This window comes from Kogia breviceps, chromosome 1 (assembly GCF_026419965.1).
Source record: "Kogia breviceps isolate mKogBre1 chromosome 1, mKogBre1 haplotype 1, whole genome shotgun sequence".
Classification (NCBI taxonomy): Eukaryota; Metazoa; Chordata; class Mammalia; order Artiodactyla; family Physeteridae; genus Kogia; species Kogia breviceps.
In genome coordinates, this window is record NC_081310.1 from 181,410,931 (window position 1) to 181,480,181 (window position 69,251).

Below are 69,251 nucleotides of genomic sequence, written 5' to 3' on the forward strand. Positions count from 1 at the left end.
TCCATCAGTTGATGAGTGGATAAATAAAATGTGGTATATCCATATATCCATGGCATATTATTTGTCAATAAAGAAAAAGTGAAATACTAATACATGCTATAACATAAGTGAACCTTGAAAACATTATGCTAAGTAAAAGAAACCAGTCACAAGAGACCACGTATTGTATGATTCCATTTATATGAAATGCCCAGAATAGGGCAATCCATACAGAGGTAGAAAGTAGATTAGTGGTTGCCTGTGAGTTGAAGGGGTTGGGGGAAAATGGGGAGTGACTGCTAAAGGGCACAGGGTTTCTTTGGGGGGTGATGAAAATGTTCTAAAATTGATTATGGTGCTGGTTGAACAGCTCTGTCAGTATACCAAGCACCACTGAATTGTACACTTTATATGGGTGAAGTACACGTTAGCCATCATATACTTCACCCATATAATTCATTAGGTAAATTATATATCAATATAGCTATTTCCAAAAAAAATGTGATGGGGAGTTCCCTGGTGGTTCAGTGATTAAGACTGGGCACTTTCACTGCTGTGGCCCAGGTCCAATCCTTGGTGGAGAAACAAAGATCCTGCAAGCGGCATATGGGGCCAAAACCCCTTGAGGATTGGATTAAGCAATGTGAAGGTCACAGGTGACCTTGACAAAAAGCAGTCTTGGGGCTTCCCTGGTGGCGCAGTGGTTGAGAGTCCGCCTGCCGATGCAGGGGACACGGGTTCGTGTCCCGGTCCGGGAAGATCCCACATGCCGCGGAGCGGCTGGGCCCGTGAGCCATGGCCGCTGAGCCTGCGCGTCCGGAGCCTGTGCTCCGCAATGGGAGAGGCCACAACAGTGAGAGGCCAGCGTACCGCAAAAAAAAAGAAAAAGAAAAAGCAGTTTTGGTCTAGTGGTGGGGACATAAGCCTTATTAAAGTGTGTTCAAGCGAGAAGAGAACAAGCGAAGGCAGCAAATATGAACATTTTCAAAGAGTTCTGCTATACAGACGGTGCCCAACTTACGGTGGTTCAACTTACAATGGTTCTACTTACAAGTTTTCGACTTTACAATGGTGCACAAGCAATACTCATTCAGTAGAAAATGTACTTTGAATTTTGAATTTTAATCTTCTCCTGGGCTAGCGATATTGGGTCTGATACTCTCTCGTGATGCTATGCAGTGGCAGCAAGGTACAGCTCCCATTGAACCACACGACCACATCACATCAAGGGGAAACAACCGATACATTTACACCCATTCTGTCTTTCACTTTCAATACAGTATTCAATAAATTAGATGAGGCTTCCCTGGTGGCGCAGTGGTTGAGAGTCCGCCTGCCGATGCAGGGGACACGGGTTCGTGCCCCGGTCCGGGAGGATCCCACATGCCGCGGAGCGTGAGCCATGGCTGCTGAGCCTGTGCATCCGGAGCCTGTGCTCAGCAATGGGAGAGGCCACAACAGTGAGAGGCCCGCGTACCGCAAAAAAAAAAAAAATAAATAAATAAAAATAAATTAGATGAGATAATCAACATTTAATTATAAAATAGGCTTTGTATTAGGTGATTTTGCCCAACTTCAGGCCAATGTTAGTGTACTGAGCACGTTTAAGGTAGGCTAGGCTAAACCTAGTTAACAGTAGGTTACATGTATTAAATGCATTTTCAACTTAGGATATTTTCAGCTTACCATGGGTTTATCAGGATGTAACCCCACCGTAGGTCGAGGAAGATCTATATAGAGAAATGGGGTGGAGGGGATGCAGATGTGAGGTCAAGAGAGGTTTCTTGGTTTTGTTGTGGTTTTTTTCTGAGATGCAAAAAATTATGTCTCAACACTGATTGGAATGAACCAGAAGAGAGGGGGAAATGGCCCAAGTGAAGTCCTTGAGCAGGTGAGAGGCAGAAGATCTGGTGTATGAGTGGAAGGGAAGCACAGAGAGGAGCAAATGGGGTTCATCCAAGGTAGCAGGAGGGAGGGTAAAATGAGGCACAGACCCAGGGATTGGGTAGAGGAGGTGTTGAGAGTCTGCAGAAATTCTCTTTTGATCACTTTTATCTTCTCAGTGAGGTAGGAAGAGAGGTCAAGAGCTGAGGGAGGGTTGGGGGAAGAGCTGTCAGTGATTGAGGAGGGAGGAGAAGGTGAGAAATTGTCTATAGGACCATGCGAGAGTGACAGGACTGGGTCATATGGTAGGATCTCGAGACAGTGCAAAGGGTCCCCTGGAGGAGGGTGGGTGTGACATTAAAGTGAGACCAGTCAGCAGGGCTGTGTGTCTTTCTCCAGCTTCTGCCAACTGTGTGGGTGCAAGTGCAGAGTTAGATTAACCAGGGTGTGGTTTTGCCAGGTGAGTGCAATTTAACAAGAAAGGAGCAAGGGGGTTGAGGGCGTATGCAAGGAAGTAATTATAATTATGGTCCACAGAACCTAAGCTGGTTAAGGAGGAAAGTCAGGACATGAGGGAGGCGAGGAACAGTAGGGGAAAAGGTGGGAAGATCAGTGGATTGAAGTGTAGGTAGATCCGGAACTGACGGAGTCAGGGTTCTAGAGGGAGTGGGCAGAAGACACAGGAGGTGGTGTCAGGAGGATGGGATACTTGATATTGAAATTACTCAGGGTAGGGGCATAATTGTTGGTAATGACAAGGTCTAGGAGATCACCTTGGCCATGAGGGACTGAGGTAGGGTGGAGGACAAGAACCATGGGAGGAGGGAATGGGTGTTCTCCATAGGGGAGGATTATCTGTGTGTAATTGAACAAACCAAGTCATCCTCAGGGGCAGGACCCTGGGTAGGTCATGGGATTCAGCCAGACCTGGATATGAAGCGCCACTCACCAACTCATGCTCAAATTAATTAGTTTCTCTGAGCCTCAGTTTTCTCTTGTGCAAAGTGAAAGATGACTCCTATGTCAAAAGATTATGTTCTGAAAATAGAACAAGAAACTGTGTGGAAAGCGCCTGGTGTGGGTCTAGGAACAATGCCCTCAGTAATGTGGGCTGATCCCAGGATGCTCCTGCCTCGGGTCCCAGAGCTGAGGGGCCAATGTAGGGACCGAGACTCTCCTGGGACCCCTTCTCCCTTCCCACCACCTTAAATCATAGAAGGTGTGAATGGAAGAGTGTGACTCCTATTTCTCTCCCATTTTACAGAATAGGAAACTGAGGCTCAGATAGGGAAAGTGTGTCACTATGACTCAATTATTATACAGAGTAAGTTCCCTTTTAAAATCAGATGGAGTCAGAATTAAGATGGGAAATTCGTCCAGGGGGGAAAAGGCTCATATATAAAATTTGAATGCCAGTTGGACTCTTCAGGATGTACTTCAGCTGTCATTATCCCCTCCATTCATTGGAACAATTAAAAGTTGGTCTTGGTGAAAATGAAAATGAAAAACCCTATGAGTTTACCCCTACTCTCCTCTTCCTACATCCCCAAGTCACATCCCCCCCAAAACTAAAGTTCAGGTCCTGTGATTGGTCAAACATTGGACCAATTAGCTTTGGAAATAGAAGTGTCAACAGAAGGGTGATTCACGGTGCATGAATTTGCTAATTGCTCTTCCTAGCCCAGGCAGAAGGAAGGGGAGAGGAAAAGAGATCTCTAAGTTTCCTTCCTTAGAGAACTTAATTCAAGTGTATGGGGTGGGCACAGCACCAGCCCACACCACAAGGTGCTGCCCCTGTGTCGTTCCAGTCCTAGCCAGTCTCCTTGGGGTAAATCCCTTCCGCTTTCTGGACCCCAGTTTCCCCATCTACAAAGTGGGAAGAGAGTAAACAAAATGATTGTCAAAGGCCCTCTCAGCTAAAGCCTTCAGAGTTCTAGGAATATGTAGCTTGGCACCTTCTCTGCTGCCCTGGCTGTCCAGGGACAAGATGGGGAGATAGGGCAGAAGTGGATCCAGCAGACACAATGGAAATGTCACCTCCTTAGAGAGGACTTCCATGATTACACTATCTAATGATGTATATTGATCACTCTAGTTCTCTTCCCCTCTCTTGCTATATATTTTTCACACTCACATATACCTGTGGCTGCTCTCTCTTCCATTTCCCTGTTTTTAAAAATTATTTATTCATTTAGGCTGTGCCAGGTCTTAGTTGCGGCATGCGGGATCTTTAGTTGTGGCATGTGGGATCTTTAGTTGCAGCATGCGAACTCTTAGTTGAGGCATGCATGCAGGATCTAGCTCCCCAACCAGGGATCAAACATGCCCCCTGCATTTGGAGGGCACAGTCTTACCCACTGGACCACCAGGGAAGTCCCTGTTTTATTTTCTTTTTAGCACTATTCAAAATGTCTTATTTACTTACTTGACTGTTGTCTTACTACACCTGAATGTCAGTTCGAGAAGGGCAGGGACCTTGCCTATCATATCCCAGGGCCTAGCCCAGCCCCTGGTACACAGTAGGTGCTTAGTATATCTGTGTTGGTTGATGAATGAATAAATGAATGGATGAATGGATCTTGTGGGTCCATTCATCCAGGGTTATGCCAAGCAGGACTCTGTGATCTGTGCCAACTCTTTTAAGAAGAGCAGGGGGCTTCCCTGGTGGCGCAGTGGTTGAGAACCCGCCTGCCGATGCAGGGGACACGGGTTCGTGCCCTGGTCCGGGAAGATCCCACATGCCGGGGAGCGGCTGGGCTTGTGAGCCAGGGCCGCTGAGCCAGCGCATCCGGAGCCTGCGCTCCCCAACGGGAGAGGCCACAACAGTGAGAAGCCCGCGTATCGCAAAAAAAAAAAAGAAGAGCAGGGAATTAGGGCTCTGGAGTCAGGAGACCTGGGTTCAAGTGTCACACTGCCAATTAGTAGTTGTATGACCTTAGGCATGTCACTTGACCACTCTAAACCTTAGGTTCTTCATCTGTAAGTTGAGGATAATGATGCCACTTCTTTTTTTTTTTCTGTACGTGGGCCTCTCACTGTCGTGGCCTCTCCCGTTGCGGAGCACAGGCTCCGGACGCACAGGCCCAGCGCCGCGGCTCACAGGCCCAGATCACGTGGGATCTTTCCGGACAGGGGCACGAACCCGCGTCCCCTGCATCGGCAGGCAGACTCTCAACCACTGCGCCACCAGGGAAGCCTGATGCCACTTCTTGAGATGTATTTTTAGGAATTAGAGATCATGTATGTAAAGTATCTGGTGCATAGTAGGTTATCCAGTAAATGTTAGTTTCCTTTCTTTTCCTTCCTCTGCTGGGGCATGGAAGTGATAGGTCAAGGGTTTGGAGACTCTGGGTTTGGCTGAAGTATATTTCTTATCTATTTCTTGTCTTTCAAGAGAAGGTAAAACAAAATAGCAAGCAACTGTGCTGAGGACAGTGCAAGAGACTTGCCTGGAAGTCACAAAGCCAGGCAGTGGTGCAAATAGCAGGTCCCCACCCTGGGGGCCAGAGGAAGTCCCTGACCCCAGATAAGATGGAGGGAGGGAGGGAGGGGACAAGGGCAGCATCTTGCTTGGGCTGGCCTCCAGACAGAGGAAGCAGCTGCTCTAGTCTGAGAGTCAGGCTCCTGGAATCTAGTCCCAGGTCTGTCTGAGACAACCTGGTGACCTTGGAATGAAGTTTACCATTTCTAGGTTTTGGTTTCTCTGTCTGTACATTGGACACATTGCTCCTTGCCCAGCCTACCTTATGGAATGGGGGTGTTAGGAGAATGATATTTAATTAATTGTTAGAAGAATGATGTTTAATTTAAAAGGGAATATTGCAAAGATGAATCAGACTCAATTTCTAAAATTTTGCCAGAAGCACATATATTTAAAATAAGAAAAGAAGATTAAAAGTAACATCAGGGCTTCCCTGGTGGCGCAGTGGTTGAGAATCCGCCTGCAGATGCAGGGGACACGGGTTCGTGCCCCGGTCCGGGAAGATCCCACATGCCGCGGAGCGGCTGGGCCCGTGAGCCATGGCCGCTGGGCCTGTGCGTCCGGAGCCTGTGCTCCGCAACGGGAGAGGCCACAACAGTGAGAGGCCCGCGTACCACCAAAAAAAAAAAAAAAAAGTAACATCAATAATAAGCCTCATCCCACTAGGCTCTGTAAAATGCAAGAGAAAAACACATAAACGTATTATTTCAATAGAACATATGAAAATGTTTTGCCAACTATAAATAATCAAATCAAATTTTTAAAAAAATTTATTGAGCCCCTTCTCTGGAGCAGATGAGGAAACTGGCTTAGAGAGGTTTAGTGACTTACCCAAGGTCACACAGGACCCGAGAAAGGTAAGAGGCTGGCAGGAAAGACTTCCACCAGCTGCCCAGGAAGCTCCTGCCAGAAGACCAACACCCCAGTTCCAGCTTCCCTCCAACCTCCAGCCCCGTGAAGGCCCTGGGTCTGCTCAAGTGTAGTGGAGAGAGCATGCGCCCACAGATTCTATAGCGCAGATTCAGCACCAGGGCCCCTTCTCACCTGCTGTGTGACCTTGAGAGAGTCAGTCCCCTTCTCTGAGCAGGTTTCCTCACCCCTAAACCAAAACATTAACGCTGGCCAGTCAGTGATGTACTCAAGAGAGTACATTTAAAAAGTATTATGCTTCCCTGGTGGCGCAGTGGTTAAGAATCCGCCTGCCAGTGCAGGGAACATGGGTTCGAGCGCTGGTCCGGAAAAATCCCACATGTCGTGGGGCAACTAAGCCCGTGCACCACAACTACTGAGCCTGTGCTCTAGACCCTGCGAGCCACAACTACTGAAGCCACTGCAATGAGAAGCCCGCGCACCGCAACGAAGACCTACGCAGCCAAAAATAAATAAATAAAATAAATAAATTAAATTTTAAAGACCCTATTTCCATATAAAGTCACATTTTTTAAAAAAAGTATCTACCACGGTATACAAGTTTGTTACCTTTTCTCAACTCTGGAAGATTGCCGGAGAGCAGGAGGAGCACTGTGTGGAGTTGAACAAGTGGCACAATCTCTCTGGGCTTCTGAAAATAGCGTATGACCAGTACCAGGCCGGGTGATTTCGAAATTACTTCCAGCGGGGGTGGGGGTGGGGTGGGGGGGATCTTAGTGGTCCGCTACAAACTCCACAGGTCACTTCCCTCACGTCTGCCCCTGGAGGGCGCAGTCCCTTTAAATCCAGGCCCTGCCTTCCGCCCGGGCCAATCACCGAGAACAGAAGTTCTTTAAGGACCAAAGGAGGGAATTCTGCCGGAGAAGGAGGGCGGGGCAGGGGCGTGCCTTCCAGCCAATCGGAATCTTCCTGGAGACCAGTGACTCACGTGCAAAGCTCTGCTGACCAATGGTAGGAGCGTTGAGAGGCGGGGGGGTTGGTTCCCGCTGTGTGACAGCAGCCGGGACCAATGGGCGTGTCGCCCGCGGCCTATAAGAGTCGGCTGGGCCCCAGGCCACAGGCTTTAGGGTCCGTAGGTCGTTACCGTCGGAGGTTTTCCTTGGGTTTGCCTCGCCGTCGCTGCTGTCCGGCCCCGCGCCCTCCGCGTTGGCCCCGTCCCAGCCGCTCTCCTTGCCCTCTTCCCCTTAACCACCCCCCGGTTTCTGCCGTCGGGGCCCCAGGGCCGGGCTAATGATGCCTTCGGAAAGCGGAGCGGAGAGCCCGGACCGAGCGGCTGAACAGGTGGAGACCGCTGCGGCCTCGGCGGTGGCTACGGCCGCCCCGGCAGCCGCATCGGCTTCCCTCGGACGGCACCTGAGTGGGCTGAGTTGGCCGCAGGTGAAGCGGCTGGATGCGCTCCTGAGCGAACCGATTCCCATTCATGGGCGCGGCAACTTCCCCACGCTGAGCGTGCAGCCCCGGCAGATCGTGCAGGTGAGAGGCGCTGGGTGGGGATATGGGGCTGAGGCTCTCGTGGCTGGGAGGCTCCCGGAGTCTGTTCGATTTGCTGGAAAGCTAAGAAAACAAGGTTCAGAGAAGGACAGGGGCTGTAACAAAATCTCACGACATTGATGGCAGTCCATACCCTCCTCCCCCTGCACCTCATACTCTCTCCCCACTTGACTTTCCCGTCCCCCGCCCCTTAAGGAGCCCCAGTTCCGCTTGGACCATTCACCTAGGCCCTGGCTGGAAAGAGGGGCGGGAAATGGGGGGGGACCTGGCCGTGGAGGAAGAACAACCCCGCCTGCAGGGACAACAGATGCCAGGCAGCCCTGGGTGGGTAGATGTACATGCTTGAGTCCAAAATAGTTCTTTTCATCTCTAAATCGTCATCCCTGGGTCTCACCCTCTACCTCTTCCCTCTCTCAAGGTTCTAGGAGCAGACTCTGTCCTGTGTTCCCACAGCGCATGGCTCAAGAGCCCCCTCGCTAGGTGGGAAAGCTGAGAAATTCCAGCAAGGACTCTCTCCCTCTCAAGTAGGGTTGTGGCAGGAGGAGATTAAGCACCAGGCCAGACCTGATGCCTGCATGCTGGAGGGCAACATCAGGTGTCCAGTTTAGGAGTTTCTCTCCCTCCCCAAGATTGGAAATGAGGGCCGAGTCTCTGGCCGCAAGCCCCACCTCTCTCCTGAGGAGCAGAAGAGAATTCTGGTGACTCCTCTCCTCTTCCACAGACTCCCTCCTCCCTTTACCTGACTCTCAGCAACCCTAAAATTGCTCTTTCACCTGTTAGCCCAGGCACTGTCAAGCCCCGAAATACCAGAAGATGGTAATTATTGTATGCATTTTATAGCTGGGGAAGCTGAGGCCCCAAGAGGGGCAGCGAGCTGCCTAAGATTACCTAGAGGGGAAAATCAAACCCAGAGAATCTTGGGTCTTCCCAGGAGCCGGTTACTGCAGGTTCGAGGTTTTCCCACCTCTTCCCCAGTTCCCAAGACTCAACTTCTAGGTGTTAGCAGATAGAAAAAACCAGAAAATCTAGCCACAATTCCTGCATATTCCTGCCAGCAGATGGACTTTCTTTCTGGGGGGTGAACCATACAAGCCAGGTGAAGCAGGCCACCCCCCTGCTCCTGCCTTAGCTTCCACAGAGGAGGAGTGGTGCCTGCTGGGGGATTACCTCGCCCTCCCTCCCACGGAATGGGAGGGGGTGGGGAAAGATTCCCCAGGGCTGACTCATCAGTGGTGCTCACTGAGGCATTTCTTGGCTGCCCCACTGTCATGGGGTGATTAGGAAACCAGTTGAGGCTTTTCTCCCCTTGACAGTCAGGTCAACCTTGGGGCCCCAAATGCTGTATCTCTAGGACTATTGTCCCAGGCATGAGCCCAGTGTGGCAGTTCACCTCTCCACCATGCAGTGCCCTGGAGGGGAAGTCCCTGCCCCTATCAGTATGGTCCAAACTGCCTTTACTGGTGTCTGCTCTGTGCCAGGCCCTGTTCAGGACACTAGGAGCATAGATGTGATTGGGACCCAGCCTCCCTGCCTTCCAGCCAGGTGGGGGAGACTGCAGGTCAATAGGAGCTGACTCTACAATGTGATAATAGTACAAAGTACTACTATCCTAGACTAGGGTCAGAAATATCACAAAAGCAGGGAGCTGCCGGCTGTGGCGGGGAGGGGGAAGTGGCAACTTCAGAGTTGGACTGGGAGGTTGGACATCTGTCTTCAGGGCCTGGACAGTTGTCACTTCCCTTTGCTGGGCCCAGTGTCCCTATTTGTTCAATGGGGATGGGTTGAACTGCTCTCTAATGCCCCTTCTGCTTCCAGAATCCAAAAGAAGCAGGTGCCTTCACCTGGTGTGAAGAAAGTCCATCTCCTGGCAGGAATCTGCAGCCAGCAGCTTCACAAACTATGGGGATATATGGGGGGGGGGGAGTGGAGGTACTGGTTGTGTGTGTATGTGTGTGGTGGGAGGTGCTGGTTGTTGATTTGGGGCTTCTCACTAGTGCTGAGTTATCCGATGGTTCAAGAATTGGAAGCTTTCTCCCTCTCTACCCCCACAAGGTCTTCCTACAGCAGTGATCTGGGCAGTTAGAGATGCTATTCTTGCTTGTCCCTGGGCTAGAGGGACCCACTCTCCTGTAGGAGGACCCCTGCTCATAGGTCTAGGAGGACTGGTTTTAATTAAGTTCAGCCACTTATTGGCTGTGTGACCCTAAACAAGTCCTTTGCCCTCTCTGGGTCCAGAGGATTGAGTTAGACTCTGATCTCTCCAGCCGCAGCTAGAGGGCCTGCATCAAGTGGCTCTGGATTCAAGTTTTGTAAGCCTGCTGGCTGACAGCACCTATGGCCTCCCTGCAGGTCTCAGCAGCAGCCTGGGAGCAGAGTGGTTTTGGGGGAGGGCCTTGGCACAGAAGAAAGGAAGGTGCAGCCACTGCCCCCTCCATGGCTGGAACGTCTGATTCAGGAGGCTCCAAGCTGCCCTGCAGTCCTTGGGTGTGGCGGTATCTGGGGACTGCCTGCCAAGCAGGCTGTAGTCACACCTGGGAAAGAGACAACAGTCGCTGGCTGGCTGGCTGACACGGCCGGCCCCATGGCCTGACACAGGCGATTTACCAAGGGTACTCCTACCTACTCACCAGGCCAGATGCCATGCCCTAGGGTGGGCATCAGCCTGGGAGCAGGAGCTGGCGCTGAGTAAGGCCCAGTCAGCTCTAATGGAACTTGGACAGGGGGCTGGTCTACTCTGCAGGTCTGCCAGGGTCCTTAGGACAAACTTTTTGGCCCAATTCTCCCCTTGGCCTACATGGGCACAGCTGCCAGCTGCCAGAGTGTGGGTTAGAAGTCCCACAGGCTGAACTGCAACAACTGGCCCCTTACTTGCAGCCTCCCCCGTCTGCCTGGCCAGGCTTCCCCAACCCCCACCCTCCTGCTCCCTAGCTACTCTGGCCCTGGGCTTCAGTGATTGGTGGGTTGCCCTCACTTGGAAACTTTGAAAGAGAGAGAGGATTAGAACCCTACTTTCTGGCCTCTGCTCCTTCCAAACCCTGGGTTGGTAATGTGGTAGAAAGAAGATAGGCTTTGGAGTCAGCCATAACTGGATCACCTCTGGGTGATCTTGGGCAGGTAACTTCACTCCTCCGTTTCCCCATATATAACTTGGAGATTTTAAAGATCTATTCCCCATAGATTCTGGTAAGAAGGTCCAATGCCTGGCACCCAATAGGTGCCGAGCCAATATTCCCTTCCCCTGCCCCAGCTGCCTGGCCCCGCAGGTCCCTGGTGGCCAGATGTTTCCCCGCCATAGCCGTGATAATACCTTCCCCTAGTCAGGGTCCTCCTCCTGGAAGCTTTCTGGAGGGAGCCGCCCGCCTCAGATTGCCCCACTGCAGCTTGCCTCCTCAGCACTTACGGGCATTCTTTGTAGTAATTCCCTGGGAGGCCAGAAGAGCAGCCGGGTCTGGAGCTGACTTGGCAGCAAGGCGGAGTTGCAGAATTGCTCAGGGTAGGAATGCTGCCTGGTCACTTTTGGTGTACGCTGGGCTGCTGAGAAAACTGAATGTCCGGGTCCAGGGATTTTGACCCATCCCCTCACCCAAGAGCAGAAAGAGTTTGGGTTTCAACTTCCAGCCCTGCCATTTTTGAATGGCTTCCTCTCTGAGCCTTAAGTGTTTTACCACTATAAGCCTCAGTTTCCTCATCTGTAAAATTAGTCTAATATTTACTGTGTCCTTCTAAAGATAAATGAACGTGTCATAGTAAAAAGAGCACGCATGGACTTGAGAATCCAACTGTCCTGTGTTCTAGTCTAACCCCAACTACTCTCTGACTTTGGACATGACCTCTCTGTGCATCAGGTCCCCCATCTGTAAATTGGAGTAATAATACTCAAACAGGATTATTGTGAGCATTAATGTAGTAATGCATGTGAACAGCCAATTACATTCCCAACACACTTGAGCAGTTTGCATCATGTCTGGCACAAAACGAAGTGTTTTACTTGCAGTTTTAGAGAGGTGGAATTGCATACTGGTTAAGACATGAACTCTGAGTTTAGTTCCCAGCTCTGCATTCACCAGCTGTGTGACTTTGGGCAAGTTACTTGGCCCCTCTGTGCTTCCATTTCCCCATCTGTAGAGTGGGAGTAATAATACCCACCTCATAGAGTCACTGTAAGATTTACGTGAGTTTATATCCTAATGTATAAAGTGCTTAGATCAGGACCTGGCATTTAGTAAATTCTATGCACATATGTGCTGTCATTATTGCTGAGTCATTCCTCCAAACTGGCCACTCTCTAGATTAGGAAATAGAGGCTTAGGCTTAGAGAATTAAATGATTTTCCAAAGGCACGACAGCTGATAAGTGGCCAACAGTGGTTGATGTCGCTGTGATTATTACGTGGAAGCCCATAGCGGACCCCAGGGGCCCAGGTCGCTGATACCTCTCCCTCCTGCCATCCCCTCTGCAGGTTGTCCGCAACAGCCTGGAGGAGCAGGGACTGCGCGTGCACGGTGTGCGGCTGCACGGCTCGGCCGCCAGCCACGTGCTGCACCCCGAGAGTGGCCTGGGCTACAAGGACCTGGACCTGGTGTTCCGCGTGGACCTGCACAGCGAGGCGTCTTTCCAGCTGACCAAAGAGGTGGTGCTGGCCTGCCTGCTGGACTTCCTGCCAGCCGGCGTGAGCCGGGCCAAGATCACACCCCTGACACTCAAGGAAGCTTATGTGCAGAAGCTGGTGAAAGTATGCACAGACACGGACCGCTGGAGCCTCATCTCATTGTCCAACAAGAGCGGTAAGAACGTGGAGCTCAAGTTTGTGGATTCGGTCAGGCGTCAGTTCGAGTTTAGCGTAGACTCCTTCCAGATCCTCCTGGACTCCCTGCTACTCTTCAGCCAGTGCTCCTCCACGCCCATGTCCGAGGCCTTCCACCCCACGGTGACAGGCGAGAGCCTGTACGGGGACTTCGCCGAGGCCCTGGACCACCTGCGGCACCGTGTCATCGCCACACGCAGTCCCGAAGAGATCCGAGGGGGCGGCCTCCTCAAGTACTGCCACCTGCTGGTGCGGGGCTTACGGCCGCGGCCCGGCACCGACGTGAGCGCCCTGCAGCGCTACATGTGCTCCCGCTTCTTCATCGACTTCCCGGACCTGGCGGAGCAGCAGCGCATGCTGGAGCGCTACCTCGAGGCCCACTTCAGCGGGGCCGACTCAGCGCGCCGCTACGCCTGCCTGGTGACGCTGCACCGGGTGGTCAACGAGAGCACAGTGTGCCTCATGAGCCACGAGCGCCGCCAGACGCTGGACCTCATCGCCACGCTGGCGCTCCAGGCGCTGGCCGAGCAGGGCCCGGTGGCCGCGGCCTCCCTGGCCTGGCACTCCCCAGTCCCTGATGGGGTCCTGCCCGCCACTGTCAATTACTACGTGACCCCCGTGCAGCCTCTGCTGTCCCGGGCCCACGCCTCCTATCCCACCTGGCTGCCTTGTAACTGACTCAGACCCTGGCCAGAAAGGACTGGGCCTCTGCAGATGGAGTGGGGCCTCCAGAAGTGCATGGAGAACATGACCAGAGACAGGCAGCCCGTGCCAGGTAGCCCAGCACTGCTGCAGGGTTGGGCCTTAAACTGAACAGACCAGACTCCTCCCCCAGGTGAAGCCCCTGTGGGCTGAAGGCCAAGCTTAGATTCTTGGTAAATGGACCTTTTGGTTATTTGCACTACACTTTTGGACCAGCATGATTGTGGGGTGCAGGGGAAATTCGTCTTGGGGGTCAATTGCCTTCAGGAGACAAAGAATGTTTGGGATGGTAGCTTCAATGCCTATCATCTCAGGTTGATTTCTGTGGCCTAGAAAGGGTCTTTTTTGGGTAGGGCCAGCCCACAGTGAAACCAGCAGCCTCCGAGGGCCTGCAGCCCACACAGTGACTAAAATATGGTATGTTATGAGAACTACTCACTCGGGCTGGGCCACTAACTAGGAGGAGGGAAACTGAGACATGAGGCAGATACCTAGGTTTGGAAAGGGATAGGTTTAGCTCAGTCCCCTAACACCCCTACCCCAAGCTGTCGGTTGAGGTGTGCAGTGGACAGGAACTAAGCAGCCTGGGGTGGGACACAGCCCCTGCCCCTGCTTGGGGTACAGCTCCCCTCCCCCATGTCCTGAGGAGCCCTCCTGCCTGGGAGCTTGTTCTCCGGAGGGTGCTGGGTACAAAGTAGCCACAGTCAAGTGCTCCTACCCCACTGGCCTGGTTACAGGGTCCTTACATGGGGGAGGAGAGCCACGTCCCACTTCCCTTCCCACCCCTCTGTATTTGGTACTATTTAGCACTCTTAACACCTGCCAATAAAGATTGTCTACACTGAACCTAGTACCATGCTTTCTCCTGGGAGAAGGACCTTCCACAGTCTGTGGGATCTGTGGCTGCTTCCCCCAGCCTGAGTCTGGCTTGTATTATGGGAGGGGACATTTGGAGGGCAGGGTCTAAGTCCTGGGCTGTAGCTGGGGAATGTTCCTCCTTCCCCCAACACCAGCCCAGCTTGGCAGCTGTCCTAGGAGCCCCTGTCCACACAGGTTTGACTTGCCCCTGGATATCACCTCAGCAAGTCTCTTGCTAAAGAGCAAATATTTCACTGTTTCCTTCCTGGAGTCCTAAGGACCCTGGACCTGGCCTCACACTCCAGTGCTCAGGGCTGCTTGACCCCAGCCCTGCTCACCCTTCCCTAACCCTTCCCAGGAAGCAGGTGTAGAACAAGGAGTGTGAGTCTGGACTGGAGACCCCCCCCTAGTGGTGGCAGCTGGGACTGGGGGGCTTCTAGGGCCCCCCCAAGCCGAGGCTTGGCTTCCCTGCTGGGAAAGCCTCCCTCAATCCTCCAGCTTCCTCTCTCACCCCCTACTGCTGATGGACACACTCTGGCTTGCTCTAAGCAGGTCCCCTAGAGGGGCAGGGACTCTCCTTTCCAAACGCAGCTGGGGCCATGCCTGGCTGTCTGGGAGTGAGTGCCAGCTGCCAGCCATAAGCTCTCAGGGAAGCTGATGCCTCAGGGCATCAGCCAGTCACAGGCCTAGACGCTGCCCACTGTTTACCCAGCCTCTTTGATCCAAGGATTGCAAAGTCCTTAACATATTCAGCCTCACTAGTGGCCTCTGAAGTGCTGGCTTTGATGGTTCCAGCCAGGGTGGAAAAAACAAGGCCACAGAGGAGGCCCCTGGTCAGCTGGGTGAGTCCAGCCATCTCGCCTGTTCACTGGGTCCCTGCTGGGCTCAGATGGCTGGAAGGAGGAGTGGAAAGGCTTTCTTTGCTTGGTGACTGGAAGCAGCCTCCCACCCCACGCTGGCCGTGCCGACCCAACTAGGGTCCTGGGATGGGGGGACTAAATTCGTCCCAGCTCCTGCTTTGGGCATGAGGGAATGCTCACAATGTAAGCACACAGGCTTAGCTTGTTGGGGTGGGGAGTGGGGTTCACCTGGACGTGCTCGTTTCAGAGGGGAGAGAGCCAGAAACCCACGGCACACGCGTGTGTGCACTGGATTCAGCCCACGTGTGCCAGCCACCCCTCCAGGGGTGGGAACACATTAGCAAACAAAGGACAAGATCCCTACCCTTGTGAGGATTACATTCTAATGGGGTAGAAAGAAAATAAACTAAATTATATAGTCTTAGAAGGTCAGCAATGCCTAAAAATATACATAGCAAGGTAAGGGATTGGAAGTGCTGGGTTTGCAATTTTAAAAAGAGTGAACCTCCTTTAAAGGGTGACATTTGATTGGACAAAGACTTAAAGACAGTGTGAAGCAAGCCATGCCGATGTCTGGGGAAAAGCATTCTGGGCAGAGGGGACTTGTCAATGTACACATGCTCCTGGCAGGTATGTCTGGGGAAGGGCACATGCGCCTGATGGTGTTCTGCTGACCTTGTGCAGGCGTGTGCGTTCCCCATGAGACGTGGGAGACAGGCGTTTCCCACTAACAACTATCACTTTGCTAAGTTCTCCCCGACCACACCTTCTCAGTGCACCCTCCCAACATCTCCACGAGAGAAGAGCAAGAATTTCCATTTTACAGACAAGGAAACCGATGCCAGAGAGGTCAAAGAGGTTTGTCTGCCCCCAGAGCCATTGCTGTTAACCCCGGCACCATCCTGCCCCTACACTCTGATTTCACATGGATGAGCGTGACAGTATGTCTCCTGTACATACATGTGACGGAGAAAAAGAGTTTGCATTACTGTTTGCCAAGTTTGTACATTTTCTTAATGCAACTGTGACACCAGCCATGCCTTGTGGTGACTATGTCAGAGGCCCCTGTGGCAGCAGGTGTGCCTGGGGGTGTGTTTGGGAGAGGTGTAGTGTTTTCTGGGTGTGAAAAAAAACACTGACTCAGTGGTTGGCATTGTTCTCTCATGGACAGTTCCTGCAGCCATCTCAGATGCCAGGACAGGAAGGAATCAAGAACTGGGAGTCAGAGCCAGAGAGGGGAAGGCTGAGGGAGAAAGACCCATCCCCCATCCCCAACCCCAGTGTTCTCCAAGCAACAGTCCACTCCCCCTGTGACCCATGGTGGGGGGGGGGGCTCCAGAGGGGGAAAAAGCCTTGCAGTGAACTTTAGGAAATGGAAGATAATGCCCTCAGGCAGTTGCATGATATGTTGGCCCTTCCAGTCCCACTCTCCACCCTTCTTCAGGCTCTGTGCCCTTGGGAGGCTGACCTCTATGGACTGTGCATCTATGGCCCCCTTGTTCCCTACCTCTCTGTTGGGTTCAGCCAATGAGAGTCCCCAGCAGGAGATACTGGAGGGAGGAGGAGAATAAGGTGTTTATTCCCCCTGCTCTCTTCCCATCAGGCCACCGTGGTTGCCTACATCTCTCAACCAAAGACCACTGCTCCTGTCAGGGGCCCTCTCCACACAGCTGCACTCTCCGGGTCCGTGTGCCCTCCCCTCCCCTCCCCTCCCCTCCCCTCTCCTCTCTTACCCCTTCAGGCCCAGCAGTTGTAATGGCTTCTCCCAGTTGCTAGCCCTGGAGAGCTGCATATACCTTGTTAGTTTCTTAAGCCCAGCCCCCATCTTTGGAAATAGTCCCTTTTTAAGTCTCTGCCCAGTTTGAGTGTGCTGTGTCTCCTGCTGGGAGCCTGAGTGACAGACAGGTCCATCCATTCACCAGCACGGTCACACACAATCCTCCACGGATCACCACGCGGCCGTGTTATTTCAAACGCGCCCACATCCCTTCGTGTCACACAGTCTCACACGTGCATTCCATCCCCTAGTTTCCTCAACACATCCTTATTTGGGGAAGACTCCATAAAGAGGGTCAACTTTGAGCCAGGTCAAGGGAGAAGTCGGTCTACAAATCAGGAAGCAGGCCCAGATTGCCAAACGAAACTAAACAGAAGCTGCTCAAGGAACTGCCAACTTAAAGATCCGTGACAGACACACAAAAAGGAAAGGCAGCAACGCCACTCACAGAGTAAACCTCAAAACCACACGTGCTTGTCTCACATCACTGAGATTTATTCTTCCTGAATGTATACATCAAGGAACTGGCTCTATATGTGTTCATTTTGGGGAACTCTACAAGTTCTGGGTTATGTGTGAGTCGGTGTGGCCCCCTTCCCTCTACCACCAGGATATTTGAATAAATGTGCTCCCTTTTTTCATTTAAAACTTAGAACTATGTTGCCAACACCTCTTCCTGAGAAAGAGGTGTGTCCCCCGGGAACCAGCAGCCCATTACCTTTCTGAGGGGCCACAGGCACGTGCCCACCTGGAGAGGACACGTGAATGAGGGGAACTGAGGGATTGCTCAGAGCAATGTTTCCCCTCAAACAGGCCTCCTGGTGCTGTTAGACTGAGAAGCAACAGCATCTACCAAAATGGGGACCCCAGCTGCACTGTGACTTGTTTAAGAATGATGACATTTTTAAAAGAGATCCTTTTCACTTTCACGTTGGAAAGCTTTGCTGCACTCTTAAATAATCTGACTGCTGAGCCTCAAAGACTTGTCGTAACATCTTCAGTCGTACAGTGTAAGCCAAAGTCAAATGCAGCATATATACAGAAATTCATAGTATCGGCAACTTCCCCAGAATCCAGCCCCTTGCCACTGTGAAGTGAAGGGCTCCTGTGAAGTGAGGAGGGTGCCATGCTTGTGTAGGGTCAATGAGAGGAGTCTTCCTGAAGGAGGTGCCCAGGGAAGGAGCAGAGTCCAGGAGTCAGATCCAGAGTCGAGGCTCTGAGGAGCTGGAAAGAATAATTTCAAGAGCTTTAACTGTCTCTCTCCCATAGCCACCCAGCCCCACGCAAACCCTTCGACATCTACTTCCTTTAGAGGGACCATTGTGGAGAGAAGGTGCAGGGGCAATATTTTGGAATCAGGCTCCACTTGCTCCCGCCCGGGAAGGGGTGGGGGCTCCTGGAGTGAGCTCCCTTGGGCCTCTGTCCTTGGCTGGGATCCCCGCTGGTCTGAGCAGCTGGAATGGAATGTTCCTGGGATAAAAAGCCTGCCCCCTCCTCCACCTCTTCCCTTATGGAGTTCCTCAGGGACTGTCATGGGAGGGAGAAGGGGGACTGTTCCAAGGATGCCTGATATGGCGATGCTCTGGAGACGCAAAGGCCCACACTGCCTGGGGGCTCTGTCCTGGCAACTTCTCCTGGGCTAGGTAGGTTGGCTCCACCGAACATTTACAAACCTCCACTATGTGCTACGCACTTAGTGTGACCTCTCATTCAATACTCAGAAATTATCTCCTCCCTAACTCCCCATAAAACACACACACAGGGGCTTCCCTGGTGGCGCAGTGGTTGAGAATCTGCCTGCCAATGCAGAGGACACGGGTTCGAGCCCTGGTCTGGGAAGATCCCACATGCCGCAGAGTAGCTGGGCCCGTGAGCCACAACTACTGAGCCTGCGGGTCTGGAGCCAGTGCTCCGCAACAAGAGAAGCCGCGATAGTGAGAGGCCTGCACGCCGCGATGAAGAGTGGCCCCTACTTGCCACAACTAGAGAAAGCCCTCGCACAGAAACGAAGACCCAACACAGCAAAAATAAATAAATAAATAAATAAATAAACTCCTACCCTCAACATCAAAAAACAAACAAACAAAAACCCCTAGTGATGTAAAACAATCATTTATAAAAAAAAAAAAAAAAAAAAAAAAAAAAAAAAAAACACACACACACACACACACGAAACTGGCTCAGAGAAGGGAAGTCATTTGCCCAAGGTCTCCCAGGTGAGAAGCTCCAGGTCAGGACTAAATCCCAGGTCTGTCTAGTTCTAAGACGGGACACTTTCTGCTCCACCATGGAGCCTGTCACCCTCTTCCTCTGCCATCCCAGGCTCTTTGCTCTCCTTGGCACCAAACACGCCAGCCCACATATGCCGGGAGAGGAGGCAGCCTCCAAGGCAAGCCCAGGCCCTGCGCATCCTTGGCCTGCCCTTGCCTGAAGCCAGGTGTGCTGACTCAGCCTGACTTACCCCCCAAAGCCCAGACAACCAAGCAGGGGAGCCAGCCTCTGGCGGTGTGCCCTGACCTTGGAGGCGTGGCAGAAGATGCCACCTTCTGCCACCCTTCCAATGTCTGATCACATCCCTCCCCAGAACCAAGGACCAGGGTTCACTGTACCCAGACTCAAAGGGTGAGAGTTCAGAAACCCTCATTAGCCTGATAAACGGAGCCCTCATTCACCTGATAAATGAAAAGCCACATAGCCTGATGTTTAAGGTGTCCCCCACTTAGAGGTTCTATGTCCTTGGGCAAGTCACCTGCCACCGCCCCCCCTCAGTTTCCTCATCTATGGAAATGGGGCTAACTCCTACTTTGCGGAGTAGCTGGGAGGACTGAAAGAGATAATGGGTGTAAAGTGCTTAGCACAGGGCCTGGCATAGAGGTGGTGGTGAATCCATTATGCCACAACCAAGGAGTCCCTTCCCCCATCACTCCCAGCCAGCGTGCGGTCAAGGTCTAATGTGGGAAGAAATAGGCTGGGGATCTCCCAGCTTTCCCAAATACCTCCTCCCGTGCTGGCTGTAAAGCAGGGGAGGAGGTAAAGGCTCTGCTTCTCCTTCAGCTCAGAGAAGACTGGGACCCTGGGTTTTTCTCCAGGGACCTGGCTGTTAGGGGAAGGGAGCCTCCTAGAGACTGGCCACTGCAGACCCGGAGCACTTTCGCTGTGAATTGTCGCTTCAGCCTAATCTCTAGGAAGCCACCTTGATTCCCAGGGGGCGGCGGCAGGATGGGGTGTTCTGATGAGTTATCAGTGTAACAAATCTGGAAGGAGTGAAACTACTCTGGGCTTTTACTCAGACGGTGACGGCCAACAGGGGCGACCTCTCTCTCCAGGAAAGTCTTTCCTGATGGACCTTCCCTCTGAGGTCAGAGGCCCACCCCTTCTCTAAGTGACCACCAGTACCCACACATTCTGCCAGACCTTTAAAGCTCAAAGCCCGAGAAGCCTGGGCAACAAGGGAAGAGGCTGGCTGGAGGCGGGGACACTGTGGGTTCCGAGCCCGCTCCAGGCCTTGCCCGCACGCCCGGAGAAGCAGCCCACACCGCCCTCTGGAGGTGCCGCCCAGAGGCGCCTCTCTTGTCAGGGACGAGCCAAGAGAGCGAAAGGGCTCATCCAGGGGAGGGGCAGGGCCCGACTAAAACCCTGAACTGGTCTTCCAGCCCCTCACTTCCCTCAGCTGACATTCCAGATTCACTGGTGGCAATCAATGTCCTCAGGGCACAGATCCCTCATGATCCCCTGTACTCAGTCCAGTCCCCAGGGCTAGAATGCTGGGTCATCTAGAAAGTGTTCGGGAAGTCAGGCAGGGTGGGGATGCAGTGTCTAACCAGGGGCTATAGTTACTTGTGAAGGCCTAAAAACAGCCCTCCAACATTGCCAGGGCAGGCTGCCTAGAAGAGGGCTGAGAGACACAAGTCCTTGAAAACAGAGACCCTCTGATTCAGCGCTGCTTCTTGAGCCACTGGACTGAGCAGAGATCAATGTTTGTTGATTGAGGAGAATATGAAGCCTTCTAGAGGGGCCCTAGGTGGGCCAGACAGTGGTAGGAAGGTGACGTTTATTAATTGGCTGAGGAGTAGTGGACAGAGTACTGAACCAAGAGCTGGGGTTCAAGTCACTGAACACTGTGTGCCCTGGCTGAGGCCCTTAGTGAGAAGCATGGGACATCTGGAAGTGGAGGGAGGGGACAGAGTTGCCTGTGACTAGGACCAATCTCCATTTCCTACATATACCACTGTCTCCAGAAAGAGCCATCTCTAATTCCCTACCCGCTCCGCCCCCCACCCCCCCAAATCAGGACAAAGCTGATTACCAATAAATCCCAGAGAAAGGCAAAATTGTGGTGACACAGAGCACTTTACACCATTAGCTAAAAGCTTCCCTGGACCAAGTGTCCCTCTCCCATGCAACTCAGAAAACAAACAGTCCTGGCTGCAGCCCAGCGCTGAAGCCTGAGCTCCTCACTGTGTCACCTCCAGGGAGTCCTTGTCCTCTCTGGGCCTCTAGACCCTAAATGACCCAAGTAGCTTTGGAAAGTCCTCTCTCTCTGGGGAGGCCAGAGGATGCCAGGGCCCCTCACTGCTCTCCCAGTCCACAAGCTCTCAGAGTCTCTGAGACCTCCTCCTGGACTTCCCTTCCCAGCTAAGAATGGGTTCAGGAAGTCCTGGCTGTTAGCTGAGAAATCAGGCAAAAAGTTTGGTCTAGGAAGAGGAAGAGCTAGTTGGGGGAGGGACAGGTGAGGGCCCCTGGGTCTCTGCCTTTCAGAGCAGTGCACCTGACCCTGAGGACTCTGGGATTACACCAGATTCCTGTGATTCTTAATTATCTCATTCTATACCCTTCTCCCCATTCCTAAGCCCTGACATGAGGAGGGACAGCTACATTCAGAGAGGGACTGAGGAAACTGGCCCAAAGAGAGGGCAGAGTTGTTCTAGGTCACACGGCAGACAAGCTGACACCAGTTCTATCTAGCCCCTGACCCTGGACAGCGGAGAGGTACTGCGAGAAGGACAAACACAGGTCTAGGACCTAGTTCTGTCCCTAGCTGACCTTGCCACCCCGTAAAATGAGGACTTTAAATCAGCTCCTAGGCTCCGTCAGCAAAAGCAGTGCCTGTTTCTAGGTGTGATATAAGAGAATAAAACATTCTTCCGTGATTTATGGGAAAAGACAGACCTCTGCCCTGTGTTAACCTCACTACAACCCTTCCAAGAGGTGAAGATACCCACATCACAGACTGATAAGTGAGGCTGCAGTCAACTCAGCCAGTGAGCAGCAAAGCAGCAGCCAGGCCATTCACAGCTGAGTGGGGCAGGGGAATGGGGGGCCTGAAGGGCATGTGGAAAGGAAGAGAAGCAGATCTCATTCCAGGTCTGGCCCTTTAAGGCCCCACTTTCTAGAATCTAGAAGCCATGACATACCTGCCCCGCTGAGGACTGTTAAAGGATGTCACCTGGCTCCATCCCTGGCAGAGCCATCTTAGTGACAGGTTGGGAGGGAGCCCCTAGGAGAGCCGGCAAAGCTTCAGGCAGTCACCAAACACCCCACCCTGGTCATCTGAGTCAGACTGTCCTCTTAGAGAAGCTGCATGAGGGCCTGAGAAAAGACCTGTCTCCTAGAAGTGGAAGGTCCTAAGTATAAGTATGGTGGGAGCAAATCCGTAGCCTCTCTGGGATTCCATCTCCCCGAATGGGAAACAAGGGCTTAGGAGAGGAGAACTCAGAGGTACATCGCTGTGCCAGCCCCCCCACCCCATCCTGTGGCCTCATTATTCTGGCCTCCCGAAGGGTAGTGCCAGAAAGCAGCAGCCTCAAGGGCAAGACTCTTCTTACAGCCCCAAGAAACCCAGGAAATGCAGCGCTGGTGGAAGGTGAGGGTGGGGTGCTGCGTCAGTGCAGGAGGCTCCAACGGGTAAAAGTTTGCTGGCAAACCCCTTCTGGGATCTGAGCAGCCTCCATTTGTCCAACTCTATAATGGGGACTTGGTGCTACTACCTCATTCCGCAGGAGGTCTGGGAGTGGCGGCAACAGAAAGTGGACAGCTTTATTAAGGACCCAGCGGACTCCAGAAGCCCTAGGGAAGGAGGTCTGGAGTCTTGCACCGCCCCATCCCGCCCCGCCCCGCCCCACGGATGCACCAGCCACTAAGACCGCACCTCAGTTTAGCCTTCTTTACTGGGCCCTCGGCCCCCGGACTGTCTCCTCCTGGGGTCGGGCAATCTGTCTATCCGCGTCGGTGACGCCGTCCATCCAGCCGGCGTCCACAATCCGTCCGTCTGCACCTCGGCGATGGCCTGTCGGGGTGGCCAGAGGTCCGGGCGCGGAGGTCAGCGCTGGGGGGAGGCGGGGCCGCGGGGAGGGCTCCGGCGGAAGGGCGAATCGGGCTCGGGGCAGTGGCCCCGCCGCAGGCGCCCGGCGCCCCAGGGCACGCAACCGCCCAGACCGAGCGCAGAGGCAAGCAGTGCGGGCGGGCGGCCGCGGCGGCCGCGGCGCGAGCCCTTCTTGAGGCGCGACCCGTGCGCCGCCAGATAGAGCTCGGCCTGCGCCACTCCGCCGCCCAGGCGGCCCAGGCTTTCGGCGCGGTGCGCCAGGCGCAGCTCGGCCGCCAGGAAAACGCAGTGCAGCTGCAGCACGCGGCTCTCCAGCTCCGACACCAGGCGCCGGCGGCCCTCTACCTCCAGCAGTCGCCGTCGCGCTTCGGCCAGCTCAAGCGCGCGGCCCCCTGCCGCCGCTGCCGCCGCCGCCGCCGCCGCCGCGCCCGGGCCGCCGCCCGCGCCCCCTGCCGGCCCGGTGCGCCCCGCGCCCCCGCTAGCGCCCTGGCGCCAGCGCTGCAGCTCCTGCCCCTCGGCCGAGCCCGCCGACTCCTGGGCCACTTCGGGCTGAGGTGAGGCCTGAGCCGGGGTCGGGGTCAAGGTCGGAGTTGGGGACGGGGGCTGAGGGGACAACAGGCGCTCCCCGGGCGGCGGCGACGGGGACCCCGGTTCCGCCGACCCTTCCTGGGCCCCCGGGCCGCAGGCGCTGATGCGGCAGCCCGGCATCCCCCGCCCCCCGGCGGTCCGCAGCAGTAGGTCCGCGGGTCTCGCAGGCCGTCCCCCACGCTGGGAAGGATGGAGGATTCAAACCGGAGAGAGACGCGGCCGCAGCCCCCACACTAGCACCAAGGCAGCCGCGGGTGCGTCTTATAGACCATGGGGCGGAGCGAAGGGCAGCACAGCCAATCAAAGACTAGCATGCCCTGAACCCTCCTCCCCTGCCCCGCCCCGTCAGGACACTGCCCAAACCCTACAGGTCCCTGGTCCTTCGACCCTGGCTGCTCTGCTAGGGCATCCAGTCCCTATCCACCTCCTCCAAATTTTGGGTGGAAAGGGGACCGCATCTTCTCTGGCCTGGCCCCTGAGTCATAAGCTCTAGTAGCTGGTGCTTAGAAATCATAGACTCCAGTCCCCACCTGTGGTAGGCTTTTGCCTGAAGCCACACTATGTGACAATGAAAGCCTGAGACACAACTCAGGAGGCTTGTCTCCTTGCACAGTACCAAACGCTGCCCCTTGGCTGAATCGGCTCTACCTGGTCTCCTGGGCCGCAAACTTCACCAGGACCACCGTCTCCAATCTCCCTGCGGCCATGGAGAGGTTAACGCAGAGGGGCGACTGGCCTCCTGGCGGGGATCTGGCCGTACTGGTTCCTCACCAAGCAAGTCCTTCACTTGCAGAACAAACCTCAGCACTGCTGCTGAGCTTGGCGCGGCTTTCGCAAATCTTGGTGGCCCCCCAGGGGAGCCCGACCCCTCAGTGGGCAAAATTCTTTCCAAGCCCCTGCTCCTGTCTGCTCCTCCCAGTAGGTGTCCCCACACCTATCACACAGAGCGGGAAACAGACCCAGAAGCTGTAGTGGAGCCTTGCCCAAGGTCCGTGGCTCAATCTGGACCGCCGAAAGGGACAAGCTCATCCATTCATGCCCTCTGGGAACTCAGATACCTGGGTCCCCTCACTGTCATTGAGGGGACCCTGCTTAACTGGGACTTTAGTCATACTGGCAAAACGATAGAACTGAGCTCTAGCCATTTTTCCCATAGCGGAAGTGATCTTGCCATACCCCCTCCAAACATTGACCCAGACACCATGGCACTGCCATCCACTTGAAACTGCCATCAGAAATGAAAGGGCTCTGTGTTGGGTGGTGGCAGGGGCTGGAGGGCCAGAAACCAGCTGAGACCAATTAGGAAGAACTGCAGCAGACCGTGGGCTCAGGGGACCTGCCGAAAGCGTGGCCAATGTGATTACCGCCCCAGGCTGTAGAGAAGGCTGATGGGGTTGCTGCACTGGCTTGACGTAGAGGAGAAGGAGGACTTTGGAGCACACTCCACCCCCACACCACCCCGCCCCACCCCCGCATCATGTTCTCTAAGTGCTTTTAAGTGCCTTAGATTGAGTGATTGGGACTCGTGGGCGAGACAGCTCGGCTCCTGAGAGGCAGCTCAGAAGGGGCTCGGAGAGGACGGTGAGGTCCATGAGGGGGCGTCAAGCTCGGTGAAGGGTAAGGGAGGAGGACTTTGAAGGAGGAGGGAGTGAGGGGGAGGGTGTTCAGTGATGGGAGTAGCGGAGGCTCAGGGCAGGGCGAGGGGAGGGGCTCAGGCGAGAGGGGTTTAGTGGGTGCATTGGTGCTAGAGGCTCACAGAGGGAGAAGAAGGGAAATTCAGTGAGGAGGACGGGGTTCAGGGAGTCAGAGGGGCTCAATGGGGATGACGGAATGCCCTGCTGAATGGTTCATCCCTTTGAATGGTCTCCTTTGTGTCATCAAACTTTGTGTCTTTCTCTGTGCAGAAGATCCCTCCCCCATCACCGTGGGGAGATCTACAGGTGTCTTGCCTGCATCAGGCAGATCACTGCTCCCAACTTCTGGGGATGAACCAAGGGGAACAAGACTAGGACTTACCCCCACCTCCCACCATCAGCCGGATCCAGAGAACCAGTCAGATCTGAGTTCAAATCCCACACACACTGCCCTTCTCGTTACCTTGGCCAAGTTGTTTCTCTGAATAGAAGGAGATGCTCAACCTATATTTGTTGAATAGATGAACCTTCTCTCTCCACAGTACCCCTAAAGGAGGGGCATCAGCAGCCTTTGTTCCTGATGAGAAACCAAAGCGCAGAGAAGTGAAGAGACTCACTCAAGGTCACACAGCAGATAAGTGGCCAAAGATTCAAACACAGATGTGACCCACCCCAAAGTCATAGCTCACCTCCCTGCTATTCTCTGATATGTCCCCCGTTCCCATCCTCTGTGGCATTTCCCACTAGTCATATATAAATATGTATTTGTTTGTAGTTTAGTTACTTCACAGTCCCTCCTTAGACTGTTTTTGCTTAGAATGAGATTCCCTGAAGTTAGGTAGAGTGCCTGGCCCCGTAAGGCCATTCAAACGATATTTGTTTGAATTGAAAAATAATACAAGGGTAGACAGAGCTAGCTGAGAATAGAGAAGTCCCCTTCTTCATTCATTCATTTATCCATTCATTCTTGATTTCACTCACTCAACTAATTTGATCATTACCTTCTCTGTTGAGCTGGCTGCTGAAGGTACAGAAGTGATCAGATGGGTCCCTGCCCTCAGAGAACACACAGCCTAGGGAGGACACAGGTGACTGCAGTTCAGTGAGGTATCTCCTGGGATAGGAGAAACACAGTGGCTGTGCGAACGCAGAGCAGACACTGAGCTGGGTGGGGAGGGGATCAGAGAGAGTTCCCTGCAGAAGATGATATTTAAGCTGAGACCTGAAGGATGAATCAAAGTGTGAGATGGATGCACAGATGGTGGAGGGACAGGAAGGGAGAAGGATTCAGGGTAGGAACAGCATGTGTACAGGATCAGAGGTGAGAGAGCTTTGGCATCTGCCAGCTTCCTTCCCAGCTTCCTTAATTGCCCTGAGCGCCATGCTCCCAAGAATGGGCAGGGGCCACAGCCAACCACCTCTTAGGGCACAAACCAGGCTGGCAAACACAACATTAGGAATTAGAAAATACACTTTTATTTATTATTATTTTTAAAATGTATTTATTATTTATTTTTGGTTGCATTGGGTCTTCATTGCTGCACGCGGGCTTTCTCTAGTTGCAGCGAGCGGGGGCTACTCTTCGTTGCGGTGCACAGGCTTCTCATTGCAGTGGCTTCTCTCGTTGCGGAGCACGGGCTCTAGGTGCGTGGGCTTCAGTAGTAGTGGCGCATGGGCTTCAGTAGTTGTGGCCCGTGGGCTTCAGTAGTTGTGGCTCACGGGCTCTAGAGCGCAGGCTCAGTAGTTGTGACGCGTGGGCTTAGTTGCTCCGCGGCATGTGGGATCTTCCCGGACCAGGGCTTGAACCTGTGTTCCCTGCATTGGCAGGCAGATTCTTAACCACTGCGCTACCAGGGAAGCCCTAGAAAATACACTTTTAAATTATAATGATTTTGTGTGTGTGTGTGTGGTACGCGGGCCTCTCACTGTTGTGGCCTCTCCCGTTGCGGAGCACAGGCTCCGGACGCACAGGCCCAGCGGCCATGGCTCACGGGCCCAGCCGCTCCGCGGCACGTGGGATCTTCCCGGACCGGGGCACGAACCCGCGTCCCCTGCATCGGCAGGCGGACTCCCAACCACTGCGCCACCAGGGAAGCCCATGATTATTCTTTTTTTTCTGATCTTCATCAAAGTTATGCATTCCTTTTGTAGGAAAGATAGGAAATAGAGAAAATACTAAAATATTAAAAAAAGAATAGAGAGGAAAGGCATCTGGAATTGGAGAGACTTGAATTTGAATTGAAGCTCAGCTCTTTCCTAGCTGAACAACCCTGAGAAAGGCACTTTTTCTCTGTGAACTTCAGGGCCTGAGGAATGGAACCACTAATATTTATGGCACAAAGACATACAAAGATCAAGGATTTGTCCAAGGTCTCACAGCTAGTCATGTCTCTCTGTGGTCTGAGTCAGACACCTTGAAAGAGAAGAGGCAGCCCAGGGGGTACCTGGTTTCAGAGTCCTGTCCATTATACACACTCTCCTTCCAGAACAGCAGCCGGTGGAGACAGAACCTTACGGAGGGAATGGCAAGAGCAGCTGTGGCCCAAAGCAGAATCCCCTCCATCCGCTGAGAGTGGGGTGGGGCAGGAGGTCAAGGCTTGAAAAGTCGACTTCTATCCCAGCCTAGAAGAGTCAAGGCCTCTGCTCAGAGATCCAACCCCTCCCTTTCAGTCTCTTCCTGGCAACCTGGTCTGGCACCCTCTAGGATGTGATATCAGTTTAATAATTTAGCAGATGCAGACAAAGATAGCAGCTCTGAAAATAACCCAGCTAGGCCCCAGCCTCCATCTCCTCTTTCCTCAGCGGACTCCCCTGCCCTCCCTGCAAGGTCTCTGGTTGTCCCACATAGCTGTCAGTGCCCCTGCCCGCCAGTGGGCACCTGATCCAACACCTCTTCCTTCTTCCAAACTTCTCCTCCCCCTCACCTCCCCTTTCACTCCATTCTCATATTAAGAGCTTTTTTATTAATTAGAGCTTAAAGGAATCTTGGGCTAGAAGTCAGAAAACTTGAGTTTAATTCATCATGTGGACTAGAGCAAGTCCCTTCTCCTTGCTAAGCCTCTGTTGCCACATCTGTCAAATGAGGCCACTGGATTCTTAAACGTGGCATGAACAACATGTTTGGGTGGGGGGAGGACAGCAACTCAGGCAGGGCACTGGATGTCTTTCCCAGGAAGGCACGACTGCAGTGTCAGCCATCTCAGTCAATAGCACTGCAACCCATCCTGCTCCTCCAACCAGAGAGCTCACAGGTTTTCTTTTTCTTTCTTTTCTTTTAAAATTTCTCTTGTGATGAAAAATTTGCCCTGGTTCTTATTCCTAGAATAAAAGGCTGTGACTGGGCTTCCCTGGTGGCGCAGTGGTTGAGAGTCCGCCTGCCGATGCAGGGGACACGGGTTCGTGCCCTGGTCCGGGAGGATCCCGCATGCCGCGGAGCAGCTAAGCCCGTGAGCCATGGCCGCTGAGCCTGTGCGTCCGGAGCCTGTGCTCCGCAACAGGAGAGGCCACAGCAGTGAGAGGCCCGCATACCGCAAAAAAAAAAAAAAAAAAAAAAAAATGCTGTGACTTGTGTTCACAATGGACGTAGGGCTCCGTTGGTTCCACGTGCTTTTGGTGCTTCATCACGTTTCTGACAAGTAGGAGTTTTACTTCCCTCTGAAAAGTTGGAAAGAGCAATGCCCCGTCCCCCTTGAAGCTTTACTCAAATCACCCCACCTTTATGGGTCTCAGTTTTCACAGCTCTAAAATGGCCAGGTGTTGAAGGGTAAGAAGGACAAGGTTAGATTCCACGCTCCCTAGATTGTAAGATCCAAAAGAGGTGAGTTCGAGCCTGCCTTTGTGCGTTCATTCAGCAATGTAATTAGTCACATACCGTGTACCAGCCACTGTGCAAGGTGCTAGAGGCACAGCAGTAAATAAGAAAAGCACAAACCCTGTTCCCACAAAGCTTACATTTCAGAAACCAAACTAATTAAATCCCAAGAAATGTGCCATGAAGGAACAATAAAATACCTGTCAATATTTACCTAGCGCTTACTCTGTGCCGTGTACAGAGTACCCATCCTTTGAGGCATATTATTAACACACCGTATTTTACAGATAAGGAATCTGAAGGACAGTGGTTAAGTAAACACGGCCAAGGCCACATGGTCAAGGAGTGGCCAAGCTAGGATTCAACACCCAGGCAGTCTGCCTCCAGAGCCTGTTTTCAACCACTAGGCCGTAGTGCTTCCCTAGAAATCATGAACAAGGTCTAATCTGGTAACATGAGGGACTTTCCTGGTGGTCCACTGGCTAAGACTCCACACTCTCAATGCAGGGGGCCCGAGTTCAATCCCTGGTCAGGGAACTAGATCTCACATGCTGCAACTAAGAGTTCGCATGCCACAACTAAAGATCCTGCATGCCAAAACAAAGATCCCGCGTGCCACAACAAAGATCCCACATGCCGCAACTAAGACCTGGCACAGTAAAATAAATAAATGTTTTTTAAAAAATCTGGCTACATGATAGAAAGGGGAGTCAAGGAGGGCTTCTCCTTAAGAGGTGACATTTAAGCTGAAACCTGAAAGATGAGCACGAGTCAGTTATGTGGAATTGAGGAGAGAGATTTCCCAGCAGAAAAAATAGTATGGGCAAAGGTCCTGAGACAGAAAGATCAGTGTGTTCAGTGCCTGGTAAGCCAGAAAGTGGGGAGAGCTGAGATCAGAGGAGCTAGGTCTGGAGGCCAGGGTGAGGATTTGGGGTTTTACTCTAAGTGCAGGGGAAGCCTTTGAAAGGTTTAAGTGGGGATCAACATGATCTGATTTGTTTCTAAAAGGCCATGCTGTTAGCCATGTAGAGAATGAACTGAAAGGCAACAAGAGGCGGATGAGGGAGACCAGTTAGGAGATTACTGCAGTAATCCAGCTGAGAGAGGATGGAGGCCAGGCCAGGAGTAATGGCAAGAGATGGGAGGAGAGATGATTTGGATTTTATTTGGAGATGAACTGAGAGGACTTGTGGATGATTAGTGTGGGGGTGAGGTACCATTAGGTGTGGTACTCTTGACTGAGATGGGAAAGACCAGGGGAGGAACAGGTTTCATAGAGAAATCAAGGTCAAGAGGGTTTGTTTTCTTTTCCCCCTGCAAGATAATTGCTTCATTACAAAAATAAGAACAAAAGAAGTTGGGACTTCTCTGGTGGCGCAGTGGTTAAGAATCCGCCTGCCAATGCACGGAACACAGGTTCAAGCCCTGGTCCGGGAAGATCCCACATGCCGCGGAGCAACTAAGCCCGTGTGCCACAACTACTGAGCCTGCGCTCTAGAGCCCGCGAGCCACAACTACTGAAGCCCACGCGCCACTACTACTGAAGCCCACGCACCTAGAGCCCATGCTCCACAACAAGAGAAGGCACTGCAATGAGAAGCCCATGCACTGCAATGAAGAGTAGCCCCCGCTTGCCGCAACTAGAGAAAGCCCGTGTACAGCAAAGAAGCCCCAACGCAGCCAAAATAATAAACAAATAAAATTAAATTAAAAAAAAATTTTTTTAAGAACAAAAGAAGTCTATAGTAATAGCCCATTGTATCTTCCCGTTTTTTAGTCTAACTAAGAAACAGTATACCTTGCAAGGGGTATACGTTCAGTTTCAAAGGTGGAAAGAGGACTTCCTTGTCAGTCCAGTGGTTAAGACTCCACACTTCCATTGCAGAGGACATGGGTTCAATCCCTAGTCGGGGAACTAAGATCCCGCATGCCACACACACAGCACAGCCCCCCCACAAAAAAACATGGAAAGATTATTTAAAATAATTGACATTAGCACAGCAGCATTCAGATGTTATGGTTTGAGTTACTGTGCACTGGAAAATGAAAGTCTGACTTGTAAAATCGTGCTCTCTGTATCAGTCTGATACAGAAAAGCAAAACTCAGTTAAAAAAAAAGTAACACAGAAAGGGAAAAAAATATATTTTACTAGTTAGTAAAGGTCTACACACATAGAGGACAGGTAAACCTTTGGAAAGAATTTTGTTTCGGATGCCTATTTTGGAAAATCTTTTTTGTTTTTCTTCTCTACTCTCAATCCTCTATTCACAGAATCCTTCACTTCTGACACTTCTGGTCATTAAATGTGTGTGTGTGTGTGTGTGTGTGTGTGTGTGTGTGTGTGTGTGTGTGTGTGTGTGTATGTGTGGTTTCGCGCACAAACCAATTATTCAACCCTAGCTAGGTGTCCAGCAATTCAATGTTATTCAATTCTGACATTAACCGGAGTTAACGCAGACCCCACAGGTTAAGGACCTATTCCCACAAGACTGCCCTTCACTTCAGACACCGATCACAAGTAGTAGATTCCCCCCAAGTTATCCACAACTTCTGTCCGACTTACCTACAAATCAGAGGTTCCCACGACCCCCTCCTTGGATTCAATAATTTGCCAGAACAGCTGGAAAATTAAGGGAAACACATTTACCAGTTTATTATAAAGGATACAGATGAACAGCCAAATGAAGAGATACGGAGGGTGAGATCTGGAAGGGATCTCTGAGCACAGGAGCTTCCCATGGAGTTGCGGTGCACCACCCTCCCAGCATGTGGGTATGTTCACCAACCCAGAAGCTCTCCACACCCTGTACTTTGGGGATTTTTGGAGGCTTCATCACATGAGAATGATAGATCATTAACTGGATCTCCAGGCCCTCTGCCCTTCCCAGAGGATGGGGTGGGGGTGGGGCTGAAAGTTCCAAGCTTCTAATCATGGCTTCATCTCTCTGGTGACCAGCTCCCTTCCTGAAGCTATTCAGGCACCCACCAACAGTCACCTCATTAGAACAGAATATGCTCCCATGACCCAGGAAATTCCAAGGGGGTTAGGAGCTCTGTGTCAGGAACTGGGGGCAGACACCAATATACATATTTTTTCTGTTATTTCACAACACCCAAATTGGATATCCATGATAAGTAGGCAGGTGTATAGAAGCTTCTGGAAGTCAGCACTGGAGAGTCAGAGCTAGAGACTTGAACTTGGGGAGTCATCCATAGATGGTACTTGAAGCCGTGGGATAAGATGAGTGGCCTTGGGCTTCCCTGGTGGCACAGTGGTTGAGAGTCCGCCTGCCGATGCAGGAGACACGGGTTCGTGCCCTGGTCCGGGAATATCCCACATGCCGCGGAGCAACTAAGCCCGTGCGCCATGGCTGCTAGGCCTGCGCGTCCGGAGCCTGTGCTCCGCAACGGGAGAGGCCACAACAGTGAGAGGCCCGCATACCGCAAAAAAAATAAAAATAAAATAAAAATAAGATGAGTGGCCTTGGGAGAAAGTATTGATAGAAGTCCGAGGAACCACATTTAGAAGTCAGGATGATGGGGACGAACCAGCAAAGGAGCCTGAGCAGGGATGGTTGTCAATAAAGGGGGGAAACAGAAAAGTGGGCCGAGCAATAAATTGAGATTAAGGAAGCAATTATGGCAAGCGCAGACCATTCTTCTGTGTAAGCTTTGTTCTGAAAAGCAGAGAAATAGGGTGGTAGCTGGCAAGAAAGGGGGTTGAACAGGGGTTCTGTAAGATGGGAGCTGCTAGGAGCACCTTTGTATGCGATGGGATTGATCTAGTAGAAGGGGAAATGTTGCAGCCTTGCACGAATAACCTCACGTGGGAGATTCTTTTTTTTTTTTTTTTTTGGCTGCACTGCCTGGCTTGCAGGATCTTAGATCCCCAACCAGGGATCGAGAGCACGGAGTCTTAACCACTGGACCACCAGGGAAGTCCCTGCATGGGAGATTCTTTTTTTTTTTAGAAGATGTTGGGGGTAGGAGTTTATTAATTAATTTATTTTATTTTTGCTGGGTTGGGTCTTCGTTTCTGTGCGAGGGCTTTCTCCAGTTGCAGTGAGCGGGGGCTACTCTTCATCGCGGTGCGCGGGCCTCTCAGTGTCGGGGCCTCTCCCGTTGCGGAGCACAGGCTCCAGACGCGCAGACTCAGTAGTTGTGGCTCACGGGCCCAGCTGCTCCGCGGCATGTGGGATCTTCCCAGACCAGGGCTCGAACCCGTGTCCCCTGCATTAGCAGGCAGACTCTCAACCACTGTGCCACCAGGGAAGCCCATGGCAGATTCTTAAGAAAGCAAGAGAGGATGGGCTGTCCAGCAAGCTCATTCCTACCACAAGCCTTCATTAAGCACTTACTATGTACCAGACACTTCTAAGTGCTAGACATATAGCAGTGATCAAGACAAGTAAGGTCCCTGACCTCTGAGGACTCTCAATCCAGAGGAAGAGAGAAGGCCATAAAGAATCAAAACAAATAAGATCATTTCAGATTGCGTTACATGTATACTTTGAAGGAAGAAAACAGGGTGATACGATAGGGCATAACCCCAGCAATATACTTTAGATAGAGAAGTCTAGGATGTTGGAGTGGGAAGCTGTGGGTTTTGTCTTCCCACCATTTATTTGTCCTACTTTTGATAGCAATGCCTTTATATTTGGGGGGGGAACCACTTCTCCTAAATGCTCAGTGCATGCTTCTTGTGGGGCTGACCCCAGCCTATCTCCAGGAATGGGGTAATGATCCTGGCCTGGCCAGTGAAACTCAGTACTAGGAAGTTTACTAGGACTACTGAGAAAGAGAAACTTTCTTTGCCCAGGAATTGTTGACCAAGTAGACTATAAACCTGGAGCTGCAGGCAGTCATCTTGCCACCACAAAGGAAGTGTGTGCCTGATGCCTGGCAGGAGAGCCCAGAAACAGAGACCTGATGAGCATGGAAATCACTTGAGCACCTGATTCCACCTGTACCTGAAGGTACCCTTGGACTTTTCACTTAAGTGAGACAATAGATCCTCTTGTTTTTCTTAAGCTATTTTGAGCTATTTGAACTTATAATTGAACAAATCCTGATTGACAAAGAAAGCAAAGGAGTGCTTTAGAAGTGCTAGGGAGGGCTTCCCTGGTGGCACAGTGGTTAAGAATCTGCCTGCCAATGCAGGGGACACGGGTTCGAGCCCTGGTCTGGGAAGATCCCACATGCCGCGGAGCAACTAAGCCCGTGAGCCACAACTACTGAGCCTGCGCGTCTGGAGCCTGTGCTCCACAAAGGGAGAGGCTGTGACAGTGAGAGGCCCGCGCACTGCGATGAAGAGTGGTCCCCGCTCGCCGCAACTGGAGAAAGCCCTGGCACAGAAACGAAGACCCAACACAGCCAAAAGTAAATAAATAAATAAATTTAAAAAAAAAAAAAAAAAAAAGAAGAAGTGCTAGGGAGAAGCAATCCAGGTGGAACGAACAGGAAGTGCAAAGATTCTTTGCACTATAGTTTGAAGCATTTGGGGATCACAAAATAGGCAAGTGAAGCTGGAATATAATGAGCTGTGCTAATGGAGTGAGATGGGATAGACCCTCAGGAAGAGAGCTCCATTTCCAGCAAAATGGCAGAAGAGGGGAGCAGAGAAATGCTTCCTCATACATGGCACTTAAAAATGATGGATAAATTTTTTAAATTTTTCTTGTAAAGCATCAGTGAGCTGACTACAAAGTAAGGGAATTAACAGAGGTCAGAAATGACAAGAAAGGGCAGTTCCTCAAGAGTAAATGAGTCTTGTAGCTGGTGTTTGCCCTGAAAGCACCTGTTGAACCCTGAGACCTAGACCAGTCAAAATTTTTAAATTTAACCCACAATAAGACATTTCACAACATAATCATTTCATGACGTATATAAGACAAATCAGGACTTCCCTGGTGGAGCAGTGGTTAAGAATCCGCCTGCCAGGCTTCCCTGGTGGCGCAGTGGTTAAGAATCTGCCTGCCAATGCAGGGAACACGGGTTCAAGCCCTGGTTCGGGAGGATCCCACATGCCGCAGAGCAACTAAGCCCGTGCGCCACAACTACTGAAGCCCGCTCTCCTAGAGCCCGTGCTCTGCAAAAAGAGAAGCCACCGCAATGAGAAGCCCACGCACTGCAACGAAAAGTATCCCCCGCTCAACGCAACTAGGGAAAGCCCACGGCGCAGCAACGAAGACCCAACACGGCCAAAAAAAAACCACATTCTGCTGTACACCTGAAACTTATACACTGTATGTCAACTATATCTCCATAGAACTGGAATAAAAAAAGACATTTTTACAACAGAACCCAGGACGCAGACAAAAATTTCACAAGCAATATTCACCCTAATTACATGTGAGGCATGCTGATATTCCTTGGTCTAATCTATTCCATACTATTCAATTGCCTTTTTTTTTTTTTTTAATGCTGCTTTAGTTCCATTAAACAATGGAGTGCTAGGAGCTGAAGATTATTCTGTTTGGGGAGGGGAAGCCAAGTTGCAATCAAACTGCAAGTTACAATCAGGAAGCATTCAGAAGAAGGGGACCATTTGGGTTCCCAGCTCCAGCATTTTGTTGGATTTTTCTTTTCTAGGGAGTTAAAGTTTGACCATGTTGAGTATGAAATGTCAATTAGATATTTGAGCAGAAATTTCGAGTGGGCAGTTGACTTTATATGTCTGGGGCTCAGGAGAGAGGGTTGGGTTGCAGGTGTGAATTCGGAGTCATCAGCAGATAAGCAGTATTTAACTGGATGAAATGATCACGGGAGGAGAGAAGGCAGAGGAGAGGCGAGGACAAAGGACTGAGCCTGGGGCACTCAGATGTTAAGCAGCCAGTGAGAAGAAGTGACCCACAGGCTCTACCTTTTTCTTTCTCCTTTTCTCCATCTTGCTGTCAGAAACACAGATGCGGTGGATGCCATCAAGGACCTTAAGATCAGGGCCTCACTCTAGGGATGGTAGAACAGTGAGCTGCTGTGCTGTGGGTGGGTCTGATACTTCCAGATGAATCTAATTCCTAACTGACACGGGAACAATACTGAGAAACTCCTGGCAAGATTGACCAAGGGAAAAAAAAAAAAAGGAAGGTGGCACAAATAAACAACGTTAAATTTGAAGAGCGGGACTACAGAACTACAACTATAGCAGAGGTTTAAAAGATAGCTGGAGAATATTAGCAACAATTTTATGACAAAAAATTTAGAACAAAGGTAAAATAGACAAATTCGTGGAGAAATAAAAATTTATATCAAAAATGATCGAGTATGAGAAAGAAAAATTACAGAACAATATTACTTAAGAACATAGATGTCAATGCCCTAAACAAAAGATTAACAAGCTAAATATAACAATGTATTTACAATATAATAAACACGGGAATTCCCTGGCAGTCCAGTGGTTAGGACTCAGCACTTTCACTGCTGAGGTCCAGGTTCAATCCCTGGTCGGGGAACTAATATCCTGCAAGCCATGCGGTGCAACCAAAAAAAAAAATGATAATAAACACATCATGACCAAGATGAGTTTATTCTAGGAAGTTTGATTCAACATTAGAAAATCTACTAGTGTAATTAATCATATTAATGTTAGAGGAGGAAAACCAAGTGAATATTTCTATCTATACAGAAAATGCACCTGATAATTCAACAATTTTTTATGTTAAAAATTCTTAGCAAACTAAAAAAAAGAAAGAAAAGAATAATTCTCAGCAAACTAGGTATAAAGCACCATTAACCTGATAAAGTGGCCCCTCCTGGAGGGGAGGGTATCTACATATATTTGGAATTCCATAAGGAAAATGTCTCTTCTCCCCATTTATTCAATCATCTCTGATTTTCTTTTTAGTTTTATTGAGATATAATTAACATACAGTTTTGTACAAGTTTCAAGTGTACAGCATAAATCAGCTCTCATTATAAAAGAAATTAAAACGTTTTCGTGGACCCCTAAAAGTATTGAGACTCCTAGGTATGATGCTTATTGTGTCCAGTGGATAAATCAGCCCAAATGATTAACACCATTAAGGGAATGATTAACACTATTTTCAGGAAGTTTTTCTCTGGAAGGATGAGGAAAGGGGAGGCCCCAGAGGAGGATCATACAGAGAGCTTCAAAAGTACTGAAATGTCCCATTGAACTAGTGGTGGGTGTCTTCATTTTTAATGTTTAAACAATACATATATTTTATATTTTTATATGTATGTATGTATATATACATGGATATACACACATATATTCTTCTATATGTATATTTCACAGTAAAATTTTTACAATAAAATATGTAAGGACCAGGTCATGGGGGTGGGGTCTTAAAGACCAGGGTGGGTCCTGGCCGACCACAGGCACACATAAATTTGCTCTGAATACTTTAATGACCATCTGGCTCTGGATCAAGTCCCTCCTGCTCACTCACAGCGAGGGTACTGCTCTGCCTGTCTGCCATCCCCACCACCACAGGGGTGGCTGGTGGAGGTTCTGAGGATCATCCTCCAGGCTCCAGAAGGACCACTGCATTGGCCTCAGCTGCTCAGCTGTAGGATGCTAAGGAACAAGGACTCTGCTAAGGGACAGATTCCCAGACCCAGGATCCAGGGGGATGCAAGGGTATGGCTCTGGGACAGAGAACTACCCAGAGCTTCCAGGGACCACAGTGGGAGGCTCTTTCTCAACCTCTTAGATAAGGGGTGGGAGTAGCACTTCAGATTTCCCGATCCCAGGAAATGGATAGATCTAGGCCCTGGATTCAAGGGCACAAGTGGCATTCAGAAGACTGGACCCCACATTGAATGTCCCTTAGATCACCAAAGATTCCATGTGCCAAGCATGGCTGGCACTGCATGGCACAGTCCCTGACCCGATAGGGTCATGCTGGTCAGGTGACCAGGGAGGCCTGGTGACCAGACTGAAGGACCTTGTTCGTGTCTGGTTCTGTAACACCTCTGGGCCTTGGCCCGACCGTACGGGCTGTCATGGGTTGAGAGAGTCCAACAATAATGGAAACTGGATTTCCCCCCAGCCAGATGGAATGAGGGCTCTGAGTGGGTTTTTAAAAATAGCCTTGGGCTTCCCTGGTGGCGCAGTGGTTGAGAATCCGCCTGCCGATGCAGGGGACACGGGTTCGTGCCCCGGTCCGGGAAGATCCCACATGCCGCGGAGCGGCTGGGCCCGTGAGCCATGGCCGTTGAGCCTGCGCGTCCGGAGCCTGTGTTCCGCAAAGGGAGAGGCCACAACAGTGAGAGGCCCGCGTACCACAAAAACCAAAAATAAAAATAGCCTGTATCTTCCCTACCTGATTGTGTGCACCCATATTCATACCCACTACACCTGCTTCAGCCTTTTTTCTCGCTTCTGTCTCTTTCTGACTCTCTCTAGGTGCGTCTCTATCTCCCATTCCAGGTCTTTCTCTGATTCTGCCTTCCCCTCCCCGGCCCCACCTGCTGCAGAGCACTCTGGTTCCAAGGAAAAGAAGCTTTTGCTGTGAGTGCGTCAGATGCCAGGACCTCCCCTCCCACTCCCTCCATCTCCTCCACGCGCCCCCTCCTCCTGTATCTGAGGCCTGGCCTCAGCAGCCACTCCCCGCACTGCCACCCGCAGACAAGCTGGGAGGAAGGAACATCTTGGATGTGGGGCTTGGATGGGGGTCGGCTTGGATGCAGGGCTGCCTTTCCTTTCTGCGGGGAGGCCAGAGCCCAGCTGGCTCGTGAATTATTGAGCTCCTGTGCTAGTGAGTCTACTTGGCAGAGCGCTGGGACCCACGGCACCAGCCTAGAAGAGTGGGACAAACTCAAGGTCATTCAGGTTGAAGCAGGACTCTAAGTTCCCAGCCTCCCTCCTATCCCCTCCCCTGAGCCCCCAGGGCTAAGCCTGGCAAGTCCCCACCTTTCCTCACTTTATAGGGAACCCATCCCAGCCCTACTCAGAGGTACCCCACGCTCTCCCCTGGCCCTGGCCTCTGACCTCCACACAGTTGCCCTCCATCCTTCATCCCTCAGACAGGGGGCCCCTGAGGGTGGGACTCCACAGGAGGGGCCTGAGGGCAAGCCTGCTCAGACTGGGGGCTCCAAGTCTGGGTCTACCCATCCCCAGTCTGGGTCACCACCTCCCTTAATGTCTCCTCACTGGGCTCTACCTTACTTAGGGGAGGTGGCACAAAGCCAGGACCCAGGGAGGGGCACTCCACAGCAGCTCCCACGCCAGCCTCTGGGCACATCCCTGCAAGCTCAGGAAAGAAGCCTCCCCTCCCCAACCATCCCTATGATTTCAGCAAGAATTGAACAGTGTGGAAAGAAGCCCAGGATGTGAGGAGCTGGATCTCGGTTGAATGACTTACCCACTCTGAGTTTCAGTTTGCTCATCCATAAAATGGGAAGGATAATACCTGCAGCTGGTCTTCCCAGAGCCTACTTGTGGGCCTGCTTTCACCTCTCCACTGCCACGGCTAGAAGGCAGCTATAGGGCCCAGGCTGGGACCCCGTCTGGCCTCTATCTCCTCCAGCTCTACTATCTTGTCTATTTATTTTTCTAGTACTCCTCCATTGGGAACCACTCCTGGAATCCCTCCCCTGGGATCCCAAAATGCCCTGGACAACCTTCCACTGCAGCACTAAGCTGCCACCTCTCACACTGTGTTGGCACCTGTGGGTATGCTCTGTCTTCCAAGGTCACATGCCAAGTCTTACTCCTCTCTGTGTCTGCAGCAGTCACACCAGGGCAAGGCGCAGAGTAGGGGCTCAGTGATGCCTGTTGAGTGAGCGAATGGCCTAGAGGCTTTTCAGGTTCTCTACCCTGATTACCACCCCCTCCCCTGCCTCACCATACTTGGCAGGGACTTTGTCCACTGCTGCTGGCTCTCCCAAGCCTACTGCCCTCCTCAGTGGCTCACTTGGGAGATCTGGGGGCAGGACACTGCACCACCACCCTAGCACTTCCAACAAGCCCTGTTCTTTCCCCTCTACCCTTGAATTTCACCCATTTCCTTAGACCACAAACCCAGGGGGTTGTGCTAAACGGTTACTTTGGTGGCCTCCAATGAAGCAGGCCTCCAGATATCCATGCCCTTGTGTGTCCCCTCCCATGCTGACTCTGGCTATATGACTTGCTTTGGCCAATGGGATGCCAAGAAGCGTAAAGGAAGAAAAGAGTCAATAAGCACTTGCACAGTGGGGCTTGTCCTCTTGGAAGCCAGGTGCCTCGCTGTGAAGGTCAGCTAGACTTCTTTTTTGTTTGCTTGTTTTTTGAATTTTATGACGAATTTTATTCCAAAGTGGCTCTAGTAGTAAATACCAGAGACATTTATGTAGAGTTTGACTACTGTTTCAGGTAAAGTGAAAATGGATAAAAGCAATATTTCTAGTTAATATGTTTTTAGATAATATGATTTTAAATGTGTGACTTAAAATGTAATAAATATTAATGAACTTATTTACAAACCAGAAACAGACTCACAGACATAGAAAACAAACCCATGGTTACCAAAGGGGAAAGGAGAGGGGGATAAATTAGATAAACAACAAGGTCCCACTGTATAGCATACCTGAAAGCATACCCTGTATAGCACAGGGTACTATCTTCAATATCTTGTAATAAACTATAATGGAAAAGAAAAAATGTAATAAATATTTAAAATAGATGTTTTACTATTTTATCTATTTTGAAAGGTTTATGTTTCAGAATCATAGGGGAGTTTTTTTTTAAGGAAAACCACTTTATTTTGAGTAGTAAACAAAACTCCATTTATAATAAACAAACCTTCCATCAGTTTCTTCACAGTTAGTCCAAAGAACAAAACCTCTGGCTTAATTAGAATTTACATTTAACCTTAAATATTCTAAAATCCAGCCATGTCAATTTTGGAATTTTAATCTTGCCTGATACTATGAAATAGGGCAAACCTTGATTGATGGTCAAATTTCTAATTTTTGCTGTTAAGCCACTTTTCTTGACCTTGCTCTTGATTCTGTAACATTCCAGAATGTTCAATGGATTTGTAATAAACTTCCAAGATGAAGGGGAATGTCTTGTTCATTGTTTGCCTGAAATCTTGGCTTGTGTTCTTCTTCTCAAATAAAAAATATGTTCCCAAAAATGCTCACAAGTTCAGCTTCTAAAACTCCTTTAAAGATCTTCTTTGCCAGTGGATCCATAGTATGGGCCATCCTGAGGCACGTACTCGTGGGGGGGCCATTCAGACTTCTGAATGGTGAGAGACCAGGTGAAGAGAGGTCCTGAGAGAGATGATGCCCTCGTGGTAATCGAGCCCCCACTGCTTCCAGCTGAATGCGGCCCCATAAGCAACACCAGGCAAAACCAGCAGAATTGGCCAGCTGACTCCCGCTGAACCACAGAAATTTTAGAAATAATATATCATTTTAAGCCACTAAGTTTTGGGGTGGTTTATTTCTCAGCAATAGATAACTGAACCAAGGGCCATCCTGAGCCCTCTCTGCCCATGTCTGGCACATCCAGTGCTGTGGGATCCACATCCAGAATATATCATGTATCCGACCACTTCTCACCTCACTCTCAGGCACACCCTGGTCCAGGCCACTGTCTCTCTCGCCTGGATTATTCCCAAAGCCTCCTCACTGGACTCCCTGCCTCTACTCTTACTCCCCGGCAATCATCATACAGGGACCAGAGTGAAGCTTCTGGTCTCCTTCCTTGGGCACCATTCAGGCTTCTAGACTGGTGAAAGATTGAGGAGGAGAGGGAGGTGTCAAGGATGGCTGGGGTTCTGGCTTGTGCTAGTGGATGGATGGAGATGACTGGGGTGGGCAGGTTTGGGGTATAAAAGTATAAACTTGGAGTTAGACCTGTTGAATTTAAGGATTTGTGAGATGGCCAAGAAATATCATGATTGTATATATGGATGACATTCATAGTGATACTTAGAAGCTATAAGTCCTGCAGCTTTGGGTGTGAGGAGAAGCAGTGGGTCAGGGGAGTGTGGGCAGTGGAGTGTGGATCCATGCATATGTGTTCCTTGCCTCTGGTGTGCTTCTCCCATAGGGGGCACTAGGGGGCAGCACTAGTGCCCCCACCGCCAATTTGAGACCCTCCAGTTACTTCCTATATCACTTAGATTAAAAGACAGACTCTTCAGTGGCCTTGGAGCCCTGTGCAGTCCAGTGCCCGCCACGTCTCCACCCCCACCACCAGTCACTCTCCCCTTGCTCAATGCGCTCCAGCAATGCTAGCTTCCTTTCTGTTTCTCGAACATGCCAAGCTCATCTCCATCTTGCGCCATTCGCACCAGCTCTTTACTCTGCCCAGAGGACTCTTCCTCTAGGTCTTTCTGTCTAAGTCTTCCAGTTCTCAGCTTACACGTCCGCATCCCAGAAAGGCTACTTATAGAAGAGGGAACTGAGGCTCGGAGAAGTGAGGTCATTTCCCAAGTACCCACAGTTAAGAAGAGTCTAGGCGGAGTTTTCATCCTAGGTCTGTGTAAGCCCCCACTCCAGGGCTCTTTCTGTCACATCAGTGGTTTGAGAGGGTGAAGGTCATGGGCTCCCGAGAAAGGGGAGGGGTTGGAGGGGCTTCCTTCACTTACTCCTCCCACAAACACTCCCAGCCATAGCCCTTGGACCCTGTCCTGAGCTGGGTGCTGGGGACTCAGAGATGAATCAGACCAGACTTTACTCTCCGGAAGCTCCTGTCTGGGGAGAGGGAAAGCATCAGAGGAGGGCTCAGACAGCCTTCTGCGGTAACTCAGGGAGACAGCCTTCTAGCTGGGGCTCTCTGGGAAGGCTTCACAGGGGATGTGAGACTGGCTGGGGGCGGGGGGAGAGAGCCAGAAATTGGGGGTGGTGTTCAGTGGCCAGAGCTGCCTATTGTTCCCTGTGAGGGACCGGGAGACTCAGCATTGGCTATGTGCGTCCAAGCTGCTGTGTGTGTGTATTGTGTGTGTGTTGTGGGGTGTGTGTGTGTGTGTGTGTGTGTGTGTAAGAGAGTGAGGGAGCAGTACCGGGGGTGAGGTGGAGGCTAGGCAAGAGAAGTGCTGAATGAATAGATTTTACTGATGTGGAAACTAAAGCCCAGAGAGGCTGAGTTGCTGCCCCAGCTCACAAAGCACTAGGTGGTAAAGGCAGGATTTGAACCAAGCCTGTCTTGACACCACCTCCTCCAGGGCCCACTGCTTATTCACTATGTGACCTCAGCTAAAGCCATTCTCTTCAGGAGCCTTATTTTTTCATCAGTAAACTGAAGGAGTTGGATGAAGTTTCTTCCAGCATGAGGACTCTGCAGAAAACACCTCTACTAGAGCCTAGAACCAAAGAAGCAGCCACCGGCTCAACCTGCTACAGGATGGCTTCTCAGCCTGCAGCTCCCTCCAGGCCTAGCAACTGGGTGCCATGCAAACTAAAGCCAGGGAGCCCCAGTAATTCCCCCAGTGTCAGGTGGACCCGGGGTCTCCCTCTCAACAGCCCAACCTAGAGTTCCAGAAGCGCTTATAGCCCAGATCCTTAGAACTCCAGGGCTCCAATTACACCTCTAACCACATTATCAGCCCAGCCCAGAGCCCAGCTTACAGGTCCAACATTCCCCAGCATAACTCCAGGACTCCCCTGGTTCTCTCCAGCCTCCAGGAACACCATCCTTTAGCCAATGAAGGAAAGGGGAGAGGCAACTCTGAATGGTCATTGGCCCACTGTTTGATAAATATAGACAGACTGACCAATCAGAAGAGCCAAGACAGCCTCAACTTCCATGTTCCAATTCTGTTCATCCTCCACCATTCTATTCCCACGGGGTTCCCTTTCAGGTGGTTCCATTCCATTTATTCCATTCAGAATTCCAGGAAATTATATCTGGGAAAGAGAGGTATGATAAGTAGAATTAGAGCTGATTACAGAAGGGAATTCTTGAGGGGAAAATGCCCCCATTCTGCTGGGGCCTGGGGCATTCTCCAGAGCCCAGTTTCAGTGGTATCCAGAGGAGTCACTGCCAAGAGCTCAGGCTCTGAACAGAAAGAACTTGGGCTCAGTTCTGGGCTCAGCCCCTTAACTAGTTGTGTGAACTCAGGCAAGACGCTTAAATCTCTGAACCTCTGTTTTCTTAGCTATAAAATAAGGATTTGGGAATCTATATTCACTGAGTTATTGTGAGGATTAAATGGGAATAAGACTCATAATATACCTAACACATAGTAGATGATTATGGTCAGTCATAGTAATTTGTTCTCCCACTTATTCTCAGAGGCAGTGGTCTGGTCTCTGAGAGTCCTGGCCCCAGAATGGCTGGGGAGGCAGAGAGGGGGCAGGAAGAAGGGGTTAAAATAAAATAGCTGTTAAAATAATTACCATGTGCTGGCCTCTGTAGTAATCACCACATGAAACTATTACTACTTTAACATTGTGAACAAGGCGTCTGAGGCACAGAGAAGTTCAATAATGTGGTCAGTCACGCAGCTAGCAAATGGCAGAATTGGGACATAAATTCAGGCTCCCTGGCTCCAGAGTTCAAACTCTGAACCACCGTTCTGTCCTACCTCACATTAATCCCATTTTAGGATGAGAAACGCTGAGGTTCAAAGAGATAAGTTCACACTGCTGCTGAACAGGGGTATATCTAGGACTCCAACTTAGATCCTGTGACTCCGAAGTTCTGGCAATTTCTGCCATTGAGTGCTGCCCCCTAGTGCCCCCTATGGGAGAAGCACACCAGAGGCAAGGAACACATATGCATGGATCCACACTCCACTGCCCACACTCCCCTGACCCACTGCTTCTCCTCACACCCAAAGCTGCAGGACTTATAGCTTCTAAGTATCACTATGAATGTCATCCATATACACAATCATGATATTTCTTGGCCATCTCACAAATCCTTAAATTCAACAGGTCTAACTCCAAGTTTATACTTTTATACCCCAAACCTGCCCACCCCAGTCATCTCCATCCATCCACTAGCACAAGCCAGAACCCCAGCCATCCTTGACACCTCCCTCTCCTCCTCAATCTTTCACCAGTCTAGAAGCCTGAATGGTGCCCAAGGAAGGAGACCAGAAAAGTAAACATCGATCAGAACAGAGCAACAGCGGTGGAAGCAGAGGATCAGGACAATGGCCCCCAATTGTGGCCAAGAGGAAAAACTGAACTCAGGTGGTTATAAAGGCAGGACTTTCTGCTTAGAAAGAAGCCCAAACACAGCTTTAAGGCTCAGGAGGAGGACACAGTGTTTCTTACTGGGAGCCAGAAGGACTGGGTTCCCACTCAGCTCCACTACTAACTCACAGTACGGCCTTGGGACCTTGATGTGCCTCAGTTTCCCCAGCTGTAAAATAAATATGACCATGGCTACCTCTAGGGCTGTTGTAAGGATCAAATTTAAAGGTGTTTGCTTTGTAAACTGTAAAGAGAAGTGCACAGGAGAAGTGGACTATTATCTGGAAACTTCACTCCAATAGACTTCTCTCCTTTGTTATGCTACATGCTGGACCCATAAGGTACCTTGTTTTGTTTTCAAAGAATTTCATCAGTTTGGGGGCTTTTTTTTTTTTTTTTTGGCCAAGCCAGGATCTTAGTTCCCTGACCAGGGATTGAACCCAGGCCCTCAGCAGTGAAAACACCAAGTCCTAACCAGTGGACTGCCAGGGAATTCCATTGGGGGCTTTTTTTTTTTTTAATCTTCTCTTTTCTTTTTTAAAAATTTATTTATTTATGGCTGCATTGGGTCTTTGCTGCTGCGCACAGCCTTCAATAGTTTTGGCATGCGGGCTCAATAGTTGTGGCTCGTGGGCTCTAGAGCACAGGCTCAGTAGTTGTGGCACACGGGCTAAGTTGTTCCACAGCATGTGGGATCCTCCCGGACCAAGGCTCAAACCCGTGTCCCCTGCAATGGCAGGCAGATTCTTAACTACTGCACCACCAAGGAGGCCCATTGGGGGCTTTTTAAATTGTGGTAAACAAACAAACAAAAACAACAACCTATATATACAGAAAAATTGCCATTTTGCCCATTTTTAAGTTACAATTCAGTGGCATTAATTACATTCACACTGTTGTGCAACCATCACCATTTTCTATGTCCAAAATTTTTCATCATCCCAAATAGAAACTCTGTACCCATTAAGCAATAACTCCCAATTCCTCCCTCCCTCCAGCCGCTGGAAACATCTCATCCCTGTCTCTATGAATTTGTTTATTTTGAATATTTAATATACGTGGAATCACAATATTTGTCCTGTGTCTGGCTTATTTTACTTAGCATGATTTCTTCAAGGTTCATCTATGTTGTAGCATGTATCAGAACTTCATTCGTTTCATGGCTAAATAATACTCCATTGTGCATATATACCATATTTTGTTTATCCACTCATCTGTTGATAGACACTTGAGTTTTCTACTGTTTGGCTATGGTGAATAGTGCTGCAATGAACACTGGCGTGTAAGTACCTCTTTGAGTCCCTGTTTTCAGTTCTTTTGGGTATATACCTACACTGTCATCAGTTTTGTTTTGTTTTGCGGTACGCGGGCCTCTCACTGTTGTGGCCTCTCCCGTTGCGGAGCACAGGCTCCAGATGCACAGGCTCAGCAGCCATGGCTCACGGGCCTAGCCGCTCCGTGGCATGTGGGATCTTCCCGGACCAGGGCGTGAACCCATGTCCCCTGCATCGGCAGGTGGACTCTCAACCACTGCGCCACCAGGGAAGCCCTGTCATCAGTTTTTGACAGTTTTTCAGTATACACTGTGGAAGGGGTATGGGCCCTTGGGAACAAGGCCCAGTGTATTTGAGTGTGGGAGGGAGAAGGGCAGATGAGGAGAGAGGTTTCAGTGTGGCTATGATTAAAATACCAGCTAACTTGTGCCTTTTGAAAAGTACTCCACAAAACACTCTGGAGGAGGAAATATTATCATCTCCATTTTACCGATGAGGAGAAGGGAAGTGGCTTCTCCAAGGCCCCACAGCTGGTGAGAGGCAGGGGCTCCAGAGACAGTTTCCCTCACACATCAGCAAGTGCAGGCAGAGGTTCAGAGATCATATTTCCCTTCCTTCCCCTTTTTTCTTTTTTTTCCTTTCTAGACAAAGAAAGTAGTTCTGAGCTGCTTCAATCATCATGTTCCTACTTATTAATCTACAGTATTTTAGGTACTACAGAATCAGAATTTTATAATGTACTTTTACTAAACATGGTCTGGAAAAAGCAAAACTATGAAGACAGAAGAAAGATCAGTGGTTGCCAAGGGCTGAGATAGTGGGGAGGAACTGATTGCAGAAGGGTTTAGGGAAATTTGGGGAGGTGGTGAAATTGATCTATATTTTGATTTGTGGTGGTGGTTATGCAACTGTATGTATTTTTCAAAACTCACAGAACTGTACCCTAAAAAAGGTAAATTTTTTTGTATGTAAATTATACTTTAATCTTTAAAACAAAAAGAATGAATAAATGAATGGGGGAAAACTAAATAAGACTCCAGGTGCTTGGATTTTTGCTACCTTGAAAACCTGGCAAGTAACCGTGTCCTTAATTATTTAGTTACAGCATAAGTTGCTATTTTTTTCATGCACTCATTCATTCATGATAAAATGAAAGTCCTTGAATCCAACACAAGAATCAGAACATCACTAAAAATTAAATCTACTTATGGTTCCCCACCATTCCTGACCCCTCCACTACCCCACCCCCCAGCAATCACTATCCTGAATTCTGTGTTCCTCATTCACTTGTCTTTTTTTTTTTAAGTTTTTGTTTCACACATAAATTAGGTTTAACCTTCTGAATTTGCCCTCTCACCCTTTTTTTAGGTCAAAACAGGTCAAAAACAGCAACTTCATATGGTTCAACCCAATATTATGCCTAAATATAGTACTTCTAGTTGTATTTGAACTTTATGAAAAGGATACCATTCCACATGCACTCTTCTGGGACTTGCATTTTTTTCACTCAGTATTATATCACCATGATCCAGCCATACTGCTATTTTTCACTCATTTCCTACTGCTGTATAATTATTCCACGTTTCTTTACCTCCTATCAATGGCATTTGGATGTTTTCAGTTTGGGGCTGCTGTGAACAATGTTTCTACCACCATTCTTGTACATGTCTCTTGGCATATGTGTGAAATTCTTGTGTCTGTAACACAGGAGTGCACTTACTGGGTATTAGGGCACACAGATGTTCAATTGTACACTATGTGACTCACTTTCTGAGCTCCAAATGAAGGTACAATGGCCACTTGCCTCAGGTGAGAATGTGAACAAGATGTGGTGGGAGGGACTGCCAAGGGGGGTCTCTGGTGGAAATTGAGCATCTACTCTGTGCACATGGCAGGGCACCTGTGGAATGAGACAATGGTGTCCTGAGAGGTGAGATAGGGAAGGAAACCCCCCAGTTGCCATGGGAATTAGCTTCCAAGGAGTGTCCCACCCTGGCTGGGCAAGGAGAGGACTAGGCAACTCAAACAGGGCAGAAAAACAGGACAAACAGTATTGTCCTAATTGGCAGTATCTGCATCTAGGCTTAGGAGGTTGTGTATCTTTGGCACACCTGGAGGGAAAGGGGCTAGGCAGTACTGAATTCCTCCCACTTACCAATCCTTACCCCAGTGATCTCTTCCTGTATCCTTTATCTCATTTTGCATCCATTATCTTTTTTAATTCTCCCAGTTGGGGAGAGGTACTATTATCTCCACGATGAGGCTTAGATAAGGAAGTGTCTTGCCCAAAGTCACACCATTTGGGCCAACTGCCTAAGCAAATAATTTCCCCATCCTAAGTCTCAGTTTCCTTACCTGTCAAATGGGAATGATAATACCTGAGGTGTTATCCTCAGGTGTAAGGACTAAATAATACTATGCAAGTAAGGGGGTTAGCATGGATCCTGGAGATGTTCCCTAAAAGTCACTTGTTTATTGGTGCTATTGTTATTATTAAGTTGGTATTAAGGGGAGCAGGAACCCAGAAAAATCCAACCCCTGACTCTTGCCACCCAATGATGTTGCCTCTTGCAGAGACCCCGTGGGATGCGGTGATCATGGCCCATTGTGGCCACCTCTGCTGATCTGGGATGTTTCAGGACTGCACAGCCCAGTCTCCTCCTCTACCCACCCCAGAGCAGAGGCCTCTGTCTTCCTCTGCAGATTTCCCGGAAAAGAGAAGGTGAGCTGATCAGAGCAGAGGAACCAGGCCCCAGTTCTGCCTCAGGACAAACGGAGAAATCAGGTCCCAACGATTCAGTCAGTAGAGAATATCTGCTGAGCGCCTAGGATGGGCCAGGTCCTGCTCTGGGCACCCGGGGCATTTGGGAACAAGAGCATACCCTAGTCAGAGGCTAAAGGAGGAGACGGAAGACAAGAAAACAGTGTGCTGAGTATTATGATAAAGAGTACAGAGAAAACCAGACAGGCGTAGGGGTCAGGGAAGGAGTTTCAGGAGACATGCCCTTTGAGCTTAGCATTTAAGGCCCGGCAAGTCCTCCGCAGCAGCTCAGAGATTGCTGGGCCCATCTGTCCATTTAACAGAAAAGCAAACTGAGCCCCGGCTTCTGTCCACCGTGCCCGCCACACTCCACTTACCCGGACTAGGCCGAGCGCTGCTCTCTCAGTCCGCGGACCGAGGGCCAGAGCCCAGCCGCAGTGCCCGCCCAGCTCCCAGGGCGGGGCCTCGGCCCAGGTGCGCGGCGGAGGCGCTTCGCGGAGGCAGGAAGTGTGTCCCCAGCGGCGACCCGTGCAGCGCTCCCGCGAGACGCTCACCTGCGCCCCAGGTGAGCGGCGAGGGGGGCGGGGGGAGGCCCGAGCTGGAGGCGGCTCACCTGACGGGACAGGTAAGCCCCGCGCGGGCCCGAGGGGGCGCGAACCAAGGCGGCACCGGTGTGGAGAGACCCCCAAGGCTACGCCCGGGCGAGCGAGGGTCCCGGGGCCGGTTCCATCGGTGCCACCCTCCCACTTCCGGGGTGCGCGGGCCAGGCCCGGCCAGGGAGCGGCCTGAGCGGGCGCCTGGGCTGGGCGGGCAAACTGCGGTGAGGGGGCCGTGTTCGCCCTTAGGGCTGCGCTGGCTTGGGGTGGGAGCCGTGCTTGCCGGGGAGGCGGGGGCGAGAGGGGAGAGGGGGCCGTGCACACCCTGAGGAACAGTGTCGAGAGGCTGGGTCCGCCTGCGGGAAGAGGTCCCCTGCAGCTGGCGAAGTTGGTGCTTGCCCCGAGGGCATTGCTGGTGTAGGGGCTATGCTAGTCCGAGCGGCAGTGCCGGGGTCGCTTCTCCCTTGCCCTCGGGACTAGGTGCCCGCGGATTCGGGAGTCCCGGGCTGAGCCTTTGGGGCAGGAGATCAAGGGAGCACGGATGCCGGGCACGAGAGCTGACGGCTGTTTCGTGAGCAGGGCTGGGGTACCTTTCTAGGCCGGGTGTGCAAGACTCGAGTGGGTGGGACACAGGCTGGTGCGACTGGTCCTGACCTGAGCACCTTCGGAAGAAGGGGATGGGACGGAGACAGACCTCGGAGTGTGTGTGTTCTCAGGGACTAAGGGGGAGTGGGAGAGCATCAATTAGAAGTTTGGGGAGGGTGTGTCTGGGGCCTGGGAGCTTCTGACCCTGAGGAGGATCCCTGCAGTGCCTTGGGGCGCCCAGTGACCCAGCCCCTCCCAGGTGCCAGGCACAGCTCTAAGGCCCCTGCACAGGAAGATCTCATTTAAACCTCAAGGTGGCCCCTGAAGATACTCCTCACTCCCCTTGTTAAAGACGAGAAAACTGAGGCCAGGAGTCTTACCCCAGGCTCCTTTAACAGGAGCCCCTGCTAAACCAAGAGACAGGTGTTCCTAGGATTTTGGAGGCGGGGGCAGCAGCAGTGAGGGGGAGATATAGCCAGGACAAAATGGGCTGAGATTGACTTTAGGAGGATTTAGGGCCTAGAAAGGAGGGGAAAACTGAAGCCAAGCACAGTCCTTACCCCAGGTCTTGTCCCCCTTTCCTCCATCCCACCCCACCCCACCCCCTCCTCGAGATGTGTGCCACAGAGCAAAGTACAGGGGCTCCAGAGTCTGGCGGACCACAGTACAAATCCAGCTCCATTCCTTTCCAGCTAGGTGTCTCTGGGCAAGTCACTTAACCTCTCTGAGCTTCAGATTCCTGACCTGTAAAGTGGAGGTATAATACTTACCGGGCAATTGTGAGTGTTAAATAAAGCAAAAGTCCTCTTGAGCTGGAGCCTATTTCTGGCCCATTTGCTGCTGCTTCCTCAGCATTTAGTACAGTGCTGAGCACATGGTAGGTGCTCAGAAAATATTTGTTGGATGAATTTAATGAATGGTAGCATCTGCTAAAACCTTGGAGGTAGAGGAGGAGACAGTAACCAAGACCATGAACAATAACCTCTTGTTGTTCTTACAAACCCCAGGTACCCCAGAGCTCAGTGTGGTTCAAACAGTGTAGATGTGCCCACCCTCCTGATCCAAGGGCTAAGCCTGGAAGACTCAGGGCTCTCCCTATGCAGGCCCTCCTTGGGCACAGGCTCACCCATGGGGCTGGCAGCTGACCACTTTGCCCCCTTCCTCCCAAATAATAGATGGAATGGGGTAGTGGATAAGAGTCTGGGCCAGGCCACTTGCATTCAAACAGCTGTGTGGCTTTGGACAACTTAGTTAACCTCTCTGTGCCTCTGTATAACAACAACAACAAGAATACCTACAAATAGCATTGTGAGAATTAATTAGTTGAATACATTTAAAGCACTGAGAATAATGTAAGCTTTCAATAATTAACTCTTTCACTAGAAGGCAAACTCCTGAGGTTAGGGAATTTTGTCTGTTTTACCACTTTATCCACGGAATTTAGAAGTGTCTGGCATACAGCAGGCTCTCAGTAAATATTCATTAAATGAGTGAATGAATAAATCCATACCCACCCCAACATTGCTCAAACCCAGGCAAAGGTTTTTAACCGCTTGCCTCTCTGGATTGTGAGGGACTTTCAAGTCACCTATTACAATTTCAGTTTGCACACCTTTGGAGGGGGATTTCACCTTACTCTTGCCAGACTGCTGCTCCCCCCGCTCTGGTCAGCCTGGAACCTAAGTCCTTTCTCTTTCTACCTAATGGTCCTGGTTCTACACAGAGGTCACACAGAATGTATCAGTCTCCTGAAGTACTTACTGTACCAACCCTGTTCCAGACACTGATGCAGAAAGGAATCAGACACAGTCCCTGCCCATCGGGGTCATATAGGCTTATCTTCAAACAATGGGTTCAAAGCCAACTCAGCTGACCAAGAGCCCAGCAGAATGCTGTGGGGAGTGGGGCTCCCATCTGACTTGAGGTTCTGGAGTGTCCTTGGAGAAGGACCGCTGAGTGGGGCTGGGGGAATGGGTTGAAGAGTTGCAGGAATAGTTAAAAAATTCCTGTATCCTCCTCATCCGCATTCACCATGGCTAACACTCCCTCCCTTCCTCTGTCTACACACATATACCTTCTGTTTGGGGGGGAACCCTTTGAGGTTAGGTTGCAGACATCATGCTTCGTTACCCCTAAATGCTTCAGTATATGTTGCCTAAGAATAAGAATATTGCCTTATTTAACATTGAATTTAACATTGGAAATTTAACATTGATGTAATACTATTAAATAATATACAGTCTATTTTTAAATTTTACCAATTATTCAATTTCTCCTTGTGATCCAGGATTCAATTCAGGATCACACAGTCCATTTAGTGTCATGTCCCTTAACTTGGGGTTGTCTGATGTTTCTTCATGATTACATTCAGGTTATACATTTTTGGCAGGACTACTCCATAAGCGATGCTGTGTCCTTTTTAGTGCATAGTATAAGGAGACACATCATGTCAGTTTGTCCCATTATTAATAATGTTAACTTTGATCATTTGATTAAAGTAGTGTCTGCCAAGTTTCTCCAGATTTGTGTTTTGTTGTTGTTGTTTTAAATTGTCACTGGCTGCCATAAGTAGAAGGGAATAGAGGTGGCCAGAATGGGGGCCTTGACAGTATGTGGGTGAGAGATGGTGGTGGGCCAGTTTAGGGAGGTAGCATTGATTTGCCCAAAGCATATTGCCTATTAGAGTCAGAACTGGGACTAGGATACAGATATCCTGATGCCCAGTCCCAGTTTCCTTTCACATCACCAGTTCTAGGACACTAGTGCCATTAAATCAGGGATAAATAAAAAGTTAAGAGATTAATGTCTCAGAAAATCCAGGCTAAGGATAGTTACTCCCCAGCACACCCCTACATGTGATCAAGGACCCTCCCAAGTACATCACTACGTAATGTTCCCTCAGGCAGAGTTGTTTACTCCCATGATGCCCCATATATCCTACGTGTTCCAGCTCATAAGCTTTTTTTTTTTTTTTTTTTTTGCGGTACGCGGGCCTCTCACTGTTGTGGCCTCTCCCGTTGCGGAGCACAGGCTCTGGACGCGCAGGCTCAGCGGCCATGGCTCATGGGCCCAGCCGCTCCACAGCATGTGGGATCTTCCCAGACAGGGGCATGAACCCGTGTCCCCTGCATCAGCAGGCGGATTCTCAACCACTGTGCCACCAGGGAAGCCCAGCTCATAAGCTTTTAAGCATCTGTTTTCCCTACAAAACCATGCGTGAATCACAGGAACAGTGCCTATAGTTCATTCATTTTGGTTCTTCTGTACCTAACACAGGGCCAGGTTCAGTGAAATCTTAGCTCTGAGCTTGCTAGCAACCGAGTCGAAAAGGGAAAGAAGATGTATTTTGAGGCTTGGCTTTCTCGTCTAGTCAAAGGAAGCAAAACAGTGCTTGATGTTAAATGTTGATAGGAGAGCAAATCTGAGCCACACTGAAACATTGACCGGGAACCTGTTGATTCCCATGTCTGATTTGAAAGGAGGGGAAGAAAGGGAAGGTGGTAATAATCCGGTTCCGTAGCAAGTCAATGGAAAGGCATTTGTTGAGCAGCCTCAGAGGCTCTATGCTGCTGGGCTTACCAACAGTGGGAAGAAACTCAGGGAGACCGTTGCCCAGAAAGTGAGATCCCAGGAGATTTTTCTTTTTCTATGGTAAAATATGCATAAAATTTACCATTTTAATTTTTTAAAGTAATTTTAACGTTATAGTCCTGTGACATTAAACACAGTCACACTGTTGTATAACCATCACCACCATCCATCTCTAGAACTTTTTCATCTTCCCAAACTGAAACTCTACCCATTATATACTAACTTTCCATTCTCCCCCATCTCCAGCAGCTACCATTCTACTTTCTGTCTCTGTGAATTTGACTGTTCTAGATATTTCATATAAGTAGGACCATACAATATTTGTCCTTTTGTGTCAGGCTTATTTTATGTAGCGTAATGTCTCAAGGCTTATCAATGTTATAGCGTGTATCAGAATTTCATTCCTTTTTAGGGCTGAATAATATTCCATTGTGTGTGTAGACCACATTTTGTTTATTCATTCATCCATCAATGAACATTTGGGTTGTTTCCATCTCTGCCTATTGTGAATAACGCTGCTGTGAACATTGGTGTACCCATACCTGTTTGAGTGCCTGTTTTCAATCATTTTGAGTATATATGCAGAAGTGATATTGCTGGAGCAGATGGTAATTTTATGTTTAACTTTTCAAGGAAACTCCACACTGTTTTCCACAGCAGCCATACCACTCTATATTCCCACCAGCAAAGCACAAGGGTTCCAACTTCTCCATATCTTCTCCAATGCTTGTCATTTCTGTTTTTATTATTTATTTATTTATTTATTTATTTATTTATTTATTTATTTTTGCGGTATGCGGGCCTCTCACTGTTGTGGCCTCTCCCGTTGAGGAGCACAGGCTCCAGACGCGCAGGCTCAGCGGCTGTGGCTCACAGGCCCAGCCGCTCCGCAGCATGTGGGATCTTCCCGGACCGGGGCACGAACCCGCGTCCCCTGCATCGGCAGGTGGACTCCCAACCACTGCGCCACCAGGGAAGCCCCATTTCTGTTTTTAATAGTAACCAGCCCAGTGGGTGTGAAGTCCCAGGAGATTCTGATACATAGTTAGACCACAGAGAGAACTTCCTCTCTGGGGAGCAAGGGGATACTAGAGAGGGTTCGTGGGCATACATGGGCCCATCCACATCACAGACCTCTCAGAAACCAGAAGTCTGAAGCTCCCCAGGTCATAGTGCAGGAACTCGCCGCTGACCTCTGATCCTGACTCCTTCCTGGCCTCTCCCCCACAGGTGCCTGGCTACGGCAAACCATGCGGTGAGCCATGCCCCGCCCTGGACACCCCCGCCCATCATCTGGGCCCCCACGCTTGGGACCCTGGGAGCGGCCAACGGAGCTATGCCTGGAGACATATGATGAGCCATCCCGGGCCCCACCGAGCCGCCGCACCCGTAGGCCAGACCCCAAGGACCCCGGCCACCATGGACCCGAGAGCCTTACCTTCATCTCTGGCTCTGCTGAGCAGGCTGCTGAGCCCCCAGCCTGCTGCCTGCTCTGGCGACCCTGGGTGTGGGACTGGTGCCGGGCTGCCTTCTGCTTCCGCCGCTGCCGGGATTGCCTCCAGCGCTGTGGAACCTGTGTGCGGGGCTGCAGCCCCTGCTTGTCCGCTGGGGACGCCCCTGAAGGGGATGCTGAAGCCAACTGGGTCAAGGAGCACAACGGAGTGCCCCCCAGCCCTGACCGTGCCCCTCCCAGCCGGCGGGATGGCCAGCGGCTCAAGTCGGCCATGGGTAGCAGCTTCAGCTACCCTGACGTCAAGCTCAAAGGCATTCCTGTGTATCCCTACCGCAGCACCACCTCCCCAGCCCCGGACGCGGACTCCTGCTGCAAGGAGCCACTGGCCGACCCCCCACCCATGCGGCATAGCCTGCCCAGCACCCTTGCCAGCAGTCCCCGAGGCTCGGAGGAGTACTACTCCTTCCACGAGTCAGACCTGGACCTGCCCGAGATAGGCAGTGGCTCCATGTCCAGCCGAGAGATCGATGTGCTCATCTTCAAGAAGCTGACAGAGCTGTTCAGTGTACACCAGATCGACGAGCTGGCCAAGTGCACTTCAGACACTGTGTTCCTGGAGAAGACCAGTAAGATATCGGACCTTATCAGCAGCATCACCCAGGACTACCACCTGGATGAGCAGGACGCTGAGGGCCGCCTGGTGCGTGGCATCATTCGCATCAGTACCCGAAAGAGCCGTGCCCGCCCGCAGACCGCAGAGGGGCGCTCAACCAGGGTGGCTGCCTCTGCTGCCCCTGCCCCTGACAGTGGCCATGAGACCATGGTGGGCTCAGGGCTCAGCCAGGATGGTAGGTGGGGCCCCACAGGGCTGAGGAGGCTCTGGACAGGGAGGGTCGCACTGGGGTCTTTGGCCACTGTGGGTCCACCCTCAGCCAGTCCCAGCTCTTCCTCCTCCTTTTTCTCCGCTCTTCTACATCCCCTAACAGGTTCTTTCTGTCCCCTGCTGCCACCTGCCAGAGTAGCTTTCAGGCCCAACCAGCTAGCCTAGTTAACAGGACCCAGGAACCCATGCGAATGTGGACCTCTGACCCGGCCTGGCCTAACCAAAACCCCTACCCACCCACTCATCCCTGCACAGACAGACCGACAGACACACACGCATACACACTGTCTGCGTCTTTGTTTTAAACATCGTTTCCCTGGCCCAGCCCAGCCCAGGGGTGAATGGCCCCTCTCTAAATGGGCTGAGGACAGAAGTGGGGAATAGGGTTGAAGGGATGTGATAATGACCACTGCCCCTTCATGTTCCCTCCCTAGAACTCACAGTGCAGATCTCCCAGGAGACGACCGCAGATGCCATCGCCAGGAAGCTGAGGCCTTATGGAACCCCAGGTTTGGTCCTGACATGAGAGTGTGGAGAGGAGAGGGGACTGCCCTAGCAGCCCCCCACCTGCCCCTCTCCCAGCTTCCTCCTGGGGTGGGTGAGGATGGGATCAGAAAGGGACGAGAAGCCTGAGCAGCTTGTACCCCATCCCAGTCCTGCAAACTGGCTTAAAGGTTCAGCTGGGAGTGATTCAGGGGGAAGCCCCTGAACCAGAGGGGCGGGGGGCAGGTAACGGGCATCTAAACCCAGGTCACTGGAGAGGAAAGTGGAGGGCGGGTGATGGGGGCCATCCATTGGTGCTGAGAAGGCACCATGTGCGGTTTCTACCGCTATCCTCTTGGCTTTTACAAGCCCCTGGGAGCAGGGTCATTACCCTTTAGAGAGCGAGACTGGGGTTCAGAGAGGTCAAGAAACTGAGTGGATCAGCCGGCCAGGATCAGACTGACCCAGGCTCAAGACCCCCTCTGCTCCTTCTCAGCAGGTTTCTCCCTGCCTGAGGGACTTGCATGAGCCCCTCCCCGTCTCTGAGCCTCTGTTTCCTGCTCCCTTTCCCCTCAGGATACCAAGCCAGCCGCGACTCATCCTTCCAGGGCACCGACACAGACTCTTCAGGGGCACCCCTGCTGCAGGTCTACTGCTAACCCGCACTGGGCCCAGGGGCCACGACCCCTTCTGAGAGAAGCACCTCTACTGCATGAAGAGAGGGACCAGAATCCTCTTTGTGGGAGGGAGGCCATGAGCCCAGAAGCAGTGCCTACTCTGGCTCCTCCTGCCTTGGCTGACTGGTTCCTGGACCACATGCATTTCACTGGGCCACGGTGCCCACATGCCCCGGGTCCTCCGCTGGCTTGACCCCTGCCTGGGCCTGTTCCTTCCTGCCCAGTCTTCAGGAAGCCTAGGTCATGGAAAGCAAGACTGAGGGGTTAACTTCTGGAACTGAATCCTGACTCTGCCCCCATAACATGCTCCCCCTGTAACATACACCCCATAACCAATCATGCAAACCTCCCCCTCCCCAGGACAGCGGGGAGGGAGGCTAACAGCTAAAAGAAGCTTGTCTTAAGTGGATTGGGTTTGCAGGCAGGCAGGGCCTCCGGAATTCTGTGGGCAGTGCCCAATCCGTGTTACGTTCTGTTGAGCAGTTAGGTTCTCGGCTAATGTTCTACATGCTAACATGACTGTAGTACAAAACGTAATAGACATCTGTCTGCTCATCTTGGCTGTGATACTGTCCTTTCTGTCCCATTTGCCTGACTGCTACCTGGAGCAGGAGACAGCATAGAGTATCCAGCCTGGCTTAGTGTCGTGGGGTTGAGGTCAGAAGGCTAAACTGAGAGCAGTGATGCCCATCTCTCAGGCTCGCGGTGAGTTCTAGGAGATAGAGCCAGTCACAGTGTCTGTGCCTGAGAAGGGTTTACCAAGTGGTTTCTGTCATTGTTGAGAGGTCCTTCTAGGCAGGCCTGCCTGGACTCCCTCTGTTGCCCCAATTCACTGCCTGTAGGCTGGCCTGCTTCTGGCCATCCCTGCAGTTTCCCCAAATCCCTGAGCACGTGTCAGCCCACCCAACCTCAGACCTGCTGCTCCCTCCACCTCCCCCTGGTGTGGACAGCACTCAGGGTCACGGGTGTCAGCTCAGCACTCCCAGCAACCCAGGAGTGGAGGGTCATTCTTCTTTCACAGGTGCTGGCGCTCAGAGGTGTCAAGGAATTTAGTGGGTCATGCAGCTAGTAACTGTGGCTCTGCATCCGGAAGCTGGCCTCTTGGCAGTTGTGCCCCCAAGCTGGCAAGCTGACCTGCTTGGGGTAGAAGCAGGCTCCCCCTGTTTGGACATCAGAGCCCAGCTGGGTTCAGAAGGATCTTACTTGGCTACTCCTCACACACAGGGGTGTGTTTGTTCTCTCAGTGAGACCGGAGCAGGCCCAGCAGCCCAGTCTTGACTGATGATAAGCTAGGTGTCCAGGATCCCTCGCTGCCCTACTTCACCTGCAGCGCCCCCCCGCCCAGACCTTCTGTTGCCCTCATGGGCACCCTTTGGAAAGTGACTGGACAAACTGTACTTGTCTGTTCCGTTTCCTATTGGACACACAGGATGGTCCCTTGTGGCCATGACCACAGGGCCAAGTACCAGTGGTAAAACTGGCCCCTTTCCTTAGGCTCTGCTGTCTCTTCCAGGTCAAGGCTTCTGCGATTGAAATGACCACAGGTCGGGAATTCCCTGGTGGTCCAGTGGTTAGGATTCTGCACTTCTGCAGGGGGCATGAGTTCAATCCCTAGTCGGGGAACTAAGATCTCATACGCCATGCCAAATGGCATGGCCAAAAAAAAAGAAGGTAAAGAAAATGACCATGGGACTTCCCTGGTGGCACAGTGGTTAAGAGTCCACCTACCAATGCAGGGGACACGGGTTCGAGCCCTGGTTGGGGAAGATCCCACATGCTGCAGAGCAACTAAGCCCGCACACCTAGAGCCTGTGCTCCGCGATAAGAGAAGCCACCGCTACGAAGAGTAGCCCCCACTCACCGCAACTAGAGAAAGCCCATGCGCAGCAACGAAGACCCAATGCAGCCAATAAATAAAAGAAAAAAAAAATGACGACAGGGCACTGAAGCCCAGGGATAATGCTGGACAGAGTAGGAGAGTGATGCCACAGTCCTTCTATCTTAGCCTTGGCCCGAGAGCACCATTTTCCAAGCTTAGCCTTGGGAACTACTACTGGCATTCCCCAAAAAGAGGGTTTATAAGTTTGGTAAACAGACAAAGCCAAACACTTCATACCTTCTTTAAGTCTTTAACAAGCTATTCTGAAATGCCAAAAGGACAGACATGCTGTGTTCCAGAAATACAGGGGTCACCCACGGCCCACAGAGCATAGCACCCTGGCCAAGCCAACCTAGACATTCTTGCTGTAGCCATGACCTCTGTGGCACCGTGCAATGTGACCTGTACCCTCCCACCAAAGGGTCAGCTCTGGTGGCTGGACTTGGGCAGAAGGGAACACCTCTCCAGCCCTGGCACTCCCTCAGTGGCTCACTCTGTGAAGCCCTAAAATCTGCAGAGGTCCAGGTCAGAGACACACAATAGGCTCCACTGGGCTTCACCCTGCCTTCCCGGCCAGATCCCCACCACACACAGAGCCAACCTGAGGCCTGAGCGGTTCCCCAGCCTTTGCTGCTCTCTGCCCCTGGGAAATAAAGAGTGTAGTTTCAGAAACACTTGCTCCAGGGCTAGAGGACAGACCCAGTGCTGTGGGAAATTGTCTTAGAGATGAAAATGGAATCAAGCCGGGCTGGTCTTAAAACTTTGCTGAGTCATGGGCCCCTTTGAGAATCTGACATATGTTCTGGTCCCTTTAGCCACTTTTGCTCAGAATCATACACAGACTAAAAGCCTTGTTTGAATTCTCCATTTAAGTAATGAGAAATTGAGCCCCAGGGAGGGGCAAGGACTTGCCGTAGATCACATGGCAGAACCTGGGCTACAAGACAAGCCCCCAGATCCCAGCAGCAGCCATAAGAGGCCTGTCCCCCAGGGAAAGGCCAGAGTGAAGAGAGGACACAGGTGGAATTGGGTAAATAGTTTTAATGTGTAACAGCAGGCCAAATGGGAGGACAAGACACCCCCAAGGCCCCAGCCCTTCTCCCATGATGCCCTTAGACCTGTGTGTGGGCCAGCCCCATACCTGCCCCAGCCCTGAGGCCCACAAGTCCCAGGGAAGGGTGGGAAAGGAAGGTGGGTAGTAGCTGGGAGCTCAGCCCCAAGAGTTCAGGGAGGCAAACACAGGGGCTAGTTGAATTTGGCCTTGGAAAAATCCATCTCTGGATGCTGATCCATGAACCTGGGGACGGAAAGTAGGAAGAAGGTGAAACAAGCCATCCCTCTCCCCCAAATTAGTCCCTTTCTCTTAGCTCCCCACATGAGGTCTAATCTCTTTAGAACTCTGAGCAACTTGGAGCCAGGCCAGGCAGGAGTGGGGCCCCAAGGACTCTAAGGCCCATTTGAGGACCTGAGGCTGGAAGCTGAGGTGCCAACACTGGCACTTTTTCTGTCAGTGACAATGACCGCCTGTTACCCCTTCCTACCCTGAGGTGGCCTTGCCCTCAAGATGACCTCAGCAAGTGATTAGGGGAGGCAAGCCAAGGCTATAAAGCCATAAACTTGGCTGGCTCATCCTGGAAGGAGCAGGGCAGCTCCTGTGTTCTCAGTACACACTCGTTGCTGCCACCCAGGTTCAAGCCCCAGACACCTTCCCCAAACCCCCATCTCTCAGTTGCTCACTTCTTCAGAATCTCCTGTTTCTTCTGCTCATCTGAGGTGGGCAGCCCCATGGACTTCTGTCTCTGGTCATACATCATCTTCTCCACCATGCTGCGGGTCTCACTGTCCAAGTCTGAGAGCTGGGGGGCAGGCAGGGACAGGGATGGGTGAAGCTCTGGGGCCACCCAGGCCCCTCACCTCCCAACCGAAGCTCCTCCAACCAGCCAGGGCTCACCTTGGAGTTCTCCGGGTTGATCTTCTTGGTATTGATCTCGGGGTCACTGGACACCAAACGGCTCCACCACTCCATCTTGTTGATCTGAGAGGAAGAGGAAGACCACCGGGGGATAGGTGGTGGCTTGCTTTGTGCCCTGGGAACCACCACCCAACCCTTCCAGAACCAAACTCTCTCCCATACACATCCTGCACTGGGGACCTGCGAAGGCCTGTACTGGGACCTAGGGTGCAGATGAACAAGACCTCTGCCCTCCCCAGTGGCTGGGGGAGACAGACACGGAGACAGTCACAAATCAGCATGATAACGGAAAGAATAAATTACAGACGGAGGACTTCCCTGGTGGTACAGTGGTTAAGAATCCGCCTGCCAATGCAGGGGACACGGGTTCGATCCCTGGTCCAGGAAGATCCCACATGCCGCGGAGCAACTAAGCCCATGCACCGCAACTATTGAAGCCCGGGCACCTACAGCCCGTGCTCAGCAACAAGAGAAGCCACTGCAATGAGAAGCCCGCGCACCGCAGCGAAGAGTAACCCCCCACTGGCCGCAACTAGAGAAAGCCCATGTGCAGCAACGAAGACCCAGTGCAACTAAATAAATAAATAAATAAATAAATAAATAAATAAATAAAATTTATACCAAAAAAAAAGTACCGAGGGAGATATTCATCCAGCGTGGAGGGAGAGGTCAGAGCAATACATGGATGGGCTAGGCCTTTAAGGACATGCAGTAAACCACATTAAAAAGCAGGGAAGGACATTCCAGCTGGGAGGAAATGCAAGTGCAAGGGAACAGAGGCAGCCAAGGCCGGTCAGGTAGGCTGGGTCAGGTGGTACGTGCCATGGGACACTTTCCTTGGACGCCTGGCACTTTACAGAGACCACACTCATTTAGTGGTGTCTGTAATCCCAGCTCTCTGAGGGTGTGAGGGAACATAGGCTTCCTCAGGGCACAGTTTTCTACGTGTTGTTCACTGTTCTCTCTCCAGCGCTTAGAACAGTCTCTGGCACATAGTAGGTGTTCAAGTATTTGTTGAATTGAATGCATATACAAACCCAATGGAAAGGAAAAGGCTTTGGTACTAAGGACAGTTCCAATCCCAACTCCATCTCCTCCTAGAGGCAAAAGCCTGGGCAAATCTCTGAGCTACCCTTTTCCTGACTCTAAAACTAGACAGACCTACTTTAAAAGTCTTGTCGTGGGGATTAAAAAAGGTATGTCCATCAGGCCCCCAGCATGGTCTCCAAGTTCATGAGCAGCCCCCTCTCCCTAAGTCACAACACAGGCCAGGAGGCGGGGCTTCTCGCACCTTCTCCAGATGCACCGTCACCACCTTGCCGTCCTCAATGAGCCACGAGCTCTCCTCCACCTTCACCTCGTTGTAAAGCTCCCCATCCACGATCGCCGGCTGCCCCTTGAGCCCCACCCGGAGGCGCCTCCGCTGGATGTCCACCACCACGTCCTTCCCCTTCAGCCGGAAGTTCACGTGGAAGGGCACTGCCAGCTGCAAGGGGCAGGAGCAGTCAGGAGAGGCCCCAGGCTGGCTCCCTCACCTCAAGCCCCAGCCCCTGCACTCACGTCCAGCTCCGACAGGGTCTGCGTCCAGCGGTAATTGGGCAGGTCCGCCCCATTGCCGAAATTGGGCTTCAGCTTCCCTTTGTCCTTCTCGTCCTCCTCCTCCTCCTCCTCAGCCTCCTCAGCCTCCTGCTCACAGTTGGGGTGCTCGGCTACTTACTTGACAGACCCAGACTGAACCCCACACCCAGGGCTGGCACTGGGCATACAGCCACAGAACAGTACAGACCTGGTCCCTGCCCAGTCCACGGCCCACTAGGAGCCAGAGGTAAAACCTGTTCTGATCTCTGCCTGAGAAGAGTTCAGATTGGTAGAACACGTGACAGCTGGGGGACGGTGACAGTCAGAGATGGACCCATGGGACCCACCCAGCTGGCAGTTCAAGCCAAAGGACTTAGGAAGAAAGCCCAGCACATAACAGGTCATGAGGTGGCCATCAGTAGGGCTGTTCTAAAATAAAACCAGGCTGACAAATGATCAACTTCCTTTTTCTGTGTCTGTAGGGTTGAGACCCTAGTCTCAGACCAGAACTTCTGCAAAGCCAAGTGAGTGCCCTAAGGATTATTTGGGAAGCTGGACTCAAGTTGATGGGAGGAGCCCCGAGGGGAACATGCCCCAGGTGTGTCAGAGTAATCCACCACGAAGGGCCAGGCTGGGCCCACGGACCCAAGCCCACCCAAATGGTGCCTGTACAGGCACTGCCCTTCTTGGCTCTTGGGCTTTCCTGCCAAGGCTTAAAGCCAGTGGGTTTTGTTCTGTTTTTTAACCCACTTTGGTCCAGTGTGGAATCTTAAAGTATGGGGAGGATTCCCAAAGCTAAGGAGGGGTGGGGTGGGGAAGGGGAAGGCTTTCCAGGGAAAGGGAAAGGCTGAAGAGTCCCCAGAAGTTCCCAAGCCCCCTGCTAGCCCTGAGCAGCCCCAGTCCATCTCACCTGCTTCCCTGGTGAGCCGAGACTGCCATTCTTGAGCTGGGCTTCATGATTCTCTGCATCCTTTTTCTGTGGCAAAGGGCAAAACATTTGGCAAGAGGGTACCCACTCCCAGTGCCAATGGGGATCAGGGGGCAGGGGAGAGAAGCCCACTCCTACTTGGTCAATTTCCAGCTGCAGCCTCTCGGCCTCCTCATCAGTCAGTTCCTTGATCTGGGGCCCAGAGGTCTCTGACTTGGCCTCCTTGGCCAGCCTGGCTGCCCGCTCCGCTTTCTCCTGCCGCTCAGTCTCCTGCCGAGCTCTCTTCTCCCGCCTGGCTTTCTGTGCCAGCTGGTTGTGGTGGTTGAAGGTCTGTGTGATAAGCTGAGGAAGGAAGAGAAGGCAATGAGGCATCAGGGGACGGGACATGTCCCAAGACGTGAGGCTAGTCCTATCTCTATTTGCTGAGTGCCTGGGCAGGCACTGCACTCCGAACCTCAGTTTCCACATCTACAAAATGGGATTTAATACACACCTATATCGTTGAGTTGTAATAAGAATACCTGCAAAGAATCTGCTTCAATAAACAGCGACCACTTTAAAAAAACAGAACAAAACAAAACAAAAACAAGGCAGTTCAGGGACTAAGACCCAACACTGAAGTTGGACAACCTGCATTCTAATCCAGGCTTTGACACGCACTAGCTATTGTATTTTTGGCAAATTACTTAACCTGTTAAGAGCTTTAGATTCCTTATCAGCAAGGATGAGTCCCTACCTCACAGGGATGTTGTGCAGACCAAATGATAAGTGCTCTGAAAAGTCCTTCATTATGGAGTGAAGCTGTTAGAAGCAGAACTCCAGCCTCAGCCCCTCTGAGAAGCTTTTCCCCAGCTCTCAGGCCAGAGAGACCTTCCTGGAGGGAAAAGGTAGTCTCCTCCTCTCCTCAGCCTGCAAGCTATCCATTTCAAATCCTGCCTCTCCCATGAAACCTTCCCAGGATGCTTCCAACGCACATCCTGCTAGCTGGTCCTCCTGTTGCCCAAAAGCAACCCCAATACTGTTGCCACCCGTCTGGCTCTGTGGCCTTGAACAAGTAAACAACTTTGACAATTTCTAAGCCCCAGTTTCATCAGCTTTCAGGACATGTGTCACCTGGCTGAGGCGAACTCAGTGTCAGCTGGTGGAGGGTGGGGAGAAGCACCTTCTCTGCTGTGAAAATACAATGGGAGAAATGGTTCTACCTCATGTTTTACACCGGCAGCTCTCAGAGTGTGCTCCCCTGACCCACAGCAACAGCGTCACCCAGAATTTGTTAGAAATGCTAAATCTCAGGCTCCACTCTAGACCTACTGCGTCAGAGATTCTGGGGATATGGCCCAGCCATCTGTATTTTTAACACGCCCTCCTGGCCAATTCTCATGCATATGTGAGAGTCACACCTACATTTGAGATCCTGGTCTACTCCGACCTGTGTGACCCTGAGGTCATCTCTAAAAGCAGTCTTACATAGCTATTCTTTGCCTATAGTGTCCTTGCCCCTACTCCCAGGTTGCCTGGCAAACTCCTACTCATCCTCCAGGACCAGCTCAAGTGTCTCTTGAATTTCACCTCTTCACCTTTGGCAGGCTCAGGAATTTACCCAACTTAGGAAACCCAACTCTGTGTCAACCCACACACCTAGAGGAGGCCTCACAGGGCACCAGCAGTCAACAAACCATCTTTCAAGAATCTCTGAGTCATAGCTGGAGGGAGAAAGGGATCTGCAAGAGCGGAGAGGAATCACGTGGGGCTCAGGGTCACTGGAGTCAGCCATGGGCTCCCAGATCTAGGGTTCTGCCAAATGCCCTGTGGCCTCTCATTCATTTGAGGCCAGTTCCTCCTCTTACCCTCCCAACCTCACGCCACACTGCAGCAGCTCCACACCCTTCAAGGTTAAAGGGTACCAAAAGAACCCCCAAACCAAATGGGTTAACAAAATGAGGTGTGTGCACGAAAGAAATGAGCCACCTGAAGGCCATTCTGCTGTCAACAGAAGGCATCAGTCATGGCACAATTACGCCAGCAGAGGCGGATCCACCACAGGGCCTTGGTCCCAAGTCCCTAATCAGGACCTTGAACTCAAGCCATTTGCCAATGAGTGGCCAAGGGGAGGCAGGAGTGGGGCCATCCCCTCTTCCAGCTCCAGTGAATCATGTTACGTCCCATTCGTCCTGTTCTTTCCTAGCTCCTGGAGGTTAGATGAGGGCAGAGCTGAACCACCAGGCACAGTCAAGGCCAATCACAGCAGCCTCTGACCCCCTCCTCCCAGTCTCCTCCCACCAGCTTTACCCAGGCCCAGCCCCAGGTAGAGACCCCTGGGAGTGTGTAGCCTACGCAGGAGTACCAACTGGCAGGCTGTCAGAGCCAAGCTTCTGTCACTGGACACGTCTTTGTGAACCACAGACCAGCAGAGTGGGGAAGCGGTGAGGAGAGTTGGGCCAGTTCTAGGACAGCCCCCGACTGCTCAGCGGGCATGCCTGAACACAGCACGCCCTGACCTAGGCTGGGCGACAGGGGAGCAAAGGGTGGTTCCCACCAGCCTGGCCAGGAGACCCCGGAAGGAAATTTAAGCTAAACCCAAAGGCATGAGGTCCTGACCCAGACCATAGGGCGGGGGGGACACATCTGAGGGAGAAGACACACTCCTGTTCTAGAACTTCATATTCAATATGTGTTCTTATCTGTCTTCATCTTTTTTTTTTTTTTTTTTTTTTTTGCGGTACACGGCCTCTCACTGTTGTGGCCTCTCCCGTTGCGGAGCACAGGCCCCGGACGCGCAGGCTCAGCGGCCACGGCTCACGGGCCCAGCCCTTCCTCGGCATGTGGGATCCTCCCGGACCGGGGCACGAACCCGTGTCCCCTGCATCGGCAGGCGGATTCTCAACCACTGTGCCAGCAGGTCTTCCTTTAAAAGCTGAATAATATTACATTATGTGTATATGTGACATTTTGTTTATTCATTGAATGCTTGGGTTGCTTCCACTTCTTGGCTATCATGAACAGTGTTGCTATGGGTGTACAAATCTCTCTTCAAGACCCTGCTCTCAATTTTGAGGGGTATACACCCAGAAGTGGGATTGCTGGATCATATGATAGTTCTATTTTTAATTTTTTGAGGAACCACCATACAGTTTTCCACAGCAGCTGCACCATTTTACATTCCCACCAACAGTGCACCAGAGTTCCAATTTCTCCACATCCTTGCCAACACTTGGTGTTTTCTGGGGTTTTTGATAGAAGCCATCCTAATGGGTGTGAGGTGACCACATCTCATTGTGATTTTGATTTGACTTTCTCTAATGATTAGTGATGTTGAGCATCTTTTATAATAAAAAGTTTTTAAACAGCTATGATAATTCACTTTTACCAGCAATGTCTGAAGAGTACCCTTCTTTCCACATCTGTAGAAATTTTTACATCTCTAAGCAATTTTTTAAAAAATATTTTTGTCAGTTTGACCAGAAAAAAAAAGGGCATCTCACTGTTTCTTTCTCCTACATTTCCTTGATTACTACTGAATTTAAGCATCTTTTCACATGTTCTTCATGGAATTGCCAATTTTTCTGTTTATCCTTTTCTTGTCAATTTACAAGAGTACCTGCATATTAAATTGGCTATTAAATTTTATCTGTCCTCTGCAATGCATCTTTTCCAGATCTACTGTTTTTCAACTGACTTCATATGTCGTTACGTCTCTTTTGCCACACATGTGTTCTATGTTTGAAAAGGCAAACAGCTACCTTTTATTCTATAGCTTCCAGGTTTCTATCCTTGCAAGGTCTCCTCCACGCAAGGTTATACATAGTTTCCCAGCTTTCCTTACTAAGCTCTTCTTGATCTACAATTTATTTTTAGATACTAGTAAAACAGATGGTACAGTATGGTACATGTTTTGTTTTTTTACCAGTAGCCAGTTGTAGCAGCATGAATTATTAAATCGTCTTTTGCCTACCGAACTGAATTACCTACCTTATTGGACACATCTTAAAATCCTCATGCGTGCTAGACTTTTTCTGGATTCTCTATTCTGCTTCACTAGTCCATTCATCTCTTCCTATGTCAATCACATACTGACTAGATCATTATGGCTTTATCCGAGTCCATAATGCCTAGCCCCAAAGCTACAAAAACTAAGAGTATTTCTGTATTTCTCTAAGTTTGTAGCATGAAGGTATTTACAGTCATTTACAGTGGGAGTCATATCTCCCACTTGGTATAAGTATTGATACACATTTCTCTGTAGAAATATTAATGTTTCATTACATGATGCTGCTCCTGACCCCTGGACTGGGGTACTGTACATAATGTACAGTATATGCACTGTATTGCCTCCTAAAATCCAATGAATTCTAAATCCCAAAACACATCTGGCCCCAAGAAGTCCAAAAAAGGGTCTGTGAACTTGTATCCTCATGTGCCAGTCACACTATATGACCTCTTTTTATCCTTAAAACAGCCCTGTGAGGGAAAGATCATCCCCTCTTCCAGGGAAGAAAAATGAGGCTCAGAAAGTGATTCACCCGACACCACACAGCTGTCAAGCAGGAAGAGGGGGAGACCAGGATTCACTCACATCTGCCTAGCTCCAGAGAACATGTTCTTAACCAACGCACTTGGAAATGATGCACCTGGTGGCGCGGTGCACGGTAGGTCCCCAATACAAAGAAGTTACTGGTGTTACAAATGGAGACCCGGCAGGAAGGCTAGACAGGTTTCCGCCTGCCTGAGAGTCAGACCAACCTCCTGGGAAAGAGCTGACTCTAAGGGAACAAAGAGCCAAGGAGCATAACAAGGTCTAAGAGGGACCAGCAGACACATCCAATACACAGCAGTGACACCATCATCCCCGTGACACCACTTCTCAACATTATTCATCTCTCTCCCTTCTGCCTGCTATCTTACTCATCCTTCACACCTCAGGCACCTCTTCCTCGTCAAGTCTTCCTTGAGCCCCCAACCTAGGTCAGTCCCCATTTTATGCTCCCAGGACCTCCGCCCTAACACCCGTCACTTCTTCATTGTCTTTTTTTGGGGGGCGGGGGGTTGTAAGGGGGCTACACTGTGAGATCCATGAAAACAAAGACCATTGTCTGTATAATCCCGAAGGGTTTGTCATAGTAGCTAACACAGGCAAAGTGTTAAGTGCTCAATAAACATTAGTTTACAAATGAATGAAAGCAGATATTATAAGGTCCTGGCCCACAGAAAAATGGGAGGTGCTAGTGCTAATACAGAAAGAGTATTTGAGCCACAAAGGGTCCTAAAGGTCAGTGAGTCCACCTTCTTCCATTTTACAGATGTGAAGATTAAAAGGACCAGAGAGAAAAAAAAAAAAAAAAAGGACCAGAGAATTGGTGGGAAATCAACC

At 51.0% G+C, this 69,251-nt stretch overlaps 4 protein-coding genes, 1 long non-coding RNA gene and 1 pseudogene across 6 annotated transcripts in view; 2 read left to right on the forward strand and 4 right to left on the reverse strand.

The window, feature by feature from the left end:
- Positions 1-1,114: 1,114 nt before the first annotated feature.
- Positions 1,115-6,898, reverse strand: LOC131760609 (uncharacterized). The gene is made up of 3 exons (XR_010837247.1): positions 6,824-6,898; positions 1,666-1,709; positions 1,115-1,409 (listed from the first exon to the last, which is right to left on the reverse strand). It is a non-coding gene; the product is annotated as an uncharacterized lncRNA (long non-coding RNA).
- Positions 6,899-7,322: 424 nt separating this feature from the next.
- TENT5B (terminal nucleotidyltransferase 5B) lies at positions 7,323-14,117 on the forward strand. Its single transcript, XM_059070489.2, has 2 exons — positions 7,323-7,747; positions 12,225-14,117. The coding sequence occupies exons 1-2, from the start codon at positions 7,505-7,507 to the stop codon at positions 13,245-13,247; spliced, it is 1,266 nt and encodes a 421-aa protein (XP_058926472.1). The 5' UTR covers positions 7,323-7,504; the 3' UTR covers positions 13,248-14,117.
- Positions 14,118-17,240: 3,123 nt separating this feature from the next.
- Positions 17,241-23,934, reverse strand: TRNP1 (TMF1 regulated nuclear protein 1). Its single transcript, XM_059070701.2, has 2 exons — positions 22,915-23,934; positions 17,241-17,990 (listed from the first exon to the last, which is right to left on the reverse strand). Exon 1 carries the CDS (start codon positions 23,794-23,796, stop codon positions 23,086-23,088), a length of 711 nt encoding a protein of 236 aa, XP_058926684.1. The 5' UTR covers positions 23,797-23,934; the 3' UTR covers positions 17,241-17,990; positions 22,915-23,085.
- Positions 23,935-41,031: 17,097 nt separating this feature from the next.
- On the reverse strand, positions 41,032-41,275 carry LOC136792813 (protein CEBPZOS-like; annotated as a pseudogene).
- Positions 41,276-49,744: 8,469 nt separating this feature from the next.
- Positions 49,745-58,086, forward strand: KDF1 (keratinocyte differentiation factor 1). 2 transcript variants are annotated; one of them, XM_067016960.1, is made up of 4 exons: positions 49,745-49,823; positions 55,261-56,331; positions 56,801-56,875; positions 57,426-58,080. In XM_067016960.1, exons 2-4 carry the CDS (start codon positions 55,293-55,295, stop codon positions 57,506-57,508), a joined length of 1,197 nt encoding a protein of 398 aa, XP_066873061.1. In that variant the 5' UTR covers positions 49,745-49,823; positions 55,261-55,292; the 3' UTR covers positions 57,509-58,080. The 2 variants fall into 2 exon arrangements, with proteins under 2 accessions (XP_066873061.1, XP_058926484.1); XM_059070501.2 differs by having other exon boundaries at positions 49,798-49,883; positions 57,426-58,086.
- A 2,345-nt stretch (positions 58,087-60,431) lies between these two features.
- NUDC (nuclear distribution C, dynein complex regulator) overlaps positions 60,432-69,251 on the reverse strand; it is a 13,215-nt gene continuing 4,395 nt past the window's right edge. The window contains exons 3-9 of the mRNA XM_059070572.2: positions 64,022-64,225; positions 63,866-63,931; positions 62,938-63,063; positions 62,669-62,863; positions 61,357-61,440; positions 61,143-61,261; positions 60,432-60,702 (exon numbers count right to left, since the gene is read on the reverse strand). Of these exons, the coding sequence (XP_058926555.1) occupies positions 60,651-60,702; positions 61,143-61,261; positions 61,357-61,440; positions 62,669-62,863; positions 62,938-63,063; positions 63,866-63,931; positions 64,022-64,225 (846 nt within the window). The 3' untranslated portion in view covers positions 60,432-60,650. The remainder of the gene's footprint in view (positions 60,703-61,142; positions 61,262-61,356; positions 61,441-62,668; positions 62,864-62,937; positions 63,064-63,865; positions 63,932-64,021; positions 64,226-69,251) is intronic.

Coding starts and splice junctions, on each gene's coding strand:
- KDF1 (XM_067016960.1), top strand. CDS start 55,293: ATGCCCCGCCCTGGACACCCCCGCCCATCATCTGGGCCCCCACGCTTG. Junction 56,332..56,800: donor CTCAGGGCTCAGCCAGGATG/GTAGGTGGGGCC, acceptor TTCCCTCCCTAG/AACTCACAGTGCAGATCTCC. Junction 56,876..57,425: donor GAGGCCTTATGGAACCCCAG/GTTTGGTCCTGA, acceptor CTTTCCCCTCAG/GATACCAAGCCAGCCGCGAC.
- TRNP1 (XM_059070701.2), bottom strand. CDS start 23,796: ATGCCGGGCTGCCGCATCAGCGCCTGCGGCCCGGGGGCCCAGGAAGGG.
- TENT5B (XM_059070489.2), top strand. CDS start 7,505: ATGATGCCTTCGGAAAGCGGAGCGGAGAGCCCGGACCGAGCGGCTGAA. Junction 7,748..12,224: donor AGCCCCGGCAGATCGTGCAG/GTGAGAGGCGCT, acceptor TCCCCTCTGCAG/GTTGTCCGCAACAGCCTGGA.